Below are 72,089 nucleotides of genomic sequence, written 5' to 3'. Positions count from 1 at the left end.
AGTGTCTCTTGTTCTGGAGAATCCATGAGAAGAGTTTATTGAAGTCAATATGGATGGTGTAATGCTTCGTGTCCCCAGTGATGGCGCTGCAGTAGTATTACACACTTACCATTGAGTATGGAATCCAATTAACCTTGGCAAAAAAAACAACACCTTAAATCAGCGTCATCTGGGACACTCTACCAAAAAAAGAGAAAAGACTATAGAGAAGATTCAGCAAAGTGTTATTGAAAAAAAACAGTTGTGCAATAAATGTTCCACTCTAGGTGTCTTTCTCACCAGTTTGATGCATCTCTGTGAAAATGTGTAGAGCTGGGGAGGGATGGGACGTATAACTTGGACGAGGATCACAACGTGATGCTCGGACTGGCCGGCGGCTCTCCTGACCCGGGTGTGGATGCGTGTATTTCTATGCAGCTGTCACAGCCGGGTCGGGTCAGCAGACAACCAGTCCGAGCATTGCGATGTGATCCTCGTCCGTCTGACTCTTCCCTTACTGTAGGTTTTTCTTATTCCAGAAATCTTATACCAGCCCCAAATGAATTAACATTTTGGGGGGGGAGTGTTGTGAATTTGCTTTTTGGCTCCCTCTAGTGGTTACTAGTGATTTGACTCTGGGTATGTCAGTCATCCCTTGTATGCTCACCTGGGCCGTTAGTTCAGGGGTGTTGCTATATAAGCTCCCTGGACCTTCAGTTCAATGCCTGGCAACGTTGTAATCAGAGCTAATCTGTTGTGCTCTTGTCTACTGATCCTGGTTCCTGCTAGATTAAGCTAAGTCTGCTTTCTTGCTTTTTGCTATTTGTTTTTGTTTGCATTTTTGTCCAGCTTGTACATAATCTGTATCCTAACCTTGCTGGAAGCTCTAGGGAGGCTGGAGTTCTCCCCCCGGGCCGTTAGACGGTTCGGGGGTTCTTGAATTTCCAGTGTGGAATTTTGATAGGGTTTTTGTTGACCATATAAGTTATCTTACTACATTCTGCTATTAGTAAGTGGGCCTCTCTTTGCTAAACCTAGTTCATCTCTGTGTTTGTCATTTCCTCTTACCTCACCGTTATTGTTTGTGGGGGGCTTGTATCCAACTTTTGGGGTCTATTCTCTGGAGGCAAGAGAGGTCTTTGTTTTCCTCTTCTAGGGGTAGTTAGTCCTCCGGCTGGCGCGAGACATCTAGCGACCAACGTAGGCATGTTCCCCGGCTACTTCTAGTGTTGGCGTTAGGAGTAGATATATGGTCAACCCAGTTACCACTGCCCTATGAGCTGGATTTTTGTACTTCGCAGACTTACTTGTTCCTCTGAGACCCTCGCCATTGGGGTCATAACAGTTTGCCAGGCCAGTATTAAATGTTAAATGCATTGCAGAAGCGGGATTATAAGAAAGAAAATTCTGAGTTTTTTTTTTCTTTTTCTCATTTTTTTTTTTCTTTTCCCCTTTACCTCTGAGTGGCTTGTGTTTGCTGCAGACATGAATGTCCAGACCTTGATTACAGGTGTGGACCAGCTTACTGCTCGTGTGCAGGGCATACAAGATTATGTTATCAGAAATCCTATGTCAGAACCTAAGATACCGATTCCTGAACTGTTTTCCGGAGACCGATTTAAATTTAGAAATTTCAGGAATAATTGTAAATTGTTTTTGTCCCTGAGACCCTGTTCATCTGGAGACTCCGCTCAGCAAGTGAAAATTGTTATTTCTTTTTTACGGGGCGACCCTCAGGATTGGGCCTTCTCGCTGGCGCCAGGAGATCCGGCATTGGCTGATATTGATGCGTTTTTTCTGGCGCTCGGTTTGCTTTATGAGGAACCCAATCTTGAGATTCAGGCAGAAAAAGCCTTGCTGGCTATGTCTCAGGGCCAGGACGAGGCTGAAGTGTATTGCCAAAAATTTCGGAAATGGTCCGTGCTGACCCAGTGGAACGAGTGTGCATTGGCTGCAAATTTCAGAAATGGCCTTTCTGAAGCCATTAAGAATGTGATGGTGGGTTTTCCCATTCCCACAGGTCTGAATGATTCCATGGCCCTGGCAATTCAAATCGACCGGCGGTTGCGGGAGCGCAAAACCGCAAATTCCCTCATGGTGTTGTCTGAACAGGCACCTGATTTAATGCAATGTGATAGAATCCTGACTAGAAATGAGCGGAAAATTCATAGACGCCAGAATGGCTTGTGTTACTACTGTGGTGATTCTACACGTTATCTCAGCATGCTCTAAACGTCTTACTAGGGTTGTTAGTCCTGTCGCCATTGGTAATTTGCAACCTAAATTTATTCTATCTGTAACTTTGATTTGCTCACTGTCATCGTATCCTGTCATGGCGTTTGTAGACTCAGGTGCTGCCCTGAGTCTGATGGATCTGTCATTTGCCAAGCGCTGCGGTTTTGTTCTGGAGCCATTAGAAAATCCTATCCCTCTTAGGGGTATTGATGCTACGCCTTTGGCAAAAAATAAACCGCAGTTTTGGACACAGGTTACCATGTGCATGACTCCCGAACATCGGGAGGTGATACGTTTTCTTGTTCTGCATAAGATGCATGATTTGGTTGTTTTGGGTTTGCCATGGTTACAGACCCATAATCCAGTCTTGGACTGGAAGGCAATGTCGGTGTCAAGTTGGGGCTGCCATGGAATTCATGGAGATTCCCTGCCCTTGTCTATTGCTTCTTCTACGCCTTCGGAAGTTCCGGCGTATTTGTCTGATTATCAGGATGTCTTCAGCGAGTCTAAGTCCAGTGCACTGCCTCCTCATAGGGAATGTGACTGTGCAATAGATTTGATTCCTGGCAGTAAGTTTCCTAAGGGGAGACTGTTTAATTTGTCGGTACCTGAACATACCGCGATGCGTTCATATATCAAGGAGTCTCTTGAGAAGGGGCATATCCGTCCTTCTTCTTCCCCTCTTGGTGCGGGATTCTTTTTTGTGGCCAAAAAGGACGGATCTTTGAGGCCTTGTATTGACTATCGGCTTTTAGTTTCAATAATTTTTATTTTCAATAACATAGCAATTGAACAACAGTTTCCCTTACAAGGGAGTTCAATAAGCATTAAATCTGAACAAAGTGGAAAAACCATATATATATTAAACTCAAATTCAAAAATACAAATATAACAAGAAAAGGACATGGGGAGACATAAAAGAGGGAAAATGGGGAAGGAAATGAGATACTGCACTTAATTTCATGGTACGCTGTAGTATATTTACCAGATAAAGTTATACTATGTTCCACTTCATAAGTTCCATCTCCCACCTCCCCGCACCCCACCCAACTCCGACTCAACCCCAATGTTATCAGAATCTCTCACAGGGTAATAGAATCTCAAATAGATAAAGTCAAGGTTTGTTCAAGATTTAAGTCCGTATTAAGATCTATCCACGGTTTCCAAATCTGGTAGAAGGCCTCCCACAAATCCTCCCTAGTCGCATGTATACGTTCATATAGGAGGATTGAATTCATTTTATCCTTAACTGTCTGGACAGAGAGAAACGGCGACCTCCAGTTGGTAGCTATATGTAGCTTAGCGGCCATAAGCAGTTGGCCTATCAGCCTATGGAATTTATTAGTAAATCCCGGGTATTTGGCTCCCAGTAGGAATGTGGCCGGGTCAGGTCGTATTGCCCCGCCATACATTTTTCCAATTATTAATCCTACTTCCTGCCACATAGCCGAGGCAACCGGGCACTCCCACCAAATATGCTTCATATCTCCCACTGCGCCACATCCTCTAAAGCATTTATCTGAAATGTTGGGGTATATAGCGTGAAGTTTACTTGGAACTTGGTAAGTTCTATGTAAGACCTTAATGGATGTTTCTGTCAGGGAGGTTTGATGACTACCCCTGGAAACTGTATCACAGCATCGTCTCCAACTTTCCAAAGTTAATTGGATACCCAGATCTTCCTCCCACTGTTTCATGTAATATAGTTTGTCAGCTCCATGTACAGTATTGAGGCATCCGTACAGCAGAGAGACAGTTCCCTTTCCCAGTGGGTCATCCATGCATCTCTGCTCAAAGCAAGTCGCGCGAAAAGGGATTTTCTGCTGTAGAGACTGTTCTGCAAAGTGGAAAACCTGACAGATCCGGAAGGTTTCGCTAATGGGTGGATTGTATTTATGAAGGAATTCTTGTCTAGATAAAATTATATTAAAAGGTGAGCAGAGGTGCCTTAGAGTAGTAATTCCGTTAACTTTCCACCAAGTAAAAGAACGTGGGTCAAGTCCTGGTGGAAACATGGGGTTGCAGAAGAGGGTGGTCAGGGGGGCGGACTCAGATTGGAGTTTAAATTTAAATCTTTCCTTCCTCCAAAGAATCAGGGAGTGTGCTGTGAAAGGTGTTGTAATGTGTAGACCTTTTGGTAGTTTTTGTGTGGACCACATAAGGCCTGACAAGGAAAACGGAAGTAAGAGGGATGATTCCAGGTCAACCCATCTCGGAGCACGGTTGGCAGCGCAAGCATTAGCCAATTGGGCCAACTGAGCCGATTTGTAATATAGTGTGAAGTTAGGCATGGAAAGCCCCCCCAGTCTTCTGTGTATGAACATAGTTTTTTGACGAATTCTGGGTTTTTTCCCCTGCCAAATAAATTTTGAAATCATAGAGTGAACCTCGTGTAGGGTCTCACGGGGCAACGGTATGGGGAGAGAGCGGAACAAGTACAGAAATCTAGGCAAAGAGACCATTTTAATTGCATGCAATCTGCCCAACCAGGATAATTTCATGGCAGACCATCTAGCTAAGTCAGCTCGGAGATTTTTTATTAATGGGAGATAATTCCACTTAAATAGGGTCGACTTATGAGAGGTGAGGTTGACTCCGAGATAAGTTATATAGTGTTCATTTTTTGTAAATTTGAACTGGGAGATAATATTTGTTTGCATGTCTTTAGTGGTGTTAAGGAATAGAGCTTCGGATTTGTCAACATTAATTTTGAGTCCTGAGATCGACTCAAATCTACGTAGAAGTGAAAATAAATTTGGGAGAGTGGTAATTGGGCTGGATAGAGTCAGTAGTAAATCATCCGCAAATAAGCTTGCCTTATATTGTGCGCCAAGTCCCACAGGTCCAAGTATGTTCGGGTTGAGCCTTATTGCCTCAGCCAGTGGCTCCATGGCCATGGCAAATAGGGCTGGAGAAAGTGGACAGCCTTGTCTCGTCCCCCTTTGTATGTTGATAGGAGTAGGTTTAGTTGACGGGAGTTTCAGATAGGCTGTTGGACTGTCATATAATAGTTGAAGGCATGAAATAAGGGTGCGAGGAATGCCAAATCTGGATAAAACTTCAAATAGGTAGGACCATGAGATCGAGTCGAAAGCTTTTTCTATGTCTAAAGCTAATACTAGTAGGGGTTGTTTATGGTAGTTTGCTGAGTGTATGATATTTAGATTCCTTCTAATATTATCAGGACCTTGTCTATTAGGTATGAATCCCACTTGGTCGCGGTGAATAAGGTTAGGTAAAAATTTGTTGAGCCTAGTGGTAATGAGGGATGTAAAGAGTTTGAGGTCAACATTTAGTAACGATATGGGTCTATAATTCTTGGGGAGGAGATGGTCTTTCTTTGGTTTTGGGATTACCGCCACATGGGCGATATAGAATTCAGGGGGCATCTGGGTGCCATTTAGTAGAGCATTACAGTAATTTTTAATGTGCGGTGTGAGGATGGTTGTAAGCTTCTTGTAGTATTGTGCCGTTAGGCCGTCAGGTCCGGGTGCTTTGTTTTTTTTAAGGTTTTTGATTACTGCAGAAATTTCATCCTCTGATACTGGTGTATGTAGTTGGTCTATTGAGGAGTTGGGGATTTTAGGTAATTTTAATTCATCTAGGAAGGAGGATAAGGATTGCGGTGATGATACCTGTGGGGAGGTATATAGTTTCTGGTAGTAGTCTCGAAATGTTTTGTATACTATATCCGGGTGTGCGGAAATTCTGCCTTTGGAGTCTTTGATAGAGGTGACATTATTTAAAGATTCTTTGCATCTAAGTCTACGTGCCAACATACCAGAAGGTTTATTTGCATATTTATAAAAAGTTGACTTAGTCCACGTTAACGCTCTCTCTGTTTTGTTTGTAAGAATAGTATCTAACTGTAGTTTAGTGTCTCTGATTTGTTTAATCAGGAAGAGGGAAGTGGTGGTCTGGTTGGCAAGTTCAAGTTTCATAAGTTTGGTCTCTAAGCGTGTTTGTAATTCAGATCTTTGTTTCTTTTTATTGGACGCAATTTTGATTAGTGAGCCAGTAATAAATTTTTTATGTGCCATCCACACTAGTCCAGGAGAGGTGTCATCAGTGGAATTGGTTTGAAAGTACAGTCCCAACTCCTCTTTGATTTTAGAGAGTGTAGCAGGATCAGTAAGTAAGGATTCGTTAAGTCTCCATTTAAATAATTTAGAAGTGGTGACATTGAATTTAAATGTTGATAGGACAACATCATGATCAGACCATGATGATGGAATATGACGGGAGAATAGGACAGATGGGATCGTTCTTGCATTAGTTAGGTGTAGGTCTATTCGAGAATAGGACTGGTGTGCAGGTGAGAAATATGTGTAACCCTTTATAGGACCATTTAGCTCCCTCCATACATCAACCAAGCAGTTGTCTTTCATTAGGTGTTGGATTTTCTTTTTGTCAGCTTTTGTTAAATCCGATCTCTTCTGGGCGCTGCTATCTAATTTAGGATTAATGATAAAGTTGAAGTCGCCGCACCAGATAAGGTGGTCATATGTAAGAGTGGTTAGTTTTGATATAATTAGCTGAAAGACAGATCTCTGGGAAGATGCGGGCAAATAGCTATTAACAATGCAAATTGTCAGGTTTCGTGACGTTCCATGAGTAATAAGGAATCTGCCCTCTGAGTCCGAATGTGTGCTAATGAGCTGAAATGGGAAGTTATTCCTAATGAAAGTGGCGACACCTCTCGTTTTTTTATCCCAGTTTGACATATAGTGCTGTGAATACTTGGCATCGAAGTATTTAGGGTGGGAGGAGGTGGAAAAATGGGTTTGACTATCGGCTTTTAAACAAGATCACTGTCAAATTTCAGTATCCTTTGCCGCTGTTGTCAGACTTGTTTGCCCGGATTAAAGGTGCCAAGTGGTTCACCAAGATAGACCTTCGTGGTGCGTACAACCTTGTGCGCATTAAGCAAGGCGATGAATGGAAAACCACATTCAATACGCCCGAAGGTCATTTTGAGTACTTGGTGATGCCATTTGGGCTCTCTAATGCACCTTCAGTTTTTCAGTCCTTCATGCATGACATTTTCCGGAAGTATCTGGATAAATTTTTGATTGTTTATCTGGATGATATTCTGTTTTTTTTCTGATAATTGGGACTCGCATGTGGAGCAGGTCAGGATGGTTTTTAAGATTTTGCGTGAAAATTCTTTGTTTGTTAAAGGCTCAAAGTGTCTCTTTGGTGTACAGAGGGTTCCCTTTTTGGGGTTCATTTTTCCCCTTCTGCTGTGGAGATGGACCCAGTCAAGGTCCGAGCTATTCATGATTGGACTCAACCCTCGTCAGTTAAGAGTCTTCAGAAGTTCTTGGGTTTTGCTAACTTCTACCGTCGTTTTATCGCAAATTTTTCTAGCGTTGTTAAACCATTGACGGATATGACCAAGAAAGGCTCTGATGTAGCTAACTGGGCTCCTGCTGCCGTGGAGGCTTTCCAGGAGTTGAAACGCCGGTTTACTTCGGCGCCTGTTTTGTGCCAACCTGACACCTCACTTCCCTTTCAGGTGGAGGTGGATGCTTCGGAGATTGGGGCAGGGGCCGTTTTGTCACAGAGAGGCCCTGGTTGCTCTACTATGAGACCTTGTGCCTTTTTCTCCAGGAAGTTTTCGCCGGCAGAGCGAAATTATGATGTGGGCAATCGGGAGTTGTTGGCCATGAAGTGGGCATTTGAGGAGTGGCGTCATTGGCTCGAGGGTGCTAAGCATCGTGTGGTGGTCTTGACTGATCACAAAAATCTGATGTATCTCGAGTCTGCTAAACGCCTGAATCCTAGACAGGCCCGCTGGTCATTGTTTTTCTCCCGTTTTGACTTTGTGGTCTCGTATTTACCAGGTTCTAAGAATGTGAAGGCCGATGCTCTGTCTAGGAGCTTTGTGCCTGATGCTCCTGGAGTCGCTGAACCTGTGGGTATTCTTAAGGAAGGAGTTATCTTGTCAGCTATTTCTCCTGATCTGCGGCGTGTGTTGCAGAGATTTCAGGCTGGTAGGCCTGACTCTTGTCCATCTGACAGATTGTTTGTGCCTGCTAAATGGACCAGCAGAGTCATTTCCGAGGTTCATTCCTCAGTGTTGGCAGGGCACCCAGGAATTTTTGGCACCAGAGATCTGGTGGCCAGGTCCTTTTGGTGGCCTTCCTTGTCAAGGGATGTGCGGTCATTTGTGCAGTCCTGTGGAACTTGTGCTCGAGCTAAGCCTTGCTGTTCTCGTGCCAGCGGGTTGCTCTTGCCCTTGCCTGTCCCGAAGAGACCTTGGACACACATCTCTATGGATTTCATTTCTGATCTTCCGGTGTCTCAGGGCATGTCTGTCATCTGGGTGATATGTGATCGTTTCTCCAAGATGGTCCATTTGGTTCCTTTGCCTAAGCTGCCCTCCTCTTCTGATCTGGTTCCTGTGTTCTTCCAGAACGTGGTTCGTTTGCACGGCATTCCTGAGAATATTGTGTCGGACAGAGGATCCCAGTTTGTTTCCAGGTTCTGGCGATCCTTTTGTGGTAGGATGGGCATTGATTTGTCGTTTTCGTCCACTTTTCATCCCCAGACTAACGGACAAACGGAGCGAACTAATCAGACTCAGGAGGCTTATTTGAGGTGTTTTGTCTCTTCTGATCAGGATGATTGGGTGACCTTCTTGCCTTTGGCTGAATTTGCCCTTAATAATCGGGCTAGTTCCGCCACCTTGGTTTCGCCATTTTTCTGCAACTCTGGTTTCCATCCTCGTTTTTCCTCGGGACATGTGGAGCCTTCTGACTGTCCTGGGGTGGATTCTGTGGTGGATAGGTTGCAGCGGATCTGGAGTCATGTGGTGGACAACTTGAAGTTGTCACAGGAGAAGGCTCAGCGTTTTGCCAACCGCCGCCGCGGTGTGGGTCCCCGACTTCGCGTTGGGGATTTGGTATGGCTGTCTTCTCGATTTGTTCCTATGAAGGTCTCCTCTCCCAAATTTAAGCCTCGCTTCATTGGTCCTTACAAGATATTGGAAATCCTTAATCCTGTATCCTTTCGCTTGGATCTTCCGGTGTCGTTTGCCATTCACAACGTATTTCATAGGTCCTTGTTGCGGCGGTACGTTGTGCCTGTGGTCCCTTCTGCGGAGCCTCCTGCTCCGGTGTTGGTTGAGGGCGAGTTGGAGTACGTGGTGGAGAAGATCTTAGATTCTCGTCTCTCCAGGCGGAGGCTTCAGTACCTGGTCAAGTGGAAGGGCTATGGTCAGGAGGATAATTCCTGGGTGGTCGCCTCTGATGTGCATGCGGCCGATTTGGTTCGTGCCTTTCACGCCGCTCATCCTGATCGCCCTGGTGGTCTTGGTGAGGGTTCGGTGACCCCTCACTAAGGGGGGGGTACTGTTGTGAATTTGCTTTTTGGCTCCCTCTAGTGGTTACTAGTGATTTGACTCTGGGTATGTCAGTCATCCCTTGTATGCTCACCTGGGCCGTTAGTTCAGGGGTGTTGCTATATAAGCTCCCTGGACCTTCAGTTCAATGCCTGGCAACGTTGATATCAGAGCTAATCTGTTGTGCTCTTGTCTACTGATCCTGGTTCCAGTTATATCAGCTAAGTCTGCTTTCTTGCTTTTTGCTATTTGTTTTTGTTTGCATTTTTGTCCAGCTTGTACATAATCAGTATCCTAACCTTGCTGGAAGCTCTAGGGAGGCTGGAGTTCTCCCCCCGGGCCGTTAGACGGTTCGGGGGTTCTTGAATTTCCAGTGTGGAATTTTGATAGGGTTTTTGTTGACCATATAAGTTATCTTACTACATTCTGCTATTAGTAAGTGGGCCTCTCTTTGCTAAACCTAGTTCATCTCTGTGTTTGTCATTTCCTCTTACCTCACCGTTATTATTTGTGGGGGGCTTGTATCCAACTTTTGGGGTCTATTCTCTGGAGGCAAGAGAGGTCTTTGTTTTCCTCTTCTAGGGGTAGTTAGTCCTCCGGCTGGCGCGAGACATCTAGCGACCAACGTAGGCATGTTCCCCGGCTACTTCTAGTGTTGGCGTTAGGAGTAGATATATGGTCAACCCAGTTACCACTGCCCTATGAGCTGGATTTTTGTACTTCGCAGACTTACTTGTTCCTCTGAGACCCTCGCCATTGGGGTCATAACAGGGGAGGCGGCAATCTACTATTAAGATGTGTCAAATTCATAATTAAAAGTGGAGTACGAAACCCCAGTCTTATTGGGGTCTATAAGTTTCTCTCTTGCTGTTATTTGCCGGGTGATCCTGGAGAGAAACGTGTGAAGCGCGTTAGACAAAATTTTTTGTAACTGGTGATGAGCGAACGTGCTCGGATTAGGTGTTATCTCAGCATGCTTGTGCGCTGACCGAGTGTCTTCGGCGTGCTCGAATGCTATGATCGAGACCCCGAGGCTGAAGACGGTCAGCACACGAGCATGCCCAGATAACGCCTTATCGGAGCGCGCTGGCTCGTCACTATTTGATACCATGCCCCCTTTTCAGGCCTCGCCCCTTGCGCTGCTCAATCCTTGACCGTAGCACTAGGACCTTGAGGGACCCAAGTGCTACATAAATAAAACCTCCAGGGGGCGCTGTGGAAATTTTCCAACTCCCATTTTTTCTGATGGCGGTGTTGGCAGAGTCCATGGCCAGCGGTCGCCAACATGTGGCCGACACAGACGCCTTTTCTCACACTAATAATCTGCGTTACTGGACTGTTTGTCCTCTAAGCCTTGGTTCACACGGAGGATTTTGGAGGTGGAAAAATCCGACGAATTTTTTTTAAGCCGTTTTTACTAGAATTGGTACGAAACGATTCGTAGGAGCCGGCCAGTAATTCGTGGCCGTCGAACGGAAGCGCCTCTCATCGATTGGGGCACGACGTCACTGCGTCATAATGCAACAATGACGTCATTAATCAAAGAGCCGCGTAGGCCACCCGGTAAGAGGCGGTTCTCAGGGCTACCGTCCAGCGGCCACAGATCGATTTACGCCAAGTACTGTTGGTATTTCGCTGCCTGAGACTTATCATCATCACCCTATAATAAATATCACGGCACAACTTTCCCGTCTCTCGGGGAGACAAAGCTCTACAGAGCCACAACAATCCCTTCCAGGCGTGAAAGCGTTAACCCTCTCCCAGTGCGGCCGTACAATGCCGCGCCCATCCCCCTCTCAGGCACGTTAGCGGCTCGACTCTCTCGGCGGCCGGCTGCTTTTGCCTGGCGCGGTCTGGAGGAGGGAGAAAGGCGCGGATGCATAAGGGAGAATGGGCGGGGCCATGGCGGGAGGAGGGCGTGGCCTGGCCGTGTAGGAGAAGGAGGAAGCTCGTGAATATTAATGAGCAGCATTGTGCAATTGGAGATGAGACTGTGAGGCTGGAGGAGACGGGGAGAGGAGAGGTGGGTGATCGCACTGCAGCATGGGGCTCGGCGGCGCCGCTGCTCGCCTCCTTATTGTCACTTGATTGCTCTGTCTATCTCTGTATCTGGCTGGCACTTCCCTCTGCCCCTCCCCCACTCAGCCTCCCTGCACTGCACCCTCTCACTGCCTGCACTGCACCTTCCTCACTTCCCTGTGCACTGCACGCTCGGCACCTTCTCCTTTGTGCCAGGATTTACCCCCTTCTCCCTCTCCCAGTTGCTGATTTGGGACATTTTGGGGGCAGGACCCCCTCCCCAGCTCAGATCACTGAGTAGTATGGGGGGATGAGATTGTGTCCCAGCCTGGTACAGCTTCCTGGGCAGGTAAGTGGCCTCAGTGGGGCTCACATTGTGCTGTGCATGCTCTGGGGGGCAGCTGTGGGCATGAGCCGTGGGCTCCCCCATAATGTAGTGGTGTGTGGTCAGTCCGGGGGTCTGGGTATGTCCCCTGCATGGGCAGCTGAAGGGTATGGCTGAGACCACTGCACTGGCGAGGCGTGTGATGAGTCGATGGTTCGGCATGGTCCTATCTCATGTAGGCTTGGGGTATCCCACAGGCAGCTGACCCCATCCGTCCACGCGTTTCAGTCCCTTGACCTGCTGTGTGGTCAGGATATAGCTGGTTGTGTGGATGGGTCAGGTAGATGGAGGGCTTGCTGAAGGATCCGCTCTCGTAGAGGCGGTTTATGGCCGGCTGGTTCTTATGGACGCGTTTTGTGAATTGACGACTTTGAGAAGTAATTATTGGTTCATGTGAATGATTACGTTTCGTGCCATTGAGATGTTTGGAAATCATTCATGGTGTATTCATTTTGGCGTATCTGGTTGGGGGGGGGACGCGTTCTCCAAATGTGTCCATAGGGTGATATGCAACAGATGAGTCTGGAAGAGTCTCCTTTTATTGGCCCAATAGGCCCCGTTGACTTGTGACGGGGCACGTCTGGTCCTGCCGAGATGCACAAAGCATTGATTTTTGTGATTGAGCATCCAACTTAGATGTGAACACAACGTTAGAGATGCCGAGCCCTCCAGAAGGGAAGCTGTTTCTGACGGTTCTGGGCTTTGGCTAATTGGGAAGGAGCCCCCTCTATGACGTCTGTACGTCCTCATGGTACAAATGGAAGGCGCTGTCTTAGTAGGATGTCACCATTGATTGATTTGCCCAATTACTTGGATGAATAATGTTGTGTCCTCAATGTAAGCTGGTATTTAGGAGGAAACGCTCTTTGGTGAAATGTATTGAGGCTGCCAATACATCCCTGCACTTCACAAGATGGCTGTAGGGGAAAATGGTCGTTTGGGTGACCCATGTATTCTCAATGTGTATGCCTTAGGTAAGGGTCTGTCTGATTATTTCTCCCTCCACTTATCTCTGAATGAAACAAAAAATTGCTGATATTGAAGTCGTGGGGCTTGTACCCGCCGGTCGTGGGGCTTGTACCCGCCGGTCGTGGGGCTTGTACCATGTGTCCTGTGGAGAAGAAAGGCTTGGAATACTCCAGATGTTGGTGATATTTGTGCCGCTCTCATACATCTGTGTGACCCATTTCATTGAATGCTGCCCAAATCATTGGAGCCTGTAGTAAATATTTTGTGGAACTTCTCAGTTTACAAATTTTGGTTGGTAAATCATTGCGGACAACTCTTCTAGGAATGTCTCTTGACCGTACTCTGAAGGTGCATTGACAGTGAGAGGTTATCGTGAACGAACGCTCTTGAGAAAGATCGTTCGCGATAACCCTTCTGTCTAAATAAAATACCCCTCGGGGTGAAATGATCTCTTGTGCTGCACAAATAATCATTGTTCTCGGCAGCAGGGCTGTGGAGTCCGAGTCGGAGCCCGTTTTGGTGGTCGGTATTATGGAAGTTGAGGAGTCGGCGGTTTGGCTTACCGACTTCACAGCCCTGCTCGGCAGCACATAGTCCTGTGTAAACGGGATCAATGCTGCCGAGAGTAAACGCAAGTTAGTACTGATCATTCAGTGCACATTATTTACCGTGGTCTGGCTGTATGAAACGGCCGCCGATCAGGAAATATTTATTTTATTTATGGCCTCTGGTCGGTCTGTGAGAACGGACGTTCAATGATGATTCGAGGCCTGTGTTCTCCTGAACCTGGCAGAGGTGGGCGCTCTTTCATGGTGGTTGGTGCTTCTGCACGTCACCATATTGGGGAGGAATTCTCGACTAGATCAATGATTTGGGCAGAATCTGTCAACCATCTGATGTGTATGGAGGGGCAACTTGATTCTGTTTGTGTCGAGGTCAAAAAGGTCTGACGTATTGAATTACAATTTTCAATCTTCCTCTATCCCCCACCGGAGGCTTCTTGCTTTCCTTTTTCCTTACTGAAAGTATATTAACCCTTGACGTTGATAATTCTGGAAACCTTAGCGTCATACATCATTACCATACACACTTTGACTCTGTTAATGAATAGTAATTGATCGGAGCCCCCCCACCTTTCTAGCCTTCTTGCAGGTTCTCAGCCCAATGAAATCTGTGTTGGCTGCCGGTGCTATCACTGATTTTCAGGGCCGCATACCTGCAGTACGGAGCTGGCGGAAGCTCGGACTTGTACCTGTTGTTTCCCCATACGTCGCCGCTGCAGTTGTACGTTTGTGACCTTTGTGATTCTTTCTTTTCCTTGTTACGTTTTTGTAAGTAGCTAAGGGGCAGGTCATGACAACCCTGAGACGAAGGTGATCAGCGGAGGCCTTCCTGAAGTCTGGCAGCGCTTGGTGGTAGACATTAGATAGAAATCTGCCTTTGCACAACACAGCCAATCAAATTCCAACTGTCTCAGAGGTTTGATCCGTGTCCTGATTGGTTACTGTGAGTGACTACTTTTTTTTTTTCTTGTAAATTTACCGCTGTATCTTCCGTTTTAAGGGGTTTTTCAGTAGTAAACATTTTCTTACAAAACGCTCAAAATTGGTTAAAAGAAAAAAGGAAATGAGTTTGTGGCACATTTTCCCTCTACTTCAGCTTCTTACTCAGTGACGTGACCACTGCAGCCAGTCACTGGCTGCATAGTTACCATCATTTCTCAGGAAGCTGAAGTTCGTTTCCTGGCCCACCCAGAAAGCCCACTTTTGGGCACAATCTACTTGCACTAATCCCCTTCTGGCCCAAGAGTCCTGGGAAATACCAGACAGTTACTATGGCAGTAGCGAATGTACATGGTGGATCGTCAGCACAGGGGCCCAAGAGGCTAAAAGGCCCATTTCCACCTCCAAAGCAGATTAACTATTGCATTTTGATGAGGTATTGGACTGCAAGGGGCCCATTTACAGTTCTTGCATAGGGGCCCTCTTCTGTTTGTGTCCGTCACTGCGTCAGCAGGTGTATGAGCAGCAGCGATATCGCCTCTGGGACCCTTTTTCTTCCAGGTGTGGTAGACATTTCGGTCGATTTCCTGTCAGTAATTGCAGAATACATCAGTGAGCTGTGCCCTGGCCTGAAATGACTGATAATCACAGGAAAAAAAACAAACAGATTTCATTGACTTCTCCATTAAATGGAAAGTGAGATTTGAGGTGGAGCTTCCCTCACATTAATTATAGATGGTGGAGCGCCTTTCTGCCCCGTATACTGAACCATCTTCTGTTACCTCATAAAGCTTGCACAATCCAATCAGTCTCTGTGCCAAACTAGCTGCCAGGGCCACATGAGGACATATGACAGTCTGCCGCCATGACCTACTTTATCTATAGAACCTCTGCTCTGAAACTCCAAAATTAATAATTATACAATGGATATATGTCATAGGTCGCCATTTTTTTTTTTTTTTCCCCTTTGGTTTGTTGTAAATATATTTGTTGCCCCCTCAGCGTTACAAGATTGACTTTTACCTCATAAACTTGTAAAATAAATAATAATTATTATCATTAAAAAAACAACTTTCTAAGAGTCCTAATTTAAAGGGTTTGTCCAGTACTTTTTATACTGATGGCCTATCCTTAGGTTATCAATATCGGATCGGTGGGGGTGCGACACCCCGTTGATCAGCTGTCCTGGTGGAGGCCAGATGTGATCATTGTGACGCTACACAGCTCCGCCAATTGTATAGTGGCCGGGTACAGCACAACTGTTCCCTACTCGATTGAAGGGAACGGATGTGCAGTACGCCACTGTTCTGTTCCCCTCTGCAACTGATCACATCAGTCCGGCCCCGGGAAAATCTGATCGGGTGTAGCACCACCACCGATCTGGTATTGATGACCTGTCCTAGGGATAGGCCATCAATATAAAAGTACTGGACAATCAATTTAAGAAAAGTTTAGGCCTCATTTGGACATCCGTGTATCACAGACTGGGGATGAACCCTGATGCACTTACTTGGCCATATATTTTCTTACCTGAACTTGACAAGGTCATGGATATCGGAATTCAGCCTTTTTATTCATTTTATATACTTTTTAAATGAGCCCTACACCTTTTTTTTTTTTAGATAGGGTGAACCAAACCTTTTTGGCTTGACCAGCCAGCATCTAGGATATTTCAACTCTTTCCCCAATGGCACGTGATGGATGAAACGAAGGGCTAGACATGTTGGCTTTCAGCAATGCCAGTCTTTTCATTGGACAGAAGCCACTGCCAAAGGTCTCTGGCAGTGGCTTACTCCTCTTGACCAAGCCAAGGGTGCAAGGGAATCTGGGGGATATAGCAATCCAGTGAACACGTTTGCTGGATGCTTTCTCACCCTGTTGGGATCCAATTAAAAGCTGACCACTTACAACCTAGTCTCACTTAACAACTCTGACGTGTTTATCGTCATACCTTTGTTTGACAAATAAGGAGCCCCCCAATGGATGTGATGTAGGGCCTGGGGGACATTGGGGTCAGTGGCTTTAATGCTCGGCACACTTCTGTCCACTAGTTATCTCTTGTTAGGTGCTGTAATTCTGAGTGGTCCTCTGGTTCTTCGACCTTCTTGTATATGAGAAGTATGGCCGGGAGCACGTACGTCTTCTGCTGCTTTGCATCTGGAAATATGAGTACGTCCCGTCTTTTTCTGTCAGGAGGCTAAAACTGAGCAGCCGACCAGACCTGTCATAATGATTTAGCATTTTCCAGTTCTGTAATGCCGTGTATTGTCATTGCTGTGTTTTGGTTTTTTTAAGCACTTTTGAACAGTGGCACAATGGTCCCTCATTAGTTCAGTTTTTATGGAGTTGGTCACAGCCTTCAGGTAGTGTAACGTAAAAATAGTTGGGGGTCCATTGATTAGACCCCTCTCAATTGTAACTAGAGAGTAGGGCCACGTCAATTGAGACCCTTTTGGTTCTCGAGACCTAATATCCTCAATTGGAAAACATGGATGACGTTGGAAGCTTTGGAAATGAGACTATTAGATTACTGTCTTCCTAGAAAATTGTATTCAGCCTCCCTCTCAAAGGATATTTCCAAATAAATGTAATACGGCGTTTATTGAGGCCTATATTATGTTTACAGCCACCAAACCCTACGTCTATTGGAAAGGAAGGACATCTCCCTTGAACATTGAAGTCCATTTCATGGGCATAATGTAGTAAATTGCAGTAGCCCAAATGCTCTGTCATAGTGACCTTCCCTTGGAAGCCATAAGCATATCCTTTGTCTGTTTTCAGCCTGACTCTTAGGGCACTGTCACACAGTGGCACTTTGGTCGCTACGACGGCACGATCCGTGACGTTCCAGCGATATCCATACGATATCGCTGTGTCTGACACGCTACTGCGATCAGGGACCCCGCTGAGAATCGTACGTCGTAGCAGATCGTTTGAAACTTTCTTTCGTCGTCAAGTGTCCCGCTGTGGCGGCATGATCGCATCGTGTAACAAAGGTTGTATACGATGTGCGCACAGTAACCAACGGCTTCTACATCGCAAATACGTCATGAAATTATCGCTCCAGCGTCGTGCATTGCAAAGTGTGACCGCTGTCTACGACGCTGGAGCGATATTGGAGCGACGCTGGAGCGTCACGGATCGTGCCGTCGTAGCGACCAAAGTGCCACTGTGAGACGGTACCCTTAGGCCTCGTGTATGGCCGAATCATGTGTTTTGTACGGGTGCCGTATATGACCTTCATGTGCAATGAGAACATCTAGAGTTTTTCTTCTCTTCTACTCTATACGCTTCCTAAATATAAAAAAGTGTGGTGTGTTGCGTTTTAGGGAAGAATCTCTTCATACATAAGGTCCTTGGTGTTGACCGGTCACAGTTGAACCCTGCTGTCCAGGATTTGTACACGGGCCTTGTTCTGTGTGATTCAGTTGCGGGTAATGACAGACTCGTTAACACTCACAATTAGAACATTATTTTTTTTTTTACTGTCAGACTATGGCCTGACTTACTTTCTGTGAGATTTGTCATAAATTACATAGAGCTCATAGTTTGACTGGTTTGGGTGTTGGTCGTCAACTGTATTTCTTGGAAAGTCTTTCACCTTTGTTATTCTTTGTTATTAGAGAGGGCACGTCCCAATATACGGTACTATGTACTATCTGGAAAGAGCAATAACTCCCTGTACTCTTGGGGTCCAGTAGGTTAGTCACTTGATAGGACCTCTGATGACACTGTAGCATCTGTTCCCTTCCCCATGAGGATCAGCATGAAGGATCTCTAGAGATGAACTTGTGGCCTGTGCTATGAATATCTTCAGGTCCTTACCATAATTTCCTGCCCTATTGATCTACTATTAGATCGGGGCTGGAGAAATCCCAGGAGCCTTAGTGCATAGAAATATATTATTGGTGTCTCTTTTGGGTTTTCTTCTATTTATTAGTCTTCTGTAGAAGACATGTTTGCTCATGCATGGGTTGAACATGGCTACTGAGGTCTTATGAAGTATTTGCCCAACTTAGGAAGGACTGTATGATTTGGGTGGTCGTGCGTTATAAGAACCGTCCATCGTGATGGTAATGACCATCAGAATCTCGTTATTATACCAGAGATCGTTTTGTGGTCATTTGATATGTTGTCCAATGAAGATGGGGCTTTTTACTGGTGGTTTTATGACTCTATCAAGGACACCTTTTTGGAGCTCTGTCTTCCATGTCAGAATTTTCAGAGGCAAGTTTGTTCACCACCTTTTTGGCATTTCTTTTTAAAGGGGTATTCTCAAGTTTAAGTTCTGCCCCGTACATGGAAGAGCCTTATATGAGTAGATCGGAGGTTGCTCGTACTGCTGCTGCATTCTGTCTAAGGGAGTGTTCACATGTAGCGTTTTTACCAGGGGGGGGTGTTTGTTTTTTTTTTTGTTAAAAAAAAAAAACTGCAAAAACCCAACGTGTGAACAATACACTTCTTCTGGTCTGTGGCACTCTCAGAAGAATGAATGGAGCATCACTGCACATAATACACCTGCGCCATTCACACAGGGCAGTTTTCAGGAGTGGTGGGAATTCCAGTGGTCAGACCCCCATTGATTGGAAAGTTATTCCCTATCCCACAGAGGGATAACTTCTAAATTTGAGAATACTCAAGGCAGGCAGGTACCGGACATCTTCTTTGTATGGAAATTACGAGACTAAAGGTACCGTCACACTAAACGATATCGCTAGCAATCCGTGACGTTGCAGCGTCCTGGCTAGCGATATCGTTGTGTTTGACACGCAGCAGCGATCAGGATCCTGCTGTGATGTCGCTGGTCATTGATTAAAGTTCAGAACTTTATTTGGTCGTCAGATCGCCGTGTATCGTTGTGTTTGATACCAGCGATGTTTTACAATGGTAACCAGGGTAAATATCGGGTTACTAAGCGCAGGGCCGCGCTTAGTAACCCGATGTTTACCCTGGTTACCAGTGTAAAATGTAAAAAAAAACAAACAGTACATACTCACCCTCTGATGTCTGTCACACGTCCCCCGCCGTCCGCTTCCTGCACTGACTGAGCGCCGGCCGTAAACTGAAAGCACAGCGGTGACGTCACCGCTCTGCTGTTAGGGCCGGCGCTCAGTCAGTGCAGGAAGCGGACGGCGGGGGACGTGTGACAGACATCAGAAGGTGAGTATGTAGTGTTTGGTTTTTTTACATTTTACACTGGTAACCAGGGTAAACATCGGGTTACTAAGCGCGGCCCTGCGCTTAGTAACCCGATGTTTACCCTGGTTACCCATGGACCTCGGCATCGTTGGTCGCTGGAGAGCGGTCTGTGTGACAGCTCTCCAGCGACCAAACAGCGACGCTGCAGCGATCGGCATCGTTGTCTGTATCGCTGCAGCGTTAGTGTGACGGTACCTTAACAGGAGGAATAGCTGCTTAGTTTCAATGGGTAAAGATCACAAAATCCCTCTTGTTTGGTGAAGGATTGAGAAATGTCTATCCAGGTAAATAGTAGCTACAGATTAGGAGCTCCTGGGGTGGAACGCATCTGGTTGTGCTCTCTGATATATTACTACTTCTAGGGTGGTGTAGATCATAAAAACGTTTCTACAAAAACTAATTTTGAACTAAATCCCAATTATGGCAATTTGTCAAGATCTCTGGACTTGTCCTCATGGCCGCATTCATGGAGCCAAGAGGTCTACACAGTTGGCATAATCCATGGTCTGCTACATCATGAAATATCTGACATAATAGTAAAGTAGTTGTCCCATTAAAGAAATTGTGGTTTCCTCCTCAAGTTTGGGTTACGCACACATTAGACTGGAGGCTGGTTGACTACACAACTCAAAATCTGAGTCATCCCCCTTCTGTGTCACACCCAAGGCAGGTAAATGTCTTTCCTTTGAGATTAGGCCCTTGTTGCCCGGTCAAATAAGTTTTTGTGGGGATAGGGAGATGGAGCATTGCCTGGAATTTACACGTTAAGAAGAGACTTGTCCTTTTCGGATTTACATGACTGCTAAAGTTCAGTGATGGGGACATGTGATTGTCCACACAGCACCTTGTCTACATGGCCTTTTGGCTATTTACGTCATCCCAGCGGTTGAGTCATGACCTCTAGTTACCTTTTTTTGTTGACTTGCTCTGCAGCAATGTTAATTACTGCTTGTTTGCTGCCAGGTATACGGCTTTATTAGAACATGACATCTTATGTTACAGATGGCTAATTTGTTCTTGGTGGCAGTTTTCTATAAGTCTGCGGATTTGGTGCTGGTTGTCGGTATGGATCGTATTCTCGTGTAATGTAGCCTCTCCGGTTTTTGCCAACGTGCTCGCTTGTAAATGTTTATCAGGTTGCTCCTCTCTAAATATTTATCAGCAATCACTGGCCACCATGCAGGTTTACTCCTGTAAACTCCTCTAAACTGTAAAGCGCTGCGGAATATGTTGGCGCTATATAAATAAAGATTTATTATTATTATTATTATTACTCCTTGTGGGGGAGGGGAAATGTTTGCTTAATACGTCCTCCAAGACCCTCTGTGCATGCATAAATGATTACCAGGTAGGCTAACATTTACCCACACCCTGTACTTTACCACGCTGCTACAGATTGAGGGTATATCCTGTTTACAGTGTTTTTTACAGAATCTGTTCCTCAAAGATCTCATTTTATGGAAGAAATCTTGAAAAGTGACACGCTGTGGCGCCACCTGGTGTTCATGGTGTATAGCAATGTGCACGTCCACCGCCACATGAGCCGAGTGCTGGAGGACACACATGCTCAGTCACTCTCCCCACAGCAAGGCCTCTCGAAATATTATCACTGCATGTGCAGACGCAGTCTATAGTGTTTTCTTTTTTTTTTTTTTTTCCCCAGGATACACGTAAAATATACTTCACAATGGTAGTGTGAGCTTGGCCTTTTGTACCTTCAGGGGAAGGAAGAAGATTGTATCATCAGCTGCCAGAGGTAGAAGGAGACTGACTACACTCATAAGCTGCAACATTCGGCGGTGATCAGCAGCTGCACCAAAAAATTATAGATGGATATATATTCATATATTCATTTTTTTAATGCTAGAAATGCTGAGGCGTAGTATAAATGGGACGATTAATGTCAAAATGATCTGTGGGATAAAAATCTATCAATTAGATTCCACTTGTTACCATGGTACTGCAAAATTTAGGACTGTAGGTAAACTGGGTGACAAGCCCTTAATTTTTTACATACATACATACATACATACATACATACATACATACATACATACCGATTCTAACGCATTGGGTATTCTAGAATATGTATGTAGTTTATTTATAAAGATTTAAGAATGCAATAAATATATACATTATCAGCAAAGCGATGTTTAAATCCCACGCCAATATCTGATTGGTCGCGCCCAGCCGGGCACGACCAATCAGCGAAGCGTGGTTCAAATCCCAGGCCAATTAGCGGCCGGACTGCGCCTGTCACTGATTGGTCGCGGGCAGCTGCAAGACCAATCAGTGACGCAGGATTTCCTTACAGACAAACAGACAGAATTAGACGATTATATAGTAGATACCCGATGCGTTAGAATCGGGCCACCATCTAGTATTCATATAAATATTGGTGCTTACATTTGTTTTAACCCATTGGACACACTGCCATTGTTTTTCCCCTGTCTTTATTTTAAGAGTCAAAACTTTTAGTCATCTATCGCTGTATGACAACTTGTTTTCTACAGGATGACTTATAGTTTTCAAAGATTCTCTCCCTCACACACCGTCCTCCATGTTGTTCTCTCCCTCACACACCGTCCTCCATGTTGTTCTCTCCCTCACACACCGTCCTCCATGTTGTTCTCTCCCTCACACACCGTCCTCCATGTTGTTCTCTCCCTCACAGACAGCGATCATCAGATCGCTCCTATGTACCTGAATTACAGGCTTGCTATGAGCGCCGACCACAGGGTAGTGCTCACAGCAAGCCAGCATCAGAAACCGTAGAGGTCTCAAGGAGACCTCTGGCTGCTAAGCCGACGCATCGCTGACCCCCGATCAGGGGGTCGGCGATACGCTCATTTCCGTCCCGATGGCCGGAAGCGCCGGTTAAATGCCGCTGTCAGCGGTATTTAACTAGTTAATAGCAGCAGGTGAAGCGCGATTCCACCCGTCGCTACTGCGGGCACATGTCAGCTGTTCAAAACAGCTGACATGTCCCGGCTTTGATGTGGGCTCACCGCCGCAGCCCGCATCAAAAAGCGGGGGTACCGACCTCCGCAGTAATAGTACGGCGGAGATCAGTAAGGGGTTAAAGGGATTGTCCAGTTTCCATGACTGATCAGCAGACGTGGTGGAGCAGGGTCCCTTGATTTGGACTATTTTGTAATGGACTATTTTGTAATGGACAACATTCAATATACATAAGTGGAAGCGACCAGTAAGGGAACCCATTCATTAAAACATCTATATATTATGGGTCCACTCCTGACCAATTAAAAGAACCGATATGCTTTAGGTACAATTTTGTGGGGGTCATCTCAACCCCCAGCACCAAATACATGGTTCACTAAATAGCTCTGGTACATGTGGACAACCAGTGAAGGAAGGTGACCTTTGATGGTCTTCCCCCCCCCCCCCCCCCCTTGGCCTGTGCAGTAGGATTTGGGGCCTTTTGCACAGATATGCATGGCTGGCTTTAGGTGAGCAGACATGTTATATTTGGGGATTCGTAGTATTACCACATGGCTTTATAAAGCACACATAATAGACACGTACTTCAGGCCTTAAAAGGGAAGCGCTGCTGCTAGGAATAAAAATAACCTACACTTCGAGCCCCTTCTATATCACGGATAGGACGTGTGGATTTTTGTTGTCTTCGGGGAAATAATGTGGGCGGTCATCATTCTGCAAATAGCTATAGATTCTTAGATAGGAGTCTTTTCATGTGAATTCCACCGGCTTGGAAATGCCATAGCTGCTGCTCTTTAGATTTTGCTCCCTATATGGATTGACTTCTTTTTTTTTTTTTTTTTTTTGTATTGCAAAGCAGCAGGGTTTCCCACACTTTGGGTCGCTGCCCCTGTATAAATCAAGGAGTACCCCAGTGTGCCCTCTGCACCTGATTCCTTACAGGCGGAATATAGAATTCCGCACACGAGTATAAACCTCACATTCCGTTGCCTTTCTTGGGGAGATATTTCTTCATTTGCTTTCCTACTACCTTGCTACTGGGACTTGGCTAGTGAAAAATCGCTATTTTTGTTTAGTATTCTCTACATTTTTTCTTTTTTCCAAAAAAAAATTGCCTTTAGATGCAGTTGTTGTTTTTTTTGTTTTTTTACATTTTACGTTCCTAAAAGATGAGACCATGATCCTGAGCAGCTGGCAACGCATTCCAGATTCTTTTGGGAAGGGCTTGAAGGACTCCGTATTCCCCACCAGTGACCATTTTAACATGGAGTTAAACCAATGCTGACGCGTGTCACGAGGGTGAACACCATGAACTTCCACATTTGTTACAAGAAAGTCCTGTGTTCTCATCACTTGAAGTAAAAGGGGAATTCCAGGCGGAGTGGGTTAGTTGAGTTTTTTGACGTTGATGTAATGGAAGCAAAATTTTTGGACAAGCGGAAAGGTGGCGGTGCGCATTGGGATCACTGTCTGCTTAAACCCCATGCCAGACTGGTTGCACCCTTTATTCTATGTGGGGTGAGGGGTAACCATGACCTTCCTCTTAACACTAGAGGTCAGAGGTGGAATGGTAATAATGGGATCAGCCATGTTTAAACAAACAAAATTTTTGATCCCAGGGATTGTGGCCAGAGGTGCCTGCCAGGGCTGTGGAGTCTGTAAGCCAAACCTCCAACTCCTCAATTTCCATGACTCCGACTCCACAGCCCTAGTGCCTAGAAGTGGCTTATTTCCCCCATTCCCAAGCATGCATGTTCATGGGGAAAATGTCAGATGAGAATATATATCGTACTTGCACTATTAATTTACCTTTCTAAAACCAAATTGTGATAACTAATCTATTGGTTTAGTGCATCTCCCAAATGGCAGGTCTTGTGGGATGCACCCACTATGCATTTATTCTTGCCTAGAGTCCTTCAAGGAAGGACAACAGGAGAACCAGTGATGGGATCCCAAGGCTCATTGATGTATCGAAGGATTGGAAGCTACAAGAGCTACTGTAGCTTAAATTTCGTAACTCCTGGCTTAGGCTAGAAAGGGATCAGATGGAAGTTGTATGGACCTTCGTAGCTTCAGATCAGGAAAAGTGACTGTGCTGACCCCTATCCGCTTCTATTATGGCCTTCTTAACATCAGAACTGAGACATGGAGCAATAGAAGAGGTGGCCTGACCTAATAGACCATGCTGCACCTGGATGCGCTGCGACCAAGCCGGTGAAGGCAGTTTGCTGTTTTGGGCCCTGTTCTTTTGGGGGCAACCTATTTTCCTGGAATTCATGAGGATGTAGCTTTCTAACCTATCTAATTATTGCACATCTCTTGATGAAATCGCCCTTTGTTGCATGATAGTGGCCCCTGCCACGTTGTCATGTTTCTCCGTTCCTTTCACAACTTTGGCTCCAAATTCCCAAGATCTTTAAAGGTGTTTTCCAAGTAGTCTTGAGTGGAACATTGGAAGGAAAAAAAAAAACCAAAACAGCCGATACTCCCCTCCCAGACCTGTGACTTTAAAGTGATTTGGCACCACTGTCTCCCATAGCGGTCACCTGCCGACCATCACTACTGAGGACAAGGATTGGCAGCAGCAGTCATGTGCTCGTGGTTGGAAGGTCACGTTCAGAAAGTTGAGTGACTGGGGATCTAGTCCTTTTTGCAAACTTTCAAAAAAATCTTAGACAATCCCTTTAGCACTCCACCGTAAATGCAAATGGGCACCTTACCAGCAACTTTTAACATCCCTCTACCCCTATTTATTTCCCAGTTTGTTTGGGTTTTTTTTCCTATGATTTGTGCTTCATCTTATGTACAGTATATATGTGTCTCTTGATCTCTGCTCAGGTGCCAGTAGGTTTATGACCTGTTATAAAATCAGATCAGCAGGAAGCCAACTTCTGAGACGCCCCACGGGTTTTAGAAAGGTGGAGTTCCTGTTACCCTGCTTTTCGTGGTGGGGGTTGCAACATTTGTGTGTTTCCTTTATGTTGTTAATTGCCTTTTTTATATTCCTAATTTTTTTTTTTTTTCACTGTTAACTAAATCACCAGGAAATAGAATTCCTTTTCTGCCATTACGGTCGGAGCAGCAGTGTTAGCCGAATGTGTTTCTTAGTGGCCGTAGAGAGGTTGGATACCGGGCCCAGTTCGAGATGTTACTAACAAAAACAGCTAAAGTGATTTTTTTTTTTTTTAAATTTATAATCACATGTAGAGGAAATGTTGAGGACGTTGCAGCGTAACGGGTCTGACCATGGTGAGAGTTCATGAAACCTGCAGAACACTTTATGTAGGTTACTAAAGGAAACCACATCTCCAGATTAGGAAGGTGTACCATCTGTGATGTTGGTCTCGTCCTCCTCTACTACAATTTGAGGGTTGGTGGAAGACATGAACAAAATTGGAATTCGACAGATTCACTTAAATTTGGACGGGAAATTAGATTCCCACTAAATTAACATAACCAAATGTTCCTTGATTGGTGTTTTTAAATAAAAAAAAAAAAATGTATGTAGATAGATTAGTACAAAGAAGATGAAGGCCGCACTCATCCTTAGAAAAAATATAGTGGTTTATTAGCCCATATGGGTCCTTCGACGTCTTGGCTCGAGGTGTGAGCCATTCTCAAGCCTCGCCCATCTGCTGTCCTGCCTGCCTGGCCCTCTACTGCCTCTCCCTTTGGCCTTCACTACGTGACTGAAGAAAAGGAGACCTGAGCCGGTGGGAAATTGTGGAATAATTCTTTTTTTTTTTCTTGTAATTCCCTGCCAGCCTTAAAAAGGCTTCAGCAAAATGGCATCCATTGGCATGTGTGTTGTGGAAAGAGCTTGTCGTCAATTTTCTCATCTTTACCCAGTTGTAATAGAGGCTAAGGTCTTTATAAATCAAATGACCCGTCATCGTTATTTTCTATTGGAGTCCCCGAGAGGCCATGTTGTCATACGTGAAGGGGTTTCCTTAAGATTTTGACTGTCATACTCGCACCAGTGTCCATATGTGGACAATTACTTGGGCCCAAGCTTTGACACGGGACCTGTTACTCGATTTCACGCTGCCTAAACCATGGGAAGCATGAATTCGAAACTAGCTGAACAATTGTAGCCAGGTTTTGTTTTTTTTTTTCCCTCCAAAACTCTGGGGGTTTATGAGAACAGTTTGAAGATCCAGCTGGGCACCATGGGGAGAGATGAGACTAGTCCGGCACCGCCCCGGCTGGCTGCTCCCAGGGCCGCTCTCCGGGGGTGGGGTGGCTGTTATTGACTCATCTCTCCCACGTGTGTATTTACCAAGATTCCTATGGATCATCTGACTAGATATGGGGAGAATCCAGCCGGTGGGGGCTGTACCAGACTAGTCTTCTTTACCTATCCTTCAAAGTCTACGTTCACATTAGCGTTCGGCGCCGCAGCGTCGGGCGCTGCAGCGTCGCCGCATGCGTCATGCGCCCCTATATTTAACATGGGGGCGCATGGACATGCTTTGTGCTGCGTTTTGCGACGCTTGGGCGCAGAGAACGCAACAAGTTGCATTTTTTTTGCGTCCAACTTTCGGCAAAAAAGGACGCATGCGTCGCAAAACGCAGCGTTTTAGCGTGGGTTTTGTTGCGGTTTTGTTTGCGTTGTGCGTTGCGTCGCCGGCGCACAACGCAAATGTGAACGTAGCCAAAGTTAGTTTTTTCAGTAATGCTGTAGCATTTTGGAGAACATACTCGGATGCAATCATGCAGCCCAGGTCTATGTCTGCCCATGGTTTGGACACCATGAATCGAGCGACTGGTTCACTGTAAGCGAATTAATATTTATTTTGCTTCAACATTTTTGAAGCAATTTTAAGTTGTTTTTTTCTAGTTTGTGGTAATATTTAGGCTGGTGAGGGATCTTTCCTGGCAGTGGAGATATAGTACTCCAAACAAAACTAGTAGGCCTTCATTTACCTGCCATGCCAATATGGTTCATGGGTCATGTACCAGTAAACCGTATAGATTGCAGGGATAAATGGCGTGAGTGATACCAGTGAAGGTGAAGCGCTTTCTATGCCATAAAACCGTTCCTCCGGGCCCACACTTGGGCATTAATATGGTATATTGGGTGGCGGACAGACTTTGACTTTTTACCAATCTCATGTTTTATACAAAACGTCCTGTCACAGCGTACGGCTCTCCTGCCACAAGCTGTGGCTTCCTCCTGTGCCCATGTCGCCATGATATGATGGACTACCTCCTTTCCTCATGATACTACATGTTTGCCCTGTGGCACTGACTGACTACAGAGCTCATCATCCTGCTCCTGTAGTGCCTGTGTGACACAGATAGGGCTGAGAAGGGGGAGGTGCGACAGGCTACCTCAGGCAAAGGCTTTGCACAGCAGGTTGGACGGGGAGGGGGCAGGGAAAGAATTGGCAGAAGTCTTGTGGATTTAAATAATTGGGAGAATTCCAAGTATCTCGTGTGACGAGCAAGAGAATTGTTCAAGGAGGGAACGATGGGGGAGCAAAGGGGAGAAGTGGGACTGAGGGAGCGGAGAATTCCCTAGTGGAGAGGAGATAAGAATGGGCTTGGCAGAGGAACAAAATGGGAATTCGACAGTTTCACTAAAATTCGGACGGGAAATTAGATTCCCATTAAATTAACATAACCAAATGTTCATTGATTGCTGTTTTAAATAAATTAAAAATAAAAAAAATAGATAGATGTAGTGTGAGTGGATGTCAGGGGTGGTAATCTTGAGATATATCCAGAAATATATCGGCAAGAATATATATATATATATATATATATATATATATATATATATTTCTTTCTTGTGTCAGCAGTACCTTGCGGGTAGCTATGCGACCCCATTCACCTACAGGGTTATGCAGGAAATTAAAAAGGTGATCTTGTAAAATGAAAAGCTATTACATTTGCTTACACTTTCTGCACCAATCCTGCGCTGATTCCAAGATCTTTGCTGTCATTTGTCTTCTCCAAGGGGCCAAAGATCTGTCCTGGGCACATGGGGCTCCTTATATGCCATCATTACACTGTAATGAACCCTGCGCCTGTGTGATCATCACGGATCCAGGACAGATTTTGATCTCGTGGACAATGACAGTTTCAGCAAGCAGAGTTCTTGAAAAAAACACGAATTACCTTTTTTTTTTTTTCTTTTTTTTTTTTTTATTTAAAGGACAGTCTTGGTCTTTGTCCTGAGATCTCCAGGCTATGCAAAGTGCCGGTTTGGCTTGGGGATATTGACATCGGTTGCTTATAATGTCTGCATGTTCATGACTACTCCTTCTATTTCTCACCCTACCGGTATGGAGGCGCAGAGGGTTTATTTCTGATCCTATAACAATGGGGTTTCCTTCCATATTTCGGCTCTTGGCTAAATTGTCCCGAATGTTTGTATGTGAGTGTGTGTGATGGCGCCGCTTATCACCAGGATTGGTGAGAGGGAATGAATATTTACCTAGATGTAATAACACATTAGTTCTATCTGCACCATAGCAGATAACATGTTCTCAGAAAACATGGGGCCACAAGGCGCGGGGCAAAATGGTGGGACGCTGTCTAGTATAAGTATAATCTATGGAGGAGGCATTAGCTTCTCCCATGTTCTGTCTGAAATGGTAGAAAATAGATGTTTTCCTATAGATGGAACCCTCCAGTGTTGCTCAGTATAGACTTTCCCCTTAGTAATGGGCCTAGGCGGTGTGGGAAATGTCTACGGTATGTATGTACCTACTAGATGGCCCCATTCCTCCAAACTCTGCATTGAGTTCCCCCTGATATTAACATCAACGTAAAGGCTTCAGTCATAATTAATTCCATGAATTAAGTATATTGTTTAGTGAATTTTTGCCACTTTCTATCTGTTTTTCACCACTTTTAAGATCTCTGCTTGTTGTTGGTGAATGGGAACTTTCTTCCTTGCAGTCCTATTGTTTTCCGATCACCAAATTAAGGTTTTGTAAGGTGACATGCTACATTGGTGCAACTCGTAATATACTAGAAAAACGGGAAGTTTGAGATTCCCAAGCGCTTAAATCCGCAAATCTGGCTAAGATTGTGTTCAGACAGGCGCTTATTTCACGGTCCGTACAAAGAGCGCAGTGCCTGGTCTAATTGTGGGGTTCCCCATCTGAATTTACCCACATGAGGTTGTAAGTTCGGGCCTGGAGACCCGAGGTCGTGCCAGGACCATAAAGTCTTGTTTTGGGAAAGTGGTGGTCTCAGCGATCCAATCCCCGCTAGTATTTATTGAAGGGTCACAAATTACTGTGGTGGGAAATCTTTAGTAGGATGCCCACCCTGATCAGTCAGATTTAAGGCCTCTCAATATACTGATTTCCATTCATTGACAGCAAGCATAAGACTTCTACACATGGATGTGGATGATACGCGAGCTGTAATAATACAGAATGTACCTCAAGCAATTGTTGGCAATGGACAATGCCTTTTTTGTCCTCTCCTAAGCTCCTAACATGATGTCCTGCTGCAGGAAAATCCAGCAGTCAAGGGCTTTATCTCCCGCTAGCGCCACCGCAGGGGAAATTATGTATTACGCAGTTGTCATTGAATTCATTGGGCTGTCAGGGTGATGGATGAAAATATCTGGTCCCTCGGCACGAGGGATTCAGAACTTATTAGCTGGGTATTTAAAAGGAGCTCTCGCTTTTTGAAAGAGGATTATGTAGTTTGAATACCTCTATAAAGACTTGCTATATTTTCTGATAACTGAAGTGCCCTAATGCATGGGTATATATACCAGTAGTCCCTGATCTAGAGCCTATTGGTCTGACCTGGGAGTGAAGAGGTGGCAGCACTGGTATAGTAGAATGTATAGGTGGGCTCATGTCACCCTGATAACACACACAAGTCATCCAGTGCTGGAGGCCTGTGGACTGCAACCGAACTCCTGGTTTTCTGGCCTGTGACTGGAACAGAACGCCTGGTTTTCTTTCCTGTGACTGGAACCGAACTCCTGGTTTCCTGGCCTGTGACTGGAACCGAACTCCTGGTTTCCTGGCCTGTGACTGGAGCAGAACGCCTGGTTTTCTGGCCTGTGACTGGAACCGAACGCCTGGTTTTCTGGCCTGTGACTGGAACCGAACGCCTGGTTTTCTGGCCTGTGACTGGAACCGAACGCCTGGTTTTCTGGCCTGTGACTGGAACCGAACGCCTGGTTTTCTGGCCTGTGACTGGAACCGAACTCCTGGTTTCCTGGCCTGTGACGGGAACCGAACTCCTGGTTTTCTGGCCTGTGACTGGAACCGAACTCCTGGTTTCCTGGCCTGTGACTGGAACAGAACGCCTGGTTTTCTGGCCTGTGACGAGAGCAGAACGACGCTGTTGGTAATACGATAGTTCTGTCCCCATACAGCATGGTGTCGGCAGCACGTCCTCTGTATACTGCGGGTGATGTGTGTGGCTGAGCCCATCGTCTTCTCCCAAGGCTACAAACGGAGGCAGCTTTGTCTCTGCAGCATCGGAGGATCACTGGGGCGCTGAACCTGAGCTGCTTCAGAGCTTCACTTTCAAACTGTGTACTAAGAGTTTGCTAGCGTGCTCTTCTTGCCCAGGAGCGTGGCCACCGCTGGTAACTTCAGAGGTGGCCGAATGAGCAGTGAACCTCTGTCCTTGGAATCAGGGACTTTGTAATCAGAGGAAAGTTGCTTGTTTTTACACTTTGCAATTCACATTTTTACGTTTTCTCCTTTTTAGTGTGTGTCCGAGGACTTGCATGAATCATTAATGCAAGTCGTCTTTTTTTACGTTGTAGCTGCTCGTGGCGCTGCGATCCAGCCTGACACCCACACTAGAAAGTCCTGACGCCACAACGGGGTCATATGTCCATGAGTCACATGAACTTCAGAGCTGGTGGAGTGGTTGTGACAGTGCACAATCCAGGTTGTGTCACACCATGGCGAGTACAATCATACATTGTATTGCGGTCACTGCTCCGTATGTTCCGGACCTCAAAGTCCCAGTGCTTTTTTTTTTTTTTTTTTTCTTCTTTTGCTTGTTTGGCTGTACCCATCTTTCTCTTGGAAAGCTGGGTGATCTTTATGGCTCTCATAATCACTGCTTCCAAAATTCATTGCCGTTTCCTATTCTCATCTGCAAGTAAAATTTTCATTCTATTAGTAGTATTGTCATCCGTGTTGTGTGTTTTTTTTTTTTTTTTTTAGTAAGTGAACTTGCCACACACCTAAGATGGGTATTGCCCCAACATGTCTCTTTATTCCCACAGGGGGACAGGGACAAGCGGCCGCTCTCTTATTTGGTGACGGTAATGCGGGATGCTTCATTTCAACCTAGCGGATTTCAGAGTCCGTCGGATGACCTCCATATCATTGGGTGCAAATAAAATATCTGTCACATGCAGTGGTGGGGGCAGAGCTTGTATTAATGCCAAATCCAGAATTCCCCCATAGAGCTGTGTTCACATGTTGCGGCGTTTTTTTTTGTTGTTTTTTTCTGCAAAAGTCTGCCTCTTGGCAATAAAGAAGCTGCTTACAAAAAGCCGGTTTTGCTGCCTTTTTATTGTCTTTTGTGCTTGTTGCTAAAAAGAAAAGAAGAAAAAATGATGCAACTTCCTGAGGTTTTTGCATCAAAAACGCAGCGAAACCTGATACCGGCGTCTTTGCACTTATTTTCTATGTCTGAAAAAACAAAAGTGACGTGCTGCAGTTTTCAAAAACAGAAATTTTGGAATTCGATGAGGAAAAAAAAAATCAATGTGAATGAGATTTCTGAAATTCCATAGCCTTTGCTGGCACTGTAAAATTTAAAAACATAAAAAAAAAAAAAACAAACTAAAAAAACGAAATATGTGAACATAGCCTAAATGTAACTCCGACGTATGCATGGACAGTGTCTGGCATCCATTTGTATTACCATGCTACTGTAAAAGAGAGGAGAGGGTTATAATATCTAACTATACATATAAATTGTGTTTAACTAGGTCCTAATTTCTTTTATTTTTGCATGGTGGCCTCTGGGTGCGAGGATGAGATGAGGTGGTAGCCCTCGGTTTATTCTAGTGTTGCAGGGGTGATGTGTAGAACAGATGCCGCTCTGGATGTGTGGGGTATGGCGGCACAGGAGAGAATACAATGTGGATTGCGGCATTTTTTAATTTTTAAGTAAGCATTTGGTTTACGTGTGAAGTATGGGAGGGGTAGTGAGGGATGAAGGGGTACTGTGCTTTGAAGGAGGGGGGTGCTCGTACATTTTTGTGTTTGGGTTGGACAGCGAGATCCTGGTGAGAGAGAACAAGACAGAACCCGATGTTCCAGGGACATGACGGCGAGGAGGAGGAGGAGGGAGGGGGAGCATCATGAGGATTTGTGTAGAGATGCCAGCCATACTGCAATACAGCTATTAACCCTGTCTACGTGTCTTTGGAGACTTTTCGCGACTGGTTCTTTGGCCCAAACTTCTTAGAATTCTTCATTGTCTCCATTTCCAGGAAACGATGAGGGAATTGTTTCACCGATCTTGTACCTATTCTTATTCTATAATTTGAACAGTCACATGGAATGTCCTTCCGTACAATCCATAAATGACCGTCATGTCTGCTGCATAAGGATCCTGGGGTCTACTCTGCTTTTAGGAAACCATTGGGATTTATGTTGGATAAAGAAATTGCGTTGACAACCAATATGGCCATCATAACCACTCCCAAAGAACATTCATGATGGCTAAAAGGGCAATTTTTTTTAATTTTTTTTTTGAGATCTGTATTTCAGTTCTGAATAACTGGGTGATGCTCACTGAAGAAGCGAGAGGCTATGTGCACACGTTGCGGATTCGGCTTAGGAATTTCTGGTGCGGATTCTGTCTCTCCTGGCAGAAAACGCACCTGCGGTTTTTTGTGCAGTTCCGCAGCGTTTTTTTTTTTGTGCGGATTTGCTGCGTTTTTTACCCCTGCGGTTTTCTATAATGGAATGGGTACAAAAATGCTGCAGATTCTATATTTCTTTTAAACCGCAGCGGATTTTCTGCAGTGTGCACAGCATTTTTTTTTTCTCATTGGTTTACATTGTACTGTAAATCAATTGCAGATCTGCAGCGTTTCTGCACTGCAAAAAACGCTGCGAATCCGCAACGTGTGCACATACCCTAAAGGTGGCCATACATGAGATGGCTGTCAGCCGAGCCTTTTGTTTGTCCAATAATTATCTCACCCGATCCCCCGATGCGTATGAATGCTTGGATTGGCTGAGCGTTCATCTGTATTTGGCGAGGAATGGGGAGAAAGCCCCTGAAAACGCAAGAAAAACGAAGTCCTACTCAAGTGAATAAAGCTGAAATTCAATGCTAGACTCAAACCATGAAGAAAAGTGGCGCTGTTTCTGGAAAATATCCACATGTGGAAATATTTTACGTGCGGTCATCACTGTAATTGTAGGTTGTAAGCACATTCAGCCACATCCGCACCATCAACTTTGGCGTTGTCCTCATGTATGACTAGATGCGTCTACCTTATGGTCGACCAACGTTGACCACGATAGATCCATAGTAGTGGAGTGGTTTTTTATGAAGTCTCCCTCAGACATTCTCTCGTATTTGCTCTCTGAATAGGACTCTGAGGTAAAATTGGCCGTAGTCCTGAGGAGAAGTCTGCTGACCCAACTGAATGTCAGAAAATATCCTTGCAAACGTACCAATATTGGATAAATATACCTCTGACGGGAAATGTCTGCATTGATACCCAGCACACACAAAAAAAAGGGAACAGCGGGGGAAGGTAATCCATAAAAGTGATTGATCTCTTAGTAGCAGAGCGTTTGTGCACACCAACACTAAGGAAGATGGATCTCATGGAAAAGATAGAAGGAAAGTGGAGCATGTCCATCTTCTCCATGAAGGTCCATCTTTATTAATGTCCTTGTCTCGATAGTGATTAGTGATCTATCCATTCCCCACTGTCAAAAATACAATAGAGGAGGAGTGCGTTAAGGGTTAGAAAGGCTTCTTTTTTTTTTTTCTCCTTGTTACTACCAGTCATGTTGTAAAGAGGCGGACAGCAGTGCTCTTTCAGGAGGATGACTGGCAGGAAGTGTGGGGGGGAAATAAAGTGCCGCCGTGATCAGTCAATCCCATGTGTCTGCAGTTCTGAGAACCTTACACAAGATGTACCTCTGCATACAAGACCAAAAACTAATCATGCGCCCGACTCAGTATGTGACTGGAATATTATTTGGAGAGGGCAATCCTAAAGATGCTCTAGACTTATTATAAAAATATATACCGTATATGAAAGGGCATTTTTAACCTGCCTATCGTGTACTGCCGCACTACTATTTTGGGATGTCTGTGATTCTGAGATATTCACACGCAGAGTCATAACTAATTTGGTTTAGAATTGGAGCCTTTCGGGACCCAAAATATTAACTTGTCCCATATGAGAAGACCAATTCTATTAAAGTCCTGTGGCAGTTCGGAGCCCTGTGGGACATTTTGCATTTGGGCTGATGTGCTTCAAGTGAAGCCACTGGTCACAGTTTGTGGCTAATATATTTCCCAAATCTGGTAGTAAGGAAATAGCTTCATTTGTCAGGCTGTGAGACTTTTTTTTTGTGTGTGTGTAAACTCATGATGGTGGCCATATATAGCAGCAATAGGATTATTCCAATTTTCTCCTGGGAAATGTTGAGGGGTAGAAGGTTTCCATATACCAGTTTCCTGTGCCTTCTGGTGAGAGAAACCACTGGAGATGTCCAGCAGTTGCTTATTCCCCTTGTCCTATTTAGAACCTGTGGATTGTTGGCCAAGCCCGAATGTCTTTGTAGAGGTCGGCTGAACGAGAACTGGGCTGATGGTCATCTAAAGCTTATGGCCAACTTAAAGGCCGCCATACATGGGGCAATGAAGATCTTAAGCCGCATCAACTGTCTAGGAATTTTTGGGAGCCAATGATGTAGCCAGTGCTCTTCATCAGTCAAAAAAAAAATTTCAACGTGTTTGTTAGCAATTTTGTTTAAAGGAGACAGTCATTTGTTATAATTGACATTAGACATTTTGGCCAACTATCTGTATTGAATCCTTTTAATTCCCTCACATTTACTCCACTAGAGTTCAGGCTTACTTTTTTGTAAGTTTTCTTGTATCTAAGATGATCTCAACTTGAGTTCCCTTTTAATAACTAACCGCTTCTTCTTGAACCATGAATGTTTGTGGACTGGGAGTACTGGCCTAGATAGTCCATACCGGCCGTGGGTCTCCTGACTTGACCGTTTCCTCCTCCTGTACCTAGGTGTCGGAGTTTGAATCGGGAGAGCCATGGTCAATATGGACCTCTATGTCCGCACTCGAAAGTGTTGATTGAAATCCACCACTTCTGTATACTTGGGTTAGGTGGTTGATTAACGCCAGGTTTCACAATCAGTTGGCGACCACTTTCTTTCACCATATCTCAGTGCTGCCCACAGAAGTGTTGGTGGCAGATATTCATGTGCACCAGGACTTTTTACACCCAAATCTTAGTTTTAGGAACATTCCATGTTGGTTCCTATAATTCTATTACTATCTATATCTTTGAAGTGGTAAAAAGGCGCAAGGGAGAAATGTGTTCACGCCCCTGGTGCATCGCATGAGGACTGACTGGTGATATCTCTTCCCCCGTTCACTCTTGGCGAAACTATCCAGACAATAGATAACCGTGTAAGGCCGTGACTGATAATACATGAAGAGAAAGTGATGACGTTGTGAGGAGAAATATTCCAGGAATCACTATGGCATCTGTCAATAAAATGATTATATCTGTCAGCGCTCAGATCATTTTTTTTTTTCTTTAGAAGGTTGATTTATCTGTCATCTGAAGGTGGAGACCTATTGACCACCATGAATGAAGATAAAAGTTCTACATTGCTAGTATCAGATTAAAAATGGCTGACTCTAGATCTCTTCAAGGAGTCTTATGCAATGAGTTCTGTAAATGTTGTTCATATACTTCCTACGTCTTTCCTTTTGGTCCTTGCTGTATATATGAAGTATGTGACGCATGAATGGTTAAAAAGGACCTCTCAATGGAGATAAATATGTAACTTATGTGGTGTAAATGCCGCTGTTCCTCTGATTCCAGCACTGTTTTTCTTTTGTCCCTGCTCCTCTCTGTTGTTGAGAGATGGCCTCCTCTTCTCTGTATGGAATTTTTTATATTTTTTTTGTAACAAGTGGGTGTGGTTTTCAGGAATCCACCCATAGTGTAGAATTCGGAACCAGCCCATTTGGCTAATGAAACCTAGATTTAAATACAGGGATAAGGGGTCAATATTTCAGGAATGGAGAGTCGCAGGAACAAAAGAAAAACAGTCTCTGATTCGGGAGAACAGCGGCATTTACTCAGGGTAAGAAAATTACATATTTATGGCAAGTAGCAGGTCCCCTTTAAAAAGTTACAGCTGTTCCTCCAAAACGTGACATTGACTCCCGCGATTTGAGAATAGTGTTTTATGAAACTTCTTTCACCAATATGTAATGGACGACTACTACAGCAAACTGCCACAAAAACGGGTCTGAACAGAGCCTTAAAGAAGTTGTCTTTTATATTTATAAATGTGTTATTCAGTAGTAGAGTCCCCAATAAAGGAAATGGTGCATACTCTCCTCCCTGACTGGCGCCACTCCATCAGTATCGGCGCTATCTTCTTGGGCGGTCCCGTGACACAATCGGCGGCCTTTGTTCAGCTGCAGTGTTAACTGTTGTCAGATTAAACTTTCATGTGACTGATGTATGACCGCTGCAGGCAATCTGGCCGCTGATTGGCTGCAGAGCTCATGTGACCCAGAGGCACGGCATCAACATTGCAGAAACTGCGCCATTTCGAGAGGTATGTTTTTGTTTTTGTTTTTCTATTGGGGCCACATTAGGATGATTTGAAGGTGTGGTCCAGTAGTGGACAAACCCTTTAAAGCTTTGGTTCTCGCTAACAGTAAATCACGATTGTCTTCTGCCCTGGTAGCTGTTTGCTACTTGCGTTCCATCGCAGAGACACGAGGCAGGATATTCCTCATGAGTCACAGATGACACCGATGTCTAGTGAGCTGATATTTCCCAGAATGTTCTGCCTACAAAATGGCTGCAATGAGTGCACTGTAACCACAGACCGTTATCTCCCCCTCACAGACTGACTTCCTCTGGTAATGATCAGTGGATATTTACTGTTCCCCCTTTCTTTACACTCAGATTATATTGTTCCTTAGGTCCCATCCACATTGCTGGTATGGTAAATGCAGCAGATTTTCTGCACAAAAGGACCATTCGCTGTTCACGCAGGCAGAGTTTGCCACCGATTCATGGCAAGTCTGCAAAAAAAAAACGGAGCGGGTGGCGTGTTCCAACAATCTGGCCAGCCTCTGTTGCAGCACTTACAAGCAGTGCATTTGCTCAGCCACCACTACTACACTGCTGTGGTGGCCGGTAGCCTAAGCAACAAGCGGTAAACAAAAAAAAAATGATGCAGGAATTTCAACAAACAGTAAATTTAGAAATTTCTTGTTGATGGTTGCATTGATCATATTTAATAATGATCTGAGTGGCGGTTGATCGGCCACATTCCCACTGATGGTAGACTTGTGTGTGGCCCACTATAGAAATGGCCGTTGCAGGGAGTATCGGGCCGAGGCTGGTGCACCTGTCGCCGCAGGCTACTTGTCCTCCATGCTTGCTTTAGTCGCGACTTCCAGCTCTGCACTTGCTGACTCCCACCCGCTATGCGCTGTTTTCCGTTCCCTCCTCTGCTTGTTTCCTGTCCCCCCCCCCTGAGCACACCCTGCCCTGTCTCCCTCACCCGGTGCAGCTGGCACCCCACGTTTATTATGCCAGCTGTCCTCACCCACCTCCATTGCCTGGAATTTCCTTTTTGTGGTCGTCGTCTTCTAACACCTGCACCATGGCGGCTCAGACTCGCTTATTGGCTTCTAATGCCCGAATCTCAGAATATTGCTGCTGACTACGTTTAATTGCATCATTTTTATGGTTTCCATATCTCATCCTACCAAGGAGGAGACGCCATTGTGGACAGCTGCCCATCTCCTGAGGTCATGTCTTTCCTGTGCCAATGATCATTGGGTTGGTTGTCCATGGCAGCACCAGGGTTAACCAAGGGTTGTCTATATAATGAGTGCCAACCGCCGGCATGGTGCCAACCTCCACGTCCTGTGTGCAGAATGCACGGTGATCATGTGACCAGAGGGAAGGCCGGGGGCAGATGGGCACAGCGTTAACCCTTTGCTGCAGGCAGAATAATGCTTAGCAATGCAACATCTGTTCTGTGCGGCACAGAGATCTTAGAAAGGAAAAGCTGCGAGTCTTGCAGGGCAATTTAAAGGTGCACGGTGACAAGCCTCCGGGGAATGAGACATAATAGATGACTGAGGTTTGCTTGCTTTCTTCTCTCTGCAGCCACTGACAAAACAGTCGCCTGCAAATGAATTCAATGAACCCCATGAAACCATCTCATCCAGGCACAGGACACAGGTAAGCGCCAGACGGGCAGCACCCCAGCGGACTGCGCAGCCGGGTCTTCATACATAGCCTCTGGCCAGTTTATAATTTTTTTTTTTTTTTTTTTTACGTTTTTTGTTTTTGTTGTGTTTTTTCTCCCCCATTTTGGTGGTGTACTGTTTTTCTTTTGTCATCTTACTATATTATTTTTCTATGTATATTTACTGCATGCTGTAATTTTTGAAAAAAAAAAGTGGAGATTAGATTTGGATTAGTGTTTGTTTTTCCTTTGTTTTTTTTCTTTTGTATGTTTTAAGTAATACAATTTCAGTATCAAATTTTTTATATGTAATTTTTCTTATATTTAAAAAAACATATATAAATATATTATAGAATTATAATATAAAATACACTTTTTACTAAATAAAAAAAAAAAAAAAAAAAATATATATATATATATATATATATATATATATATATATATATATATATATATATATATAATTTTTTTTTTTTTTTTAATAAAAATTATTTTATATTATTATAATTCTATATTATAATATATTTTTATATATAATTTTTTTTTTTTTTTTTTTTTTTTTTTTAAATATTTAATCTCTATGATAAAAGGCGCGTTTTTGGTTTGGCATGCCGATTCCCTGAATTAATAGTTGCATAGAATTTTTCCCGCATCGGTTAAGGTGTAAATGATCTCTGCATAATCTCCTGTTTCTGTACCTCCCGTATCCGATGTATCTAAACATTTCTCATATGGTTCGTGCACACGCCGCTAACTCCCGCCTCTGCCCCCCCTAAACAGTGATGGTTCATTTGCATACGACTCTGTTCCCTGGCAACCAAACACCAATCAGCCAGCAGGATCGCTCTCCGTAGTAACCACCGTCTGGGGTTTGAGCAACACGTCGCAGAGCCAGGTAACGCGCATGACGTCACTCTTTCTCCCCCCCCCCCCCCCCCCTGCTATACACCCCTCCGGCATCGCTTTGGTTAACCCTTTCTGCACCCGCCCCTTTTATTCAATTTTTTCTCCATCCCTATTTTCAATATTGATTAATTTTGGACTAACACGAATGACACTTGAATTTATTGCCTATATCAATTTTTTATTTTTTTTTTATTTTTAGGAGGGTCTTGGAAATCCCATGGTGCCCAGCGGTGGCCCCACAGGAGGCGGAGTCATGCCAGGTCTGGCTGGCAACGGTGGAGGGATGGGAAGCCCTCAGTTTATTAGTCAGCAAGGGTTTCCGGAAAGTGGAGCCGGAAAGGGTTACCTGCCACAAAACATGTATGGACGTGGGGGGTATCCGGGAGGCTCTGCCTATAGCAACAGGTAACGGATCTGTGCATCTACGATTATAGGGGGGAGGTGTTGGTGCAACCGTCCAAATTATAGTAATATTTTTTTTTTATTTCCACCTAGTTACCCCGGCGGCCCAACAGCTGGCGGTGGGATGGGCATGGCTCAGCATTCAGGACGCGGTCCCACAGACTTCACTCAGGCAGCAGCTGCTGCAGCAGTGGCTGCCGCAACGGCCACAGCGACTGCGACCGCGACAGTGGCTGCCCTCCAGGAGAAGCAGACCCAGGAGATGAATCAATATGGTGGGGTGAGTTGTTGTCAGACTGCGAGTCAGATTGCTTCTAAAATGCACAAAGTATCTTGCAATACCGGTTACATTTTATTGATCCCTTTCTTTAAAGGATTATTGTCATGTTCTTTAATTGCAAAGCCCTTGTAAAAAGCCAACAATTTTGTAACTTGTTATACTGTTTACTGGCCGCCGCTGAAAGACTGTGTGATGTGCTTACAAGCTCTGTTTAATAGAGCTTGTAAGCGCTGCGCTGAAGCTGATCAGATCGTTGCAACGAGCGCACTGTTACTTCACAATCTTGTCAATTCAGTGGCGCTTCTTTGGAGGCAAAGCTGCCTGTGCTTGCAGCATCAAGAGAGCACACCGTCTAGCCCAGCGACAACAATGCCTGTGGTCCCAACGGTCAGTCAAGCAGGGGCGCACAGTTGTCAGTAATCTGGAAACTGGCAGGCAGGGGAGCGGTGCGCTCAAGACAAGTTGAGACAGCGCCTCTAAAGGGGGGGGGGGGAAACGTCAAAATGATCCTCTGACGTCATTAGATTTGTGTGAGACTATCACAAATATTATATATATATATATATATATATATATATATATATATATATATATATATATATATATATATAATTTTTTTTGTTTGTTTGTTTGTTTTATGTAGGTGGGACCTACTCATAATTTTGGTGGCCAGTACATGCCTCACTCTGGTCCCCGGGGACCCTCTATTCAGGGTGGAATGACCTCTGCAGGTATGGGGTCAGTCATGACACCTGCGGGAATGGCTCAGATGAGCATGAATTCAGCCAGAGCTCCAAGTATGAACCCAGTATATACTGGTCAAAGGATACCACCTCATGGCTACCCTGGACAGCTCCAAGGCCAGCAGATGCCACGTCAAGCAGTAAAAAGGACCTACTCCAATGAGGTGAGCACCCAGCGCTAATGTGTAACAGGCGCAAAGTCCCTTTCATTGTGCGACTTGTGAAGGTTGTTTGAGTTGTATGTACCCCAAGCACTGACGTTTAGTGCAAAATATCAGAAGTTCGGTCCTGCTGAGTTACAAGTTTATGACTTATAATAAAACGTTTACATTAATTTTATTTTGGGTTTTGCAGCTAGCAGATTAATCTGTTACTTGTGCAACGTTTTTGTAAGTATTCCTTTTTTATTCACCTCTCCTTAGGGTTATGCACCTCAACAGTACATTCAGGGCGGCCAGTATCCGCCCCACGGGGGTCAGTATGCCCCATCTGCACCCCAACAATCCGCCCCATCCCCTTCCTATCCTGGGCATCGTGTACAGCAGAATATGTCGCAGTACATAACCCAGGCAGGTCCTGGAGGCCATTTTTATAAGGTGGGTGATATTCTATTTATTATTTATTATTATTATTATTATTATTATTATTATTATTATTATTATTATTTATTTATTTCTAAAAAGAAAATATTTCTCGATAGCCAGTTATTTGTTTTATTTTTTTATTTTCTATTCCAGTGTTTATTTGTTTTTTTTGTTTTTTTATATTGCAACTAGAATATTCGGCTTTTCCTAAGCGCATGAATGTTTTATGGTGGCTGTATGTCTAGTAAGAATTATCGTTAGTCCAATGTCTTGGGTTAGAGCCAATGTACTGTTGATCAAGCTGTCACAGAACAGCATAAAAGATTGTTGTATTATATTTTTATTACAATTATTTATTTATTTTTTTAATTTTGACAGGCGAGTAGTTTTTATTGCTTGGGATCCCCATTGAGCGCCCTTTTATTTAATTTTTTTTTTATAAGCTTGGATTTATCTGACTTTCTGAGTATGTTCAAACTGCAGTTGATTGGGATATCCACCATAAGCCCAATTAGTGTTTGAGGGTGCCTCATCGTTAGGTTCAGCTCCTTGCAGTTCCCAGCCCACAGGGACAAGCTTGTGATTTTTCCTCCATGACATTTCAGGGGAAAAAAAAAACACAAATAGCAGTTCAATATCTATAAATCCCTGGGCCATTCTGGATCTTGTTAGCCAGTATGCGTTTCATGAGTTTTTCCAAATACAAAACTAAGGGGGCTGACGATTGTTAATGATTAGGCACGTTAGATTGTGGCCATCTTTAAAGCCTTGCCCATCTCCATTTTCTCTGGTTTCCGGTGATGCTCCAGTCCTCTTCTGGCCCAGGTGACAGTGCTTCGCGGTCACACAGTGACTTGTGTGTGGACCTGTAGATGATTTCCCAACATTACCCTCACATTGAGCTCAGTTTACATTGAGAAAGTAGCTTTGGTCCACACTGAAGATGCTGTGTGAGCCAGCGGAGCAGAACTGTGGTCACCTGGTCCTGAAGAGGACCAGAAAATCGCTGGAAACTGGGGAAGACTGCGATCGGTAAGTAATTTTACACTTGTTCTTCACTGAATATGTATTGATGAGGGATTTTGGCATCAAATACTCTTTTTAATTGGATTAAGTGATATAGGGTTAAAGGATTTGTCTACTACTTTGGAAACCCCCTTCTTAAATACTAGGTTTCCCTGTGTAAAGTAAAATGTGCAAATTGCTTGTTCAGAGAGGATGAGGAGTAGAGCTATAGTGCCATCCAATAGGTAGGGCTGGGGTTCTAGTCCTCGTCCCCTCTGAATATTTAATTTCCTGGAGGAGCATACATTGCCTATAAGTCTCCTTAAAGTGGCATGTCAGGCCTGGCTTGTCACTCTACACCAGGAGAAACGTAACCTCTTAAATTAAATATATTCCGCACCATTCCCGGGATGTTACTGCTGGGTCTCCTGATGCTCTCATGACTTATGTCATGTAAGCCCTGCAGCCAATTAGCGGGCACTAATGGGTAGCAATTAGTGGCCATGGAATAGCTATAGGGCCTGCAAGCCTCAAGAGACTTGTCATCGACCATCAATGGTGCTGGTGGTGGCTGTTGTTTTGTTTGTTTTTCTCCCACACTGGGGAACTGTTCATATTTAAGGGTACCGTCACACAGTGGCATTTTCATCGCTACGACGGCACGATTTGTGACGTAGCAGCGTCGTATAATTATCGCTCCAGCGTCGTAGACTGCGGTCACACGTTGCAATACACAGCGCTGGAGCGATAATTTCATGACGTATTTGCGATGTAGAAGCCGTTGGTTACTGTGCGCACATCGTATACAACCTGTGTCACACGATGCAATCATGCCGCCACAGCGGGACACTAGACGACGAAAGAAAGTTTCAAACGATCTGCTACGACGTACGATTCTCAGCGGGGATCCGGATCGCAGTAGCGTGTCAGACACAACGATATCGTAAATGCATCGCTGGAACGTCACAAATCGTGCCGTCGTAGCGATGAAAATGCCACTGTGTGACGGTACCCTAAGAAGGGGTTGTCACTAGTGCTGAGCGAACGTGCTCGGATAAGTTGCTATCCATGCTCGGGTGCTAACCGAGTGTCTTCCACGTGCTCGAATAGCATGTTTGAGTCCCCGCGGCGACGCGGACATACTATTCGAGCACACTGAAGTCACTCGGTTAGCACCCGAGCATGCTGACAACGCCTTTACCAAACACATTCGCTCATCACTATATTGAAACTCTATAATAGAAAAAAACTACCGCATGTTGCCCACAGCCACCAATCACAACGCAGCTTTCGTTTTACCACAGCAGTTTAAGAAATGTAAGCTGAGCTCTGATTTGTCACTGCGCGTGACAAGGACGGCTTCTCTGTGAAACAGTTTTGCTCAATGAGACTCAAAATATCAACTGTTCTCTGTGCTATAACTGCAAATCGTACAAGAAACCATATCGGAGGAGATTTATGAACGGATCGGAATTGGAACCTGGCTTTCAGTTCTGATTTCTTCATAAAATGAAAGCGGTGTTGTGATTGGTTGCTATGGCCAACAGTCAGGTTTACTAAATCTCCAGTATGGTTTACTTCATAAATGCAGACCTCTTTCAGGGGACAGCTTATAATCTGGGTCTGACTGAGCAAAACTGAGTAACAGGGAAGCAGACCTCGTTGCCTTTAGCAACCAATCACAGCACAGGTTACTTTTCCTATTGTGCTTTTGAGAAATTAAATCTGTGCTGTGATTGGTTGCTGTGGCCGACAGCCCGTTTTTGTGTTATAGATTGGCCCCATGTACGGTTTTGCTTTCTATTCTCCTCATCAATTCCTTCAAGGACATCGGAGCTGTATAGTCGTATATTGTACGGAACAGAGCTGGTTAACGAAAAAGGAAGTGGCCCTTATAACAGCGACTTACACGTTTATTATTAGTCGTCTTGTTTCCTACAGTGGAAAGTTCCTATCCGTCGCTCCTCACAGAAGCCGTTCTCTTGTATGTTCCTTGCTCACATCTTATAAGGTCTAATCAATGGCGAAGGAGCGCTACCTAGAGGCGGCCATAGATCGGCGCCTTCGTTGTGGGGGGATGTCACCGTCACTTTAAGATTAGTTGATGTTGTTTTCTATCATTTAGAAATCTGTCCTCATCTATAAGGTTCTGTTTTTGTTTTGTTTTCTTTTCTTTTTAGCTCACAGATCAATACAACGGACAGAGCAATAACTTCAATGGTGGAAACTTTGCATATAATCAGACTATGAGCGGGGTAAGTATAATAAGAAACTGACAGGGTAGAGTGTTCGGACATGCCCCACCCAAAGGAAACGGATCTAGCAAACCGATCTATCTGACTGAGCGGTAGAATTGTATGACCCATCAGAAACCTCCTAATATTTCCTTTTTAAAGGGAGTCAAACAAATTGACTGTTCAAACAAAGCTCAGGGACTCATTGCACCTTTATGAGGCTCATTCAGACGTGCGATCTTTGCGGACCAGTGCGATAAGTGATTTTCACAGATGGCACTTGTACCTGTCATGGTCAATGGGGCCTTGCACATGTTGTTTTTTGCAGACCAATCAGTACGTGGAAAATCACGTAGATGTGTCTGATTTTGATCTGAGGGTTGGATCAAAATCTGCAATGTAAGTCTATGGGTCCGTGAAATAAATGGGACCACACTCTGATGGCATCCAAGTGCAGTTGGATTTTCAGACTGTCAGGATGGAGACATTTTTTTTTTTCTATGTATTCCTACCACACCGTGATCAGAATGTACACAAGAAAATCTGACATCTGAATGAGCGCCTGGCTTGGCCGGACAGTTTAATGCACCGTCCCACCTGCTTGTTTTTCATCCATCTCTGCTTTCTTCTGTCTCCCATGAAGCCAGAGCTGTCCATCATGGAAGAGGCGGCAGAGATGGACAAAACAAATAGGATTGCACCGAACCGTGGCCATGTGTGCACGAGCGCCTGTCATTTTGTGCTGACAGACTCCCTTTAACGTGGCTTATGTGCACAACTGACAACCATTGTGGAATTTTTATTTTTTTTTGTGGTTGCTGTGCAACTTTTCTCACCGTACGGAAACATGGAGGTCACTAATTGTGGTAATGCTGCAGGTTTACCATAATTCTGACCCCTGTGTTCCTGTGGAGCCCTCGCCTAATGGTTGCATCCCCACATGAACGCTTGTGATCCTTACATTAGTAAACTCCCAGTATGTCTGGGAAATACAGAAATGGAGCCTCCGGGAACCTCTTTAATGGTTATTCTGTATTCAGAGCGATCCGTCCACCGGGACCTCCAGTGATCCCGAGTATGGGGCTTTGGATCCTGGATATTGGGTTCTTGAATGCATCACCTCCATTCTTTGTCTATGGAACTGACTGAGGAAGATGAGCAGTGTGCTCGGCTGGTTTTTAAATTCCCCTTTAATCATGAGTTTATAGGGGTTTTCCTCTGAGGACCACTTGTGTCCCTACGCTATACTAGGGCCTATGGATCTCTTGGAGGAAGGGGTCTTATTCTGGTGGACTCGGGTGGTTTCTTGTGTGACAAGGACCTCTATTTATCTCGCACTTCCCCCACCATCATTGGCTGTTTGGAGGAACCTGGGGTGACCGTAAATCCCCGTTTTAAGCAATTATTTTGTCTTACAGCCAGGACGCCCCATGCCTGGATATCCCAGCTCTCCCTTACCGGGAAATCCTACACCGCCAATGACTCCTGGGAGCAGTGCTCCACCCTATATGTCACCTGGTCAAGATGTGAAGTCCCCTTTCCTGCCGGATGTCAAACCTTCTCACGCCTCTTTGCACCTGTCCCCCACAGGTTAGTCCTTGACCTACAATTGCCACTATTGAGGACTTTTTCAAAGGTAATATATGACTACGTGACGCCTATCCTTTATCTTTAGGGGCCTCCAATGATGAGCTGAGACTGACCTTCCCAGTACGGGATGGGATCGTTCTTGAACCATTCAGATTGCAGCACAACTTAGCCGTCAGTAACCACGTCTATCACCTGCGGGAATCTGTGTATAAGACCCTCATGATGAGGTATGGTCAAGCCATGTTGTGCGGTATGGAGGGGGGATATGAGACTTGTACTGGTACTCACACGTTATCCTCTTGCTTCCAGGCCTGACCTTGAGCTGCAATTTAAGTGTTACCACCACGAGGATCGACAGATGAACACAAATTGGCCATGTTCAGTACAAGTCAGCGTGAACTCCACACCACTGAGTATTGAGCGGGGGGACAACAAAACTTCCCATAAACCCCTTTACCTGAAGCAGGTGTGCCAGGCTGGCCGCAACAGCATCCAGATCACCGTCAGTGCGTGCTGCTGTGTAAGTACAGTCTGGAGATGGCAGGAGCGGGAGATAATTCTGCCTGTATGCAAAGCCCCGCTAATGGTGGTGAGCGAGCAAGCCCCGCTAATGGTGACGAGCGAGCAAGCCCCACTAATGGTGATGAGCGAGCAAGCCCCGCTAATGGTGACGAGCGAGCAAGCCCCGCTAATGGTGACGAGCGAGCAAGCCCCACTAATGGTGACGAGCGAGAAGCCCCGCTAATGGTGACGAGCGAGCAAGCCCCGCTAATGGTGACGAGCGCGTGTGCTCGTTACTCGAGTTTGCATTTTCTTCCCTGCATGTTTTGCAGCTGTTAATCTAATATCTGGCTTATGCCAGCAGCTATAATAAAGCATATCCAGCATGAATATACTAATGTAGACCCCAAATTTGCCTATGCCTTTTCTGATCTCCGCACTCATTTTTCGATACCGTATCACCGGCTGTTCTAGCATTGCCAAAGATGTAAAATCCAGTGCTCTGATAAAGTGCCTGGGTCCAGCTGATCAATAGTAACATTACGCTCTACGTTCGGATTGTGCAGTGACGTTAGCTGAAGCCCAGCCGACCGCTCGCACACATGCACTCTTGGATAGTGGTCTCCCGGGACCCACACACTTAGAAGTTATAAAAGCTGCGCGGTTCACTTGCTGGAAACGCTTGCGGTAAATTAATAAACACCCTCAAAACCACTCATAGCAGCTGGACACGACTCTAACAAGGTGTTGTCTCACCGACCCACTCCCATAATTAAAGGATTATACTCCAACCTGAAAATTAGGATGAGTTCAAGAGGGTTTACAACAAATGAACGCTGTTTACCTGTGGATCCGGCTGCAGCTTGTGACTCTCCAGTTGTCTACGTGCCTGTATCATCCCATCACCACTGATCCTTTTTTTTCTCTGATCAAAAATGGTGGTGGCTTTTCAGGGCCTAGGAACCATGCACTGATTTTACTAGTTGGGGTAGAAGATTGGGGTGCGGGACCCTGTAAACACTCACGTCTATTCTTTATGGACATGTGATTGTGACGAAGACGTGTAGAAATATTATAGACATTTTCTACAAACTTTTTTGATTATACAACATGCATTTTTTTTTTTTCTTTTACAGTCTCATCTTTTTGTCCTCCAACTGGTGCACCGACCATCTGTCAGATCTGTCCTCCAGGGTTTGATAAAGAAGCGGCTGCTCCCCGCAGAACATTGCATCACGAAAAGTAAGCTCGTGGCTCCATGTCGAGCCTTTCTTTAAACCCTTCTCTCCTTGATCCTGCTCTATGTTCGCATGGATGAGTGGAAAAATCAAAATGTTCTTTCCGCTGGAATCCAAATCTGAGGCTGACCCTCATTTGGCAGTTTGAGTGGCCCCATTCAGTGAGGTTAATCCACGGGTAGCTGCGGTCGACTTGTCCCTTCTCGGCTGTATGAACGGCAAATCGGATCTTCAATGTGAGACGTTTTGTCGGCTTTAATCATATGGATGTCAGTGCAGAATAGTCAACCAAATCCACATTCACTAATTTTTTACCCTGTATTATTCTTCCTTTGGTCATATTATATTTAATTCTTCCACAGTTAAAAGGAACTTCAGCAATGGCAGCATCCCTGGGACACCAGGGCCCAACGGTGAGGATGGGGTGGAGCAGACCGCTATTAAGGTGTCCCTAAAATGTCCAATCACCTTCCGAAGAATTCAACTTCCTGCCAGGGGCCACGATTGTAGACACATCCAGGTAATATTGCCATATTCCCTCTCCCGTCTTTATATTTTGCTTTTATGGCCTTGATTTTTTGCTGACCACTTGCCAGATTTGGGATATAATTGTAAGGCTAGAGTCACACCTCTGTGACTATAATATATTTTTTAATTTATTTTTGCTCTCCTTTCTGCAGTGTTTTGATCTGGAATCCTACCTGCAGCTGAACTGTGAACGTGGGACGTGGAGATGTCCTGTGTGCAAGTAAGTGGCACCGACGCGGCTTTTCTATCCTCGCCTTCCACAAAACGGTCTTCTATTCTGCATGAACATTTTCAATACCTTTTTTTTTTTTTTTTTTTTTTTTTTTTTTTATGCCATTGATTACAAATTGGTGGTTTTAAAAGTCGTTTGCAAGGATCTTATATCTTATTGGACATTTCCATAATGCGAATCTTCGCAGCCATAATGGTGGCGTTTTCTCTGGCCATGTGAAGGGCATCACCAAAGGAGCTCTTAAGGTGGCCATGCACCTCGGATAGCTGTTGGATGAGCGTTCACGTGTCTGTATTGGGGAGAACATCTGTCATGGAGGGTTGGTCTCTTATTAGTGTTGACCTAAGGTGTTATCTTGGCATGCTCGGGTGCTGACAAGAGCGTCTTCGGCGTGCACGAATACTATGTTAGAGATTGTGTGGCTGTTCGACAGATGCAACACATGCAGGGATCGCCTAACAAAAAGGCCAGCCCTGCATGTGTGGCGGCTTTCGAACAGCCGTGGCAACTCGAAAATAGTATTCGATCAGGCCGAGGATGCTGTTGGCACCCGAGCATGCCAAGATAACACTTTATTCAAGCACATTTGCTGAACACTATCACTTACCCGACCAGAGTGGTGGAAAAGAAGTTCTGGATTATTATCCAGTCGTGGCTGCTGCTCCTGGCCGCTGTTCTCACCAAATTGAGGAAGGACTTAATGGGTTTAGGAGAGAGGAATTTGGTGGATCCCGGGCGCTTGCGCTGACCAAGGTTAATCCAGGCCATAAGTATAAAAATTAAAAAATCCAATGTATTGCAACACATTTTGGACTAGAACCTACTCCTTCCTCCGTCATTAAAAGAATAGGAATCAGCTTCTAGCTGAGGGATTTCGTTTGTTATGCCTGTGGAAGGAGTATGCCCTGCACTGAAACACATTGCAATAAATTGGATAGATATACATATATACTAGATGTTTCCAGCCAGCTAATGCTCGGCACGCTCATTGCTATCTAATTAACGCTGCTGGTGATTAAACTAAAGTAAATAATGACAATATTCAATAGCGCTTACACAGGTGGTAAATTAACTTAAAATGAAGTTAATAATAATCATTAAAAATCTGGATAATACTAAAAATACATTTTATTCACAGTGTAAAATCAAAAACAAACTGGATTCAGTAAGATGTGCGTTTTTTATTCATTCCATCATCTAAACAAATTTCATAATGAAACATTAAGTAAAAATTTCTCTGTTAACACAATTAAATGTATAGTCATTTTCATCATTTTCAAAGATCTTTCCTTGACTTCTACCAGGTACAATTTAATGTGTGGGGGACGGGATTGTGTGTGGTAATGTGGTGGGGGGGCGGGATTATGTGTGGTAATGTGGTGGGGGGGCGGGATTATGTGTGGTAATGTGGTGGGGGGGCGGGATTATGTGTGGTAATGTGGTGGGGGGGCGGGATTATGTGTGGTAATGTGGTGGGGGGGCGGGATTATGTGTGGTAATGTGGTGGGGGGGCGGGATTATGTGTGGTAATGTGGTGGGGGGGCGGGATTATGTGTGGTAATGTGGTGGGGGCGGGATTATGTGTGGTAATGTGGTGGGGGGGCGGGATTATGTGTGGTAATGTGGTGGGGGGGCGGGATTATGTGTGGTAATGTGGTGGGGGGCGGGATTGTGTGGTGGGGCGGGATTATGTGTGGTGATGTGGGGGTGGGATTATGTGGTGGGGGCGGAGCTACTGTGCAGGGGGCGGGATTAGCGAGTGATGTGGGGGGGTGGGATTATGTGCGGTAATGTGGGGGGCGGGATTACGTGGTAAAGGGGTGGGGGCGGGATTGTGGGTGGTGATGGGGTGGGGGGGCGGGATTGTGGGGGGTGATGGGGTGGGGGGCGGAGCTACTGTGCAGGGGGCAGGATTAGCGAGTAATCACGATGCCTCATATAGATATATACATATATACATGTACATATACATACAGGGGTTGGACAAAATAATGGAAACACCTGGAAACATCAACAAGTGTTAGTTTAATCTGGTGTAGGTCCACCTTTGCGGCGATTACAGCCTCAATTCTCCGAGGTATGGATTCATACAAGGTGTGAATTGTTTCCAAAGGAATTTTAGCCCATTCTGCAGTTAAAACACCCTCCAGTTCTTTGAACGACGATGGCGGCGGAAATCGACGTCTAACTTGAATCTCTAAAATCGACCATAAATGCTCAATAATGTTGAGGTCTGGGGATTGTGGGGGCCAGATGAGATGCTCACCTTCATTAGAATGCTCCTCGTGCCATGCTTTAACGATTCTAGCTGTATGAATTGGTGCATTATCATCCTGAAAGATGGCGTACCCCTCCGGGAACAGTGCCTGAACCATTGGATGCACTTGGTCGCCCAAAATGCCTAAATAATCTCGGCTGTTAATTCTTCCATGAAGGGATATCATTGGCCCGGCGGATCTCCACGAAATGGCACCCATATCATCACAGAACCTCCGCCATGTTTTACGGTTGGGAGAAGGCAGTCTGGATGGAATGCTTCTTTCGGCTGTCTCCAAACGTACACTCAGCCGGAGGTCGGAAATAGGGTAAACGATGATTCGTCTGAGAATATCACATGTGTCCACTGCTCGAGGGACCGATTCTGGAGGTTTCTACACCACTCTAAACGCTTGGAAACATTTGTCATTGAGAGCAGCGGTTTTCTAATTGCAGCTCTTCTGTGGGATCCAGATTTGTGCAGCTCCTGACGAACAGTTTTCGTGGAAACTGGGTTCTGTAGGTGTTCTTTGAGCTCAGCAGTGATTTTCGGAGCCGTGGTCTTGCGATCCTCTCTCACAATTCGCTTTAGAGTCTGACGGTCTCTCTGTCAACTTTGACTTTCGGCCGGACCTGTGCTTTGCTGCGGACGTTTTTCCTTCTCTTTCAAACGCAGTCATTACTTTGGAGACAGTACCTCTTGACACTTTCTGTTACACTAGCACCTGCCATACGAGCACCAACAATTTGGCCTCTTTGAAAATCCGAGAGGTCTGCCATTGGTATCAGGTTCTCATCAATGTTCTTACAATTATGCAAAACAAACAGTTACTTTACATACACATATCACAAATAATCAACTACAAAACATTACCGTATGTCACGGTTTGCATGTATATAACATGTTCGAAGATTATGATGCCAAAACGTTAGGCGTTTCCATTATTTTGTCCAACCCCTGTGTATGTATGTATATGTGTGTGTGTGTGTATATATATATATATATATTTCTGCATGGATTAATGGATTTTGGCATAGTGCGGGATCCACCTCACTCTTCTCTCCTTTTATTGATATGACTGTGGCACAATGAATTGAGACGATTATTTAAGATAATATCTCTCTGATTCTTTGCTATGTATTTTATGTTATGATTTCTCTGGAACCAGGGAATTTTAGAGAAAACCGGTGGGGGTAGCTATGCTCAGCAATGTTCTTTTTAGAGGGTGTTATTGCTGTCCAAAACGTGGTCGAGAGCCAGTAATGGAGTTGCAGCCGTGATACTTGTGTACTGAAAATGATTACATTGTTTGATATTGCAGCTTAAGGTGCGCCGCAGTAATAAAAGCTTGCAGTACCGCCTGTCAGACAGTAGATGGCGCTAGATGACCACGAGTGACATTTCACACCGTGCAGTTGCAGTTTCATTGTTGTCGCGCTGTAAAGCAATATCCTGTAATCCACAGACTGCACCATTACCTCTATCACATGTGAATAACACAATTTATATCTTTGTTTTGCAGTAAAACCGCCCTGTTGGAGGGATTAGAAGTTGACCAGTACATGCTGGGAACATTGCTGTATATCCAGAAGTGAGTATCAGGCATATGTCGATGATCGGCCATAGTTGTCACAGGCTCCTCTATAATGATGGTTGTGTTCCTAATTCTGGACTCTCGTCATAAGGTGATGTTGTTTTCTGTGCCTTAGCTCTGATTATGAAGAGATTACTATTGATCCTTCCTGTTGCTGGAAGCCGGTCCCTGTGAAGCCGGACACCCACGTGAAGGAAGAGGCCGACGGACCAGTACTGAAGCGCTGTCGCAGCCTGAGCCCAGCACACATGGTTATGCCAAACGTTATGGAAATGATCGCGGCGCTGGGACCAAATTCTTCTCCCTTCAGTAGTATGCAGTCGGGCGGTGGAGTGCGGCCCGACTATGGCGGCCAACAGGGTGAGTAATAAGATATCGTCAAGCCGCTTTAATGTACTTCATTAATGTTCCTCCATAATTGTTAATATTAATCTTCACTTTCCATTGAGCTGAGGATTTCTATTAGGTAAATTTGGATGTCGCTCCTCGCAGGTAGGACAGGAGCAGGACTCAGAAGAAGTAATACTGAAGTTACATGAGGTTTAATGACCCAGGGACCAGTAGCAACCAAAATGGCCAGGCGCAAGTGTAGGGACACCCTGCCCATGTTCCGACCAGTGAATAGAAACCTATATGGACAGATTTTAATGCATGGCTGATCTCGGACATTTATGACACATCCTGAGAATATAGCCAGCAGATGGTTATCACCAAAAAAGAGCATGAACCGCACCTCCAAAAATCACACATTGCTCTAAAGCCGCTAGGCAAAAACCTACATAACTGAACATGAGGTTCTTAGTTTAATATTCTGATCAGACTGTACGAAGCCCACTGCCACATCACGGCAATCCTCGCAGTGGGTCCTACCACCATAGCCAGCAGATGGTTATACCAAGAATTTAATCAACCTTTATAGCCAGTCAATTGAAATATTAATCAGGTCACATAGGGGGTAGGTTGTAAACCTGTCAATGACCCTGGAAATGGCAGCCAAGAACAGTGGGAAGTTTAGACACAGTACTTGACACACCTTCAGTGTACACACATTGGTGATGGTACAACCTCCTCATGTGCTTCTTTATCCTTTCCAGGTCCGACTTTCCAGAACCAGGGTGGATTTCCTGAGGCCGGCTTCCCGTCCTCCAACCCCAGCACACCAACAATGAATGACTTCACCCCTAGTGGTCCGCCACCCATCTCCTATCAGTCTGACATTCCAAATACCATGATGGAAAAGAGCGGAGGTCCACCCTTAGCTGGCCAGGTGAGGAGAACATTGGTTTGTGGGTTGTTGTTTTTTTATTTTTCCCCCTGGGTATGAAAAAAACAAAAAACTGTAATTTGACCCTAGCCTGAATCCAAACTCCCCAACCCGGGCCTCGGGAGCCACACATAACTATTCTTTGGCTTGCAGCTGTTTGCCAAAAGATCTAGCAAATGGCTATGAAGATCAGGTCTCCAGAGGGTGACTATTGTGTGTAGCCCCAAACAGAAGAGCAGGTCGGGATACACACTGGCGTTCTAATTGGTGAGATGATGTAGTAGGCTGGTGACAGCTTTCACACGTACCGGAGACACGTAGACCCATTCAAATGAATGGGTCTGTGCACGTCAGTGTGTTTCCACGGACCATGTCTCCATGGGCAAAACACGCTGATATGTCCGTTTTTTTACAGTCAGCACGGCAAAACGTCCCGCACACATGCATACTGAGAACACACGTTGATGTCCTCCGTGTGACACGTATCGTGGAAGAAGCGCTACAGTAAGCGCTGTTCCCCAGTGGCTTTGTGCTGAAGCCAGCTCTCGTCATTCTCCCCTGCTCTGCCCGCGATCGGCACGAGCAGAGGAGAATGATGAGTTATATTAAAGTCCGAACAACATCAGGTGGGGGCTTTTGGGACTCTTACCCCCATCATCCAACACCTGCTGCCGCTAATAACTGTGACAGAAGGTGCGGATGATCGGGGTATTCCACAGCCGCCGGCTGCGATCTAAAGAAATTAAATGAATAAAAAACTCAATGTGAGTTCCCCCTATTTTCTTGAACCAACCAGACAAATCTCACAGTTGGGGGCTGCAACCCTAAGCTGTCAGCTTCTTCAAGGTTGGTTATCAAGAATAGAGGGATCCCCACGCTGTTTTATTAATTATGTAAATAAATAAAAATGGTGTGGGGTCCCCGCATTTTTGACAACCAGCCTTGCTAAAGCTCCCAGCTGGGGGCAGCTATTCTCAGGCTGGTAAGGGTCCATTGATATAGCCCCCGCAGCTGCCCAGAAAAGGCGCATCTATTAGATGCGCCTTTTCTGGCATTTTGCCCGACTCTTCCCACTTGCCCTGTAGCGGTGGCAAGTGGGGTAATGAGGGGTTAATGTCACCTTTCATCACGCCCACAGCTTGGTAATGGAGAGGCATCTATAATACACCTCTTCATTACTAATCCTATAGTTGTAATGTTAAATAAAGACACAGCCAGAATAAAATCCTTTATTTGAAAAAAAAATACAGACTCCTTTAATGTTCTAAATTAAATTAAACCATACTTACTGCATCGCCTAAATCCCCGACGCCCTTGATCTCCTATAATAAAAGTTAAATAATAAACCAACAATATACCTATACCTGTCCGTCATTGTGTCCCATGCTGTAATTAATGTCTGGGAGCTAAATAGTTTTCAACCTGGACGGTGTCAAGATGCGACCGTCCCTGCTGAAAACCACTGGTGAATGAGCTGCTGAGAGCTGTGAGCTTTTAGCAAGGCTGGTTGTCAAAAATGGGGGACACCCCACGCTGTTTTTTTTTTTTTTTAATTATTATTATTATTTAAATAATTTAAAAAAACAGCGTGGGGACCCCTCTATTCTTGATAACCAACCTTGCAGGAGCTGACAGCTGAGCGTTGCAGCCCCCAGTTGTGTTTTGTCTGGTTGGTTCAAGAAAATAGGGGGGAACCCACGTCGGGTCTTTCATTCATTTCCTTAGATCGCAGCCGGCGGCTGTAGAATACCCCAATCATCTGCACCTACTGTCACTGTTTATTAGTGGCAGCAGCACCAGCTGCCGTGGAACAACGCTTACTGTAGCGCTTCTGGCGGTTGTTCGTGTGGTACTGATGCAGCACACTGTTGCCACACGTAGTACACACACGGACATCTCCGGTACCGTGTTTTTGTTTTTTTTTTTGTTTTTTTTTTCGGGCATCGGAAATAAACAGACGTGTGAAACTGGACTAAGGTGGTAAACCCTAGGTGCAAGTATACAGTCTTGGTGTGATATCTGGTGTCACTATGCTGGGGGAGGCGGATGGCACTGCTCGAGGGGCACTCTGGATGTGGCTCATGCCGATCTCTCAGAGCTGAATGGTGGTACTCATGGTAAGAAAGGTTGGGGGTTACTGTTCGGTCATCACTATCACATAGGACTAGACTTTTCCTCTGCAGGTTATTTGGCAACCATTTAAATGAATGTATGTGCCAGGCATGTCAGATTGGCTCGTAGATGTCCCCTCTGTGATATTCTTGCACCAAAGCAGAGTGTATGGGAATGGGATACCATTTTGTGACGACCTCATTTAATATCTGTGGGAGACTTCGGTGAAAAAAAAAAAAATTAAGTTTGAACTTTTACCTGAAGCTGAGATGATTACTGCGAGTTTTCTTGCGATTCAGCATTTATCACTGGGTATAAAATCTCATCAGTCCTATTCTTTGACTGTTTTTTGGAAACTCTCAAGTACTACTTATTTCTCTGTCCCCCATGACGGCACCACGGAGAGAGGGGATCCGCCCACCAAGGACAGGAAACCTACAGATAAAAAGGCGGTACCTCTCTCCCGCATCAGTTTGGTTTCCTGTCCTTGACGGGACCTGCAGCAGATCTTACCTCAGATCGTCGTTGGATTCCGGGGCCAGTCAGACCGGTTCAGGCAGCGGGGGTCCCTGGCTAGGCTGGGCCACCCGATGCGCCACCGCTGGGATCAGTGGGTCTCTAGGGTGAGCGGGGGACCGCAGCAGCAGCGCTGCGGCTCCTAGAGGAATCCTCACTACGTGGGGGTTCCACATGGCACACACCCACGCGAAAAACCACGGGGAGGGGTCCCTCCATAGGTGGAGCACGGCGCGGCAATGCGCGCGTGAACGGCGCACCAGGAAGCATCAAGCGGCATGGGGCCGCACTTCCGGGTTAGTAACGTGCATGCGCGGGTGCCGCAATGCCTGCTGGTCGAAGCAGGGCATTCTGGGCGGCGCAAGGCTTGCTGGGACGGTGCGGTGCATGCTGGGATTCGCGCATGCGCACAACCTAGCGTCAGGAAGCGCGCGGAAACCGGCGCGCTGAGTATTTAAATGGGGGGCTGTCTCCCTGGCTAGTTGCTCTAATGGAGTACAGCCAGCGTTCCCCTGCAACTATGAGTGACCCCGAATTGCAGGGTTCACCAGCGCAGGCACCGCAGCAGCAGCAGAAACGCCGGCAGCAGGGGCAAGCAACCTCTCATGTCCAGCGGCGTGCAACTGGAGCACGGTCTGGATCTCAGCACAGCAAAAATTCTAGTGCTGCATCCGGATCGAAGGAGCACCATACTGTCGATACGGACCATCCACAGCCGGTACTGAGGGTACACAGGTGGTGAGTGATCTCCGTGAATGCTCCGGCTAATAGAGCCTACTTTTCTCTTGTTGTTTTAGGGAAGGAAGAGCGCAGGGATGTCCAAACATAGGATCTGCGCGCTTTGTAAGGAAGATTTACCGGCCTCATGGGAAAAAAGACTATGTAAATCCTGTATGGAAGAGACCCTCTGTGAAGGGCTTCCAGGGTTCGCCACAGAACTCAAAACATTAATTAAAACTCAGGTGGAAGATACCTTTAAGTCTCTCCAGGAGGGTAAAAAACGTAAAAAAATTAAACAAAATGTCCCTATATCTGACTCTAGTGCCTCAGATAGTGGGGAGATTAGTTCAAATTCCTCAGATTCTTCATCATCCTCTTCATCATCCTCTTCTCAGAGAGGTCGTAGTTGTTTCCCATTAGAAGAAACAGACTCCCTAATTAAAGCAGTCAGAAGTACCATGGGCCTCGCTGATTCCCACACTAAAAAATCAGTCCAAGATATCATGTTCGGTGGACTGGAGCAGAAAAGAAGGGTGTTTCCCCTTAATGATAAAATACAAGCCTTAACCCCTTCCCGACATTTGACGTACTATCCTGTCGAGGTGGGGTGGGCCCGTATGACCGCCGACGGGATAGTACGTCATGCCCTTTAATGCGACACCGCGACTTAAGTCGCGGTGATCGCATTAAAATTCCGATGCCATCTTACCGTACGGAAGATGGCCTCGGCATTTCGGGGTATGGCGCCGCCCCCCCGGCCTCCCGATCGCTGTGATTGGCTGTTCAATTCTGAACAGCGAATCACAGCCTTTCTCACTGTTTCAGCCAATCAGATTGGCTGAAACAGTGAGGTCCCAGGCTAGGATCGAGTACCGATGTACTCGATCCTGGGGCCGGTGCCTGGCAACGCCAGGCACTGGCCAGAACCCCCCGGATTGGCGCGATCGACGATCATATCGATCGCGCCAATCGCAGGGCACAGCGGCGGTGTTACCGCGCTGTGCCCTGCCTGTAACGCGCTCCGCAGCCCCCTCTGCTCTCCTGTGCCCTGCCTCCTTGTGCTCCGGATCCTGCAGGTGTGATTGGCGCGATCGATGTGATCGTTGATCGCGCCAATCACAGGGCACAGCAGCGGTATGACCGCGCTGTGCCCTGATGGTGACCTGCCGGTCACCTGCTGGTCACTTGCTGGTGACCTGCCGGTAACCTGCCTATGACCGGAGCTGTGAGCTCCGATCATAGGCTGGTGCCTAGCAACACCGGCGTCACCAGGGCCTCCCCTGATTGGTGGGATCGATGTGATCATCGATCCCACCAATCACAGGTCACAGCAGCGGTGTGACCGCTCTGTGACCTGTGTCACCTGTCCCTGACCTGTCTGACCGCTCTTCAGGAATCCTCACACTTGGTGAGGGTTCCTGCAGAGCGGTCACGCTGTCAGATCCCCCTCCTGTGCTGAGACTTGTGGTGCCACAGTAGCCTGTGACACCATAATTCTCGCTAAAAAAACAAAAGAAAGAAGACAGAAGAAAGAAGAGAGACTACAACCGTAAGTGATACCCCGATCCCGGCACGATCTTTCTTACCCCCCCACCCCCATCCCCCCTTCCCCCTCCACCCTCACTTTGCGCCGCGTCCGTCCGTGCCCAAATTTAGCAGCCGCCGAGCGTTGATTGGTGACGCAGTTCACCGATCAACACTCGTGCTCGCTTTTCTTTTTCACCCCCCTTAGTGCCGCCGAGCGTTGATTGGTGACGCAGTTCACCGATCAGCACTCGTGCTCACTTTTCTCCTCCACATCCCCGTCCACGCACCCCACCGCTGCGTCTGAACCCGTGCCTTTCGTTTCTTTTTTTTTTTCACACATCCCCATCCACGCACCCCACCGCTGCATCTGAACCCGTGCCTTTCGTTTCTTTTTTTTTTTTTCCACATCCCCGTCCGCGCACCCCGCCACTGCGTCTGAACCCGTGCCTTTCGTTTCTTTTTTTTTTTTCACACATCCCCATCCACGCACCCCACCGCTGCATCTGAACCCGTGCCTTTCGTTTCTTTTTTTTTTTTTTCCACATCCCCGTCCGCGCACCCCGCCACTGCGTCTGAACCCGTGCCTTTCGTTTCTTTTTTTTTTTTTTTTACACATCCCCGTCCGCGCACCCCGCCACTGCGTCTGAACCCGTGCCTTTCGTTTCTTTTCTTTTTTTTCACACATCCCCATCCACGCACCCCGCCTCCGCCGCCGAACTTTGATAAGTGACTCGGTTCACTTATCAGAGCTCTCGTGCCTGGTGTTTTTTCCACATCCCCATTCACACACCCAGCAGGCGCCGAACTTTGATAAGTGACGCAGTTCACTTATCAGAGCTAGGGCCTGCTGTTTTAGACTTTTCCTTTCACAGGTATTTTTTTTTCCCTATTTGCTTTTTTTCTTTTACTTTTCAGAAGTTTGCACCAAACACTATCCCCCCCCCCCCCACACGTACACATAGTTCCAATAAATTGCACCCAAGCACCATACTCATACAAAAAATGTCCCGTTCGTCCCAGCAGCGCTATTCAGCAGAGGAGGCATATTCTTTTCTTGCCTCCGACACTGATAGCGAGGGAGAGGATCCCACATTCCTTTACTCTTCAGATTCTTCATCCTCTTCCTCCTCCTCCTCCTCATCTTCCTCCTCGGGTCCTGCGGAACCACCTCGCAGACGCCCCAGGAGAGAAGATGACGCAGCACCCACTCCTGAAGATGAACCAGCGCGCCCTTCTTCGGACCCCATATGGACCTCGCCCCCCAAAAATTACGAGCCACTGATTCCTGATTTTGTGGCAGAATCAGGAATCGGGTTTGACACCACCGGCCTCACAGAAATAGACTTTTTCAAAGTCTTTTTCTCTGAGGATTTTATTAACCTCATGGTGGAGCAAACTAATTTGTACGCTCGGCAATTTTTGGAGCAAAACCCCAGTTCATCATTTTCTAACTGGTCTCCTGTAGACGCAGTAGAAATGATGCAGTTTTGGGGCCTGGTCCTCCACATGGGGATCGTGAAGAAGCCAGACCTTCGGCAATATTGGAGTGTGGATATTTTATATAACACTCCAGTGTTCCGAATGGTCATGGCTCGGACGCGTTTTGAGGCCATCCACAAATTCCTGCATTATTCCGATAATGCACAGTGTCCCGCACGAGATGACCCCAATTTTGACCGTCTGTTCAAAGTTCGGCCGGTCATCGAACACTTCAGCAAAATGTTTGCTGAAGTGTACGTGCCCAAAAGGGACATCTGTGTGGATGAGTCCTTGGTTCATTTTAAGGGGCGGCTCAGATTCCGTCAATACCTGCCCAGCAAAAGGGCCAGGTACGGAATCAAACTCTACAAGCTGTGTGAGAGTACCTCAGGGTACACCCACAGCTTTAGAGTTTACGAAGGGAAGGACAGCAGGATTGAACCGCCTGAGTGTCCCCCTGTCTTGGGAGTGAGTGGGAAAATAGTGTGGGATTTGGTGCACCCACTGCTGGATAAAGGTTATCACCTCTACACCGATAACTTTTATTCCAGCATCCCACTCTACAAATCCCTCTCTGCGCGAGGTACCGCAGCCTGCGGTACTGTCCGCAAAAATCAGAGAGGCCTCCCAATGACGCTACTTGGGCAGATGCTCAGAAAAGGTGAGAGCAAAGCCCAATGTAGCGACCACCTGCTGGTGGTCAAGTACAAGGACAAGAGGGATGTCCTTCTGTTGACCACCATACACGGTGATGGCAGCGCCCTCAGCACTGTACGGGGTACCTCTACACAGGTCTGCAAACCGGACTGTGTACTGGGGTACAACAAAAACATGGGGGGCGTTGATCTCTCCGATCAACTCCTCCAACCGTACAGTGCTTTGAGGAAGGCCAAGGTGTGGTACAAAAAGCTGTCGGTGTACATCGTACAAATGGCAATGCTTAACGCGTTCCTGCTGTCACGATGTGCACGCCACACCGATACGACGTACCTTCAGTTCCAGGAGGTAGTGGTTAAGGCCCTGATGTTTGGCACGAGGGAAGGAGCGGGCCCCAGTACTTCCGGAACTGAGGGTGCTCGTATTGTACCAGGTCAGCATTTTCCCGGGGGTGGTCCCGCCAACTGGTAGGAAAGGTAAGCCGCAAAAAAGGTGCCGAGTGTGCTACAAACGAGGAGTACGCAAGGACACCATCTATCAATGCGACACCTGCCCCGACAAACCTGGCCTGTGTATGAAGGACTGCTTCAAATTGTACCACACCTCCATGCACTACTAATTAGGAACCAGTAGATTAGTTCCAAAGAGGGGGCACATCTAAGTAAGTTCCATGGGGGTCTAGGTTCCAAAATGATGTCACTTGTGGGTTTTTTTTACTGTTTAGGCACATCAGGGGCTCTGCAAACGGAACATGACGCCCTCAGAACCAGTCCATCAAAGTCTGCATTCCAAATCGTCACTGCTTCCCTTCTGAGTCCCGAAGTGCCCAAACAGTTTTTTCCCACATATGGGGTACCAGCGTACTCAGAACAAAATGGACAGCAACTTTTGGGGTCCAATTTCTCTTGTTACCCTTGGGAAAATAAAAAATTGGGGACTGAAAGATCATTTTTGTGGGGAAAAAATAGGATTTTTTATTTTCACGCCCGGGCGTTATAAACTTTCGTGAAGCACTTGGGGGATAAAAGTGCTCACGACACATCTAGATAAGTTCCTTAGGGGGTCTAGTTTCCAAAATGGGGTCACTTATGGGGGGTTTCCACTGTTTAGGCACATCAGGGGCTCGCCAAACACGACATGGCATCCGATCTCAATTCCAGCCAATTTTAGCTTGAAAATGTCAAAGGGCGCTCCTTTCCTTCTGAGCCCTGCCATGCGCCCAAACAGTGGTTACCCCCCACATATGGGGTATCAGCGTACTCAGGACAAATTGGACAACAACTTTTGGGGTCCAATTTCTCCTGCTACCCTTGAGAAAATAAACAATTGGGGACTAAACGATCATGTTTGTAGAAAAAATAGGATTTTTTATTTTCACGCCCGGGCGTTATAAACTTTCGTGAAGCACTTGGGGGATAAAAGTGCTCACGACACATCTAGATAAGTTCCTTAGGGGGTCTAGTTTCCAAAATGGGGTCACTTATGGGGGGTTTCCACTGTTTAGGCACATCAGGGGCTGGCCAAACACGACATGGCGTCCGATTTCAATTGCAGCCAATTTTAGCTTGAAAATGTCAAACGACGCTCCTTTCCTTCTGAGCTCTGCCGTGCGCCCAAAAAGTGGTTCTCCCTCACATGTGGGGTATCAGCGTACTCAGGACAAATTGGGCAACAACTTTTAAGGTCCATTTTCTCTTTTTACCCTTGGGAAATTAAAAAAATTAATTGCTGAAAGATCATTTTTGTGACTAAAAAGTAAAATGTTAATTTTTTCCTTCCATGTTGCTTCTGCTGCTGTGAAACATCTGAAGGGTTAATAAACTTCTTGAATGTGGTTTTGAGCACCTTGAGGGGTGCAATTTTCAGAATGGTGTAACTTTTTGGTATTTTCTGCCATATAGACCCCTCAAAATGACTTCAAATGTGAGGTGGTGCCTAAAAAAAATGGTTTTGTAAATTTTGTTGTAAAAATGAGAAATTGCTGTTCAAATTTTAACCCTTATAACTTCCTTAAAAAAAAAAAATTTTTGTTTCCAAAATTGCGCTGATGTAAAGTAGATATGTGGGAAATGTTATTTATTAACTATTTTGTGTCACATAACTCTCTGGTTTAACAGAATAAAAATTCAAAGTTGGAAAATTGCGAAATTTTCAAAATTTTCGCCAATTTTCCTTTTTTTTCACAAATAAACGCAAGTGATATCAAAGAAATTTTACCACTATCATGAAGTACAATATGTCACGAGAAAACAATGTCAGAATCGCTAAGATCCGTTGAAGCGTTTTGGAGTTATAACCTCATAAAGAGACAGTGGTCAGAATTGTAAAAATTGGCCCGGTCATTAACGTGCAAACCACCCTTGGGGGTGAAGGGGTTAATAAATAAAGAATGGAAAAAAACTTTAAGAAAGGCCCTACTTACACCCAAAAGGAAATACCCTTTTGAAGACCCTGCATGCTCCTTTTGGGAAAAAGCACCTAAATTAGACGTAGCAATCGCTAAAGCATCAAAAAAGTTTGCCCTACCTTTTGAAGACATGGGGGTCTTAAAGGATCCCATGGATAAAAAAGCAGATGCTTTCCTAAAAAGTTCCTGGGAAGCAGCAGGAGGAGGCCTAAAACCAGCGGTGGCCGCAGCTTGCACGTCCCGCTCCCTTATGGTGTGGCTTGATCAGCTGGAATCCCAGCTCAAGGACAAAACATCCAGAGACAGTATACTGAATACCCTACCAGTAATGAAAGGGGCAGCCGCTTTTTTGGCCGATGCGTCAGCAGACTCCATCAGGCTTTCGGCCAGGTCAGCGGTGTTCTCCAATGCAGCCAGAAGAGCCCTCTGGCTCAAATGTTGGCCCGGAGACCTCCAAACAAAGGCTAAACTTTGTAATATTCCGTGTGAGGGAGAATTTCTTTTCGGCTCTACTCTGGATGATATTTTGGAAAAGGCAGGAGACAAAAAGAAGTCCTTTCCCGTCCTGCAATACCCATCTTATAAACGTCCTTTTCGGAGTAAAAAATTCTTCCGTAGGAAGCCACCTAGACCACAGGACAGATGGGAAGACAAAAAGAATAAGAGCAAAGGATTTATCTTCAACAAAAGCCCCACCGATCCCAAAAAACCCGCACAATGAACTTTTGCCCCAGGTGGGAGGAAGATTGTCCCTATTCCTCTCAGCCTGGGAAAAGATAACCAGCAGTGCCTGGATTCTGGATTTGGTACAGTCGGGACTAAAATTCAAATTTCTTACATTCCCTCAGCCGTCCTTCCTGGTGACATCCCAGAGAGCTTCTCCACAGGAGCGGATAGCTCTGGAACAGGAAGTCACAACGTTGCTAGACAAAGGGGTTCTTCTGGAGGTCCCTCTCCGAGAAAGAGGGAGAGGGTTCTACTCTCCGATTTTTCTCAGGAAAAAGCCAGACGGATCTTTCAGGACGATTATCAATTTAAAAAATTTAAACAAACACCTGATTGTGGAACCTTTCAAAATGGAAACAATAAAGACAGCAGTCAAAATGTTGTTTCCGCATTGTTTCATGGTAGTGCTCGACTTAAAGGACGCATACTACCACGTCCCCATTCACAAAGACTTCCAAAAATTCCTCAGGGTGGCAATCGAAATAGAAGGGATGGTAAAGCATTATCAGTTTACAGCCCTCCCGTTCGGTCTCGCAATAGCCCCACGGGTATTCACCAAATTGATAGCGGAAGTCATGGCAGACCTGAGGAAACAGAACACCCTAATCGTCCCATACCTGGACGATTTCCTGATAATAGGCAACTCCCCCCAACATTGCAAAAACCAGCTAAAATTAGTTATGGACTCTTTGGAAAGCTTGGGGTGGCTCCTGAATCTGAAGAAGTCCAGACTAATACCGAGTCAGATTCAGGAGTACCTGGGGATCACGTTGGATTCCATCTCCCAGGAATGTCGCCTACCCCAAGAAAAGATCCAAAAAGTGGTGGGGTTAGTGTCCAGGGCAAGAAATCTCCCCTCTATATCACTTCGAGAGGCAATGTCTCTCCTCGGGTCCATGACAGCCTGCATTTCTGCCGTCCAATGGGCCCAGTCACATACAAGGGAACTGCAATGGCAGACATTAGCGGAAGAAATTTCCCTGAAGGGAAATTTAGAAGGTCGGTTCACCTTCTCATTAAACACAATTCTCTCGCTAGATTGGTGGACAAAAGACAGCAACTTGGGCCGCGGTCTACCATGGGTGATCCCAGTGTCAAAAGTGGTAACCACAGACGCAAGTCCCTTCGGCTGGGGGGCTCACCTACACGATCTAGTAGTTCAGGGGACATGGTCAGACGACGTAAAAGAAGCATCCTCCAACATGAGGGAGTTACTGGCAGTAAAATTCGCCCTTACAGAATTCCAAAAACCCCTTCACTCACATCATGTAAGACTGTTTTCAGACAACAGAGTGGTAGTGGCCTACATAAACCATCAGGGGGGAACACACTCTCAACCACTGATGGAAGTCACACATTCAATCTTACAGAAGGCCGAGGAAAATTTAGCATCCTTGACGGCACTTCACATAAAAGGGGTGGACAATGTCAAGGCAGACTACCTAAGTCGGGTCTGCCTAAAACAGGGGGAATGGGAACTGAACCAGTCCATATTCAATCGAATAACGGAGATGTGGGGGGTTCCGACAATAGATCTCTTCGCGAACAATCTAAATTGGAAGGTGACCCCCTTTTGTTCCATAAACCCAGCAGGGAACCCGGTGGCGCTAGATGCTTTCATGATTCCTTGGAAGCACAAACTGGCTTATGCGTTTCCCCCTATCACACTGATACCAGCGGTTCTGAGGAAAATAAGGGAGGACAGCGCCCGGGTGATATTGATTGCCCCTTACTGGCCGAAGATAACTTGGTTTTCCTGGGCCAGAAGGATGTCCATAACAGACCCTTGGATACTCCCAGACCTGCCCAATCTCCTATTCCAGGGTCCAGTATCACACCCGCAGGTAGCGAGCTTACACATGACAGCTTGGAATTTGAGAGGGGGTTACTGATAGAGAAAGGCTTTTCTCAAGGTCTAGTGTCAACTCTCTTAAAAAGTAGAAAATTAACAACTACCAGACAGTATGGTAAAATCTGGAAGAAATTCCTCTCTTCCTCAGGGGCAAAAATCTCCGAAGGAATCCCTCTCAAATTAGTGTTAGAATTTCTGCAAAATGGGCTGGAAAAAGGCCTAGCCACTAATACACTGAAGGTTCATATTGCCGCACTGGGGGCACTGTTTAATTATAATCTAGCAAAGAATCGTTGGGTATCCAGATTCATTAAGGCGGCAGAAAGGTCTAGGCCTCTACCCTCACGTAGAGCCCCACAGTGGGACTTAAATCTAGTTCTTACGGCCCTCACCAAAGCACCCTTTGAGCCCTTAAAAGAACTTCCCTTAAAGATTCTATCCTTTAAGACCTCCCTTTTGGTAGCCCTCACTTCAGCTCGAAGAATTAGCGACATACAAGCCTTGACAGCCGGGCCACCCTTCACACTAATATTAGAGGACAGGGTGGTGTTAAAAACTGATCCGGCATACTTACCAAAAGTGGCCTCCCGGTTCCATAGGTCCCAAGAGATCTCTCTTCCCTCCTTTTGTCCTGACCCTAAAAACGAGGGGGAAAAATTACTACACACATTGGATGTTAGAAGGTGTCTCATCCATTACCTGGAGGCTACTAGGGAGTGTAGAGAGGAAGGTTCTCTCTTTGTGTGTTTTCAGGGCCCTCGAAAAGGCCTCCAAGGGTACGTTGGCAAGATGGATCAGAGATGCCATCAATCTCGCATATACTTCAAGTGGGATGACAGCTCCAGGGGAAGTTAAAGCTCATTCAACCAGGGCGATGGCGGCTTCCTGGGCAGAGAGAGCCGGAGCGACAATAGACCAGATATGTAAAGCTGCTACTTGGTCTTCACCCTCAACTTTCTTTAGGCACTATCGGTTGGACTTAAATTCTTCTTCAGACCTTACCTTTGGTAGAAGGGTTCTGGAAGCGGTAGTCCCTCCCTAATGTAGACAGTCTCTGCAATTCTCTCCGTGGTGCCGTCATGGGGGACAGAGAAAATAGTAGTTACTCACCGATAACGGTGTTTCTCTGAGCCCATGACGGCACCCGTACATTCCCTCCCTCACGCGTGGGTGTGCACACATTTATAATGTTTAGTTATGTATATGATCTATAAACACGCGGTATCTTTATTAAAGGTTTAGTAATGTAGTAACATTTGTGATCGTTAACCTGATGTTCCCTTTATACTCTGTAAACAAACTGATGCGGGAGAGAGGTACCGCCTTTTTATCTGTAGGTTTCCTGTCCTTGGTGGGCGGATCCCCTCTCTCCGTGGTGCCGTCATGGGCTCAGAGAAACACCGTTATCGGTGAGTAACTACTATTTTTTGCATCTTTTTTATTTTTTATAGGTTGCTCCTACGGGGCGGATAGAAGCGTCGCACAATCCCTCGCAGTCTCTTCATATCTCCAGTCTCAGCAATCAGTCACCGCAGCAGCAGCTTCACCATCGGAATCAGCAGCGGCAACAAATGGCCCAGCCCGGGAACGATCTGACATTTAACCCGTCGGTGGGGATCCCCTCTGCAGGCGACGTAACAGAACCTTCTCTTGATGTAAGATTTTTTTTCCTCTTTTTTTATTTTTTTTTATTTTTAGTCTGTCATTGCCCTATCTATTCTGTCTTCTAATACGTCCCCCATCATCTCTACTTTCCAGCTTCTCCCTGAACTGACAAATCCAGATGAGCTGCTATCATACCTCGGCCCGCCGGACCTTCCAAGCAGCGGAAATGATGACCTTCTGTCCTTGTTCGAAAACAACTGATTCAAGATTTTAAGTTTTTTTTTTTGTTTGTTTGTTTTTTTTAATTTTCCTTTTTTTTTTTTTTTTGAGTTTTTAATCTTCATGCCCAACTTTTAATAAAAATAGATGATGGGAGCAGTGCTGAGCACAAGACTTGATCTGGATACGAACAATTCACCTCCACAGATGAATCCAGACTCTTCAGATCATTGCACTAATGAAAGCCTGCAGCACTGCTCCCCCGGAAGCTTTAGAGAGACTCTCTGCAGATCAGAAGTTTTGTGAAATTGTTGACTATGTTAAATGATATCTGCAGATCTCCATTTCAAAGAAACCAGCAATGTTCCTCTTGTTAATACCTCCGCTACCAGGCGCCGTGTATGTCGGCTTTGTCTGCTGACTCGTGTATATGCCCATTCTTTCCCTTTTTTTTTTTTCTTTTTTTTTTTTGTTTTTGGTCCCCTATTATGTCACAAAGCACCAGCCTGAGAAGGAAAACAAAAGTTTGGTTTGTTGCAGGGTTGGTAGCCCATTTTATTATAGGGTGACCCCCTCCCCCAACCTGGAGGAGACAGAAGCAAAGAGCACAACGCAGGTGTGTGTACGAGACTACACATGATTTTTTTTTTATTTTATTTTTTATTTTTTTTTCCCCCCCTTTTTGTAATGTAAAGATACACACTTTGTGTGTATACTTGTATAATATTGCCGATCCATTAGTCATAACTCATTCCTTTTGTGGGGGTGGGAGGGTGGTTTGGTTATAATGGACACTATAAGATCTTAGTGACACACTTCATTATATTTCCTACAATCTCAGCCATCGTCTGAGGCGACTTTGCTACATATATCTATATTATTATACAGGAAGTTACCCCCTGTAGTAATGTGTCCTTGTCGTTGTATGTTATTTCCATTATGAAAGCTTCAGTAGCTTGAGCAGCGCCACCCACTGTACATGCAATAAACACGGGCCTGCAGCCTTGCAACCCCTGCATTATTCGCTCTGCAGCAGAGCAGGGATCTGTGTACAGTATATAAATATATATTTATATATATGTTTTTGTCTGATACTATCACATAACCGCGGGAAAAATGCAGCATGTACAAAAAAAACTCCTTACGTCTACTGGCACCGCGATGGGGGCAATCTTGGTGCCCTATGTCAGCGAAATGAGGCACAATATACCTGATGCTTCGTTTATGAGCAATGTTAAAAGGGGACTGATGTAGGTGTATGCCTCTTCGATTTGCATAAACCATCTACAATGCTGCAGAGACCCACCACCGATCAGCCATAGTCATGTTTTATTTATTGTTTTAGTTTATTTCTGGACTTTTTTTGTTTCTGGATTTTAAAGGAAAAAATAAATGAATAAGAATCCCACAAATTTTGTTTTCAAATAAGCCATGAAGGAGTGAGGTGCGGCCAAAAAACAAAAAAAAGGGACCACCGGTTGTACATGAGGTCCGCAACCTTGCTCCTCAGCGACTGAAGTACAGATTTAATGCAAAGCCAAAAAAAAAAATAAATGAATGATGACTCTTTTTCCAGACACATGCAAACAGGCCAGGGATATATCATACTGGTGAGTGTGGTGAAATGTCGGGGTTTCTATTTAAATATCTAGGGTTTGTGCTATGTGCTGGAAAAAAATGTGCGTTTTGCATAAATAAAAAAATATATATCTCTATATATTGAAACAATGGCCTCGTGTGGTTGTTTAGTATGTTTGTGTAGGTAAGGTAGTGTGCAGAAGTTTTAGGCTGGTGTAAAATAATGAAAATTTTTTAAGTATTAATAGTTTGCATTTTTGTTAATTGATAAAATAAAGTGAATGTAAGAAAAGAGAAATCTAAATCCCATCAATATTTAATGTGACCACCTTTTGCCTTTACAGCAGCTTTATTTCTTCTTGGTACACTTGTACAAAGTTTTTGAAGGATTACCGCAGAGAGATTGTTCCAAACATCATGGAGAACTAACCACAGACCTTCTGTGGACGTCATTTGTGCAATTCATCCCCTCCAGGACTTCTCTTCTTAAAGCAGAAGACAGTTCTTATTGACATTGGTTCCAAATTTATTCTTCAACAACAGTGACCCCATACCTACATCTAGAAGCCTCCTTGATGCTGTTGCATGACAAATAAGTATCTGCCTGTATTTCTCAGCTTTGAGGATACCATTAATTCTGACCAAATCTCTGACTTATTTGACTAAAATGTAGTCCCAAGTTTGCCAGGACCCTCCACCATGCTTCACTGTTCTGCAGACACATTATTGTACCACTCTCCAGCCTTTCGGAGAACAGCCTGCCTTCTTTTAAAACCAAATATTTCACATTTTGACTCATCAGTCCAGATCACCTGCTGCCATTTTTCTGCACTTCATTTCCCAGATTTTCATGAATACTTGAGGATCTTGGCCTTGTTTCCACGTTGCAGGTATAGCTTTTATTTGGCTGGAATTCTTCCACGAAGACCACTTTTGGCCAGACTTCTCATAATTAGGAGAGGAGTACAGCTGGGTCCCACGGTTTGATACAAGTTCTGAGCTGATGGCACTGCTGGACATCTTTCTGATTTCGAAAGGAAGTAATCATGATGCGTCTTTCATCTTCTGCACAAAGTTTTAATGGCCGATGTCATATATGATCGTCAACGTTGACTATTTCTTAATTCTTCTATGAAAGCGTGAACAGCTCATTTTGAGATCCCAGTCCGCTTTTAAAACTTTAGATGAGACCTTGCTGATGCAGTATAACTAGTTTTGTTTTATTGCTGCACTCATTCTCTGCTATGGTTTATGACCTGATCGTGAAACTGTCTTCCACAACCTCACCTTTTGTATAGTGCTTGCCCAGTTTAAAGGGACTCTGTCCGCACAGAATGACCAAACGAAGCACCGCCGCGAAGTGCTAGATGGCGGGGGCTGAACATTTAAACACCCGTTCCCACCGGCTTGCTTTCCCTCTCTCAACCTATCCCTGACTATGAACAAGTGTACCTAGAAGAATGGAAGCAGTTTTGAAAGCAAACGACGGTCACACCAAATATTGATAGGATTTAGATGTCTCTCATGTTAATTAACTTTTAATTTTAATTGATGAAACTATATAAACTATTAACACTCTTGAAAGCCTTCTTGGTTTTATAGCCCTTTTCCACACCTGTCTAAAACTACTTCTGCACAGTACTGTATATGTGGAGTATTCAGGCGAACACATCTGACATTCCATAAACCTGTGATATCATTGTTTTTAAAAAGGGACTTTTCTATTGTCTTTCCATTGAAATGAATTACAGTATTTTTTTTTTTTTTTTTTTTTTTTAAATAAAGGATCAAACACTTTAGGGTACGTTAAGGACTCATTCAGATGTCACATCTTTAAATTTGTTGTTCTCTCAAATGATCGCAACGTGCCTAGGAGCTGGGTAAGGAGAGCAACTCCAAATCTTGGTGCTCTCTCCACCATACTTTACAGTTCCACTTTTGTCTCACCTGTCAAAAGGCCTTGACAAACTTGATGGGCTGCAAATTTTGGGGACACCAGCAGCTCATTTTTGTTGTGCCCTTCCATGAACGCTATTCTTGGTCAGCGTTTTCTAAGGGTATGTGCACAGGGAGTTTGCCATCACCTTTTTGGGTTCTTGCTTGCCCCTTTCAGGGTTGCCCCTTGTGTTCTTGAAATACGAGCAGGATGGTCGCTCCTAGGGAGCATTGATTCTCTCATTATGGATAATTTGCCTACGGCCTCATTTAGATGCCACTTTATTTTTTCTCATGCACATACAAAAAGAAAAGAAAAACTTAATTAGCATGAT

At 45.3% G+C, this 72,089-nt stretch overlaps 1 protein-coding gene across 3 annotated transcripts; it reads left to right on the top strand.

Moving 5' to 3' along the window:
• Positions 1-11,478: 11,478 nt before the first annotated feature.
• On the top strand, positions 11,479-69,963 carry ZMIZ2 (zinc finger MIZ-type containing 2). Of its 3 annotated transcripts, none has more exons than XM_077262748.1 (19): positions 11,479-11,582; positions 38,982-39,056; positions 39,844-39,958; positions 40,169-40,374; positions 40,465-40,651; positions 41,295-41,558; positions 41,817-41,990; positions 45,164-45,238; positions 46,636-46,807; positions 46,893-47,034; positions 47,117-47,327; positions 48,445-48,550; positions 48,909-49,066; positions 49,227-49,294; positions 53,086-53,154; positions 53,273-53,517; positions 54,252-54,424; positions 67,869-68,072; positions 68,176-69,963. In XM_077262748.1, exons 2-19 carry the CDS (start codon positions 39,007-39,009, stop codon positions 68,281-68,283), a joined length of 2,727 nt encoding a protein of 908 aa, XP_077118863.1. In that variant the 5' UTR covers positions 11,479-11,582; positions 38,982-39,006; the 3' UTR covers positions 68,284-69,963. The 3 variants fall into 3 exon arrangements, with proteins under 3 accessions (XP_077118863.1, XP_077118862.1, XP_077118864.1); XM_077262747.1 differs by having other exon boundaries at positions 11,567-11,927; XM_077262749.1 differs by lacking the exon at positions 11,479-11,582 and adding an exon at positions 38,595-38,617.
• Positions 69,964-72,089: the final 2,126 nt, after the last annotated feature.

Source organism: Ranitomeya variabilis, chromosome 5 (genome assembly GCF_051348905.1).
Source record: "Ranitomeya variabilis isolate aRanVar5 chromosome 5, aRanVar5.hap1, whole genome shotgun sequence".
In the NCBI taxonomy this organism is placed as follows: domain Eukaryota; kingdom Metazoa; phylum Chordata; class Amphibia; order Anura; family Dendrobatidae; genus Ranitomeya; species Ranitomeya variabilis.
This window is presented reverse-complemented; position numbering and strand designations above follow the sequence as displayed.

What these genes read in the sequence shown, in the direction of transcription:
- ZMIZ2 (XM_077262748.1), top strand. Translation starts at nt 39,007, where the DNA reads ATGAATTCAATGAACCCCATGAAACCATCTCATCCAGGCACAGGACAC. An exon ending in CATCCAGGCACAGGACACAG is followed by an intron (nt 39,057 to 39,843) that starts GTAAGCGCCAGA and finishes CCCCCTAAACAG; the next exon opens with TGATGGTTCATTTGCATACG. An exon ending in ACGATTGTAGACACATCCAG is followed by an intron (nt 49,067 to 49,226) that starts GTAATATTGCCA and finishes TCCTTTCTGCAG; the next exon opens with TGTTTTGATCTGGAATCCTA.